Raw genomic sequence first — 71,635 nt, 5'->3', positions numbered from 1 at the left:
CAAGTGCCAACAGAAGCTCTCAGGACTCCCAGGCTGCCCCACCCTGTAGGCTAACATCCTTCCAGGATGTTCTCCTTGGATCTCCCCTCCTCATTCCCATCCCAGCTTCTGCCTCACCCTGCAGCCCAGGTCCAGTCTACTGGGCCTGGCTCCAGGTGATAAAGTTCTGGGCCTCCACAGGCCTGCACAGTGTCAGCGTCTTCCCAGCCAGGCTGGGATGTTCCTGCCCTGCACAGCCAGCCTGACTCCTGGCCAGGATCCACTCTGCAGAGAGGGTGCTAGCCCTCTGCTGCCAGGGCTCCACCCCCACTAGCCTAGGGGGTGGGGCAGCCTGGGAGACCTAAGAGCTTCTATTGGCACCTGGGGTCTACAGAGGGAGGCCAGCCTAGTCTAGGTGGTGAAGGAATCAGGAGACAATGAGGTGTGAAATCTCCTTGCCTCACTGAGTGCTACCCACACACCCAGGCACTCCATGTTGCTGGGCCCTGGCAGGCCTGGCCTGATTCTCCTGTATACACAGGGAAAACTCAGGGCTTCCCCACTCCATTATCTTCTTAAAGTAGCCTCACTGGCCTGCTCTGAGACCAAGTACATATTTATTTCTTCAGTTGATTCTGCTAATGCCCAAAAGGTCCAGATTATTGACAAAGAGGAACCTGGGGCTCAGAAAGGTGAAGTGACTCATGCAAGGTCACACAGCAAGGATATAGCAGGGCCAGGATTCAAACCCAGTTTTGCTGCATGCAAAGCCTACAGGACACTGATGTCTTCCTCCCTCCCTCTTGGCTCTCTATAGTTTCTAGTTCCCCTTCTTCCCAGACCTTCCACCTCCTTCTGCATTCCCCCTCCCCCATTCCTAGTCAGAGTTAATAATTCCCACCTCACAACTGCTGTAACACCTTATTTACATGCATCTGACAGTAGCAAGTACCACAGACTGCAGGGTACAGAAGTTATTTCTGAGGTGTCTGTCTCTGACTCTCAGGAGGTCTTTGATGGCAGGAAGTGACCTCCCTCCCAACCTGTTCCTTAGACCTGATGGTCTATCACTTCTATCTCCAACTCCCTCACCCCACCCCCACCCCCATGCAAAAGTCTCTTTGGCCTCCTCCCATCAGTCCCCTCCCCACCCCAGGCTCCTGCCAGCACTGCCCTCCAGGTCTGTAACTGGGGTGGAGGTGGGAGCTCACTGAAGGCAGGGGGCGGGGGCTCTGTGCCAGCGCTCTGTGGCCTTTCCCTGGTCTTTCCTTCTCACCTTCAGTAGCTGAAGGGACTCCCAAATGCCCTAAATCCCAGCCAGACTCTCTCCAAGCCTCCTCCAGAAGAAAAGGACCCCAGAGACTGCCTTCCGCCCTAGTGCAGCCACTCCCTCCCAGGGAAAGATATGGGCCCTGGAATAATCTTACCCAACCCAACGCGACAGTCCCCCTCCCGCTTGCGGACAAGTTCGGCGTGGGGTCTGTCTGGACAAGTCCCCACCTCCAACTTGCTGGACTGAAGGGGTCCCTTCCTACACCAAGAGGGTGGGGCCTTCGGGAAAGTGGAGGTGAGGGCGAGACAGCTCTTGGGGAAAGACCGAGGGCCGAGGGAGAGCCTGGGCCAGAGAGATGAGCGATGAGACGGGGAACCGCGGGAGGAGAGGAGCAGGAACCAGGGCTGACCCAGAGCCCGGGAGACAGAGGCAGAGGGAAGTGCTCTAGACCTAGCCTGGCAGGGAGTGCGTGGGGCGAGGCGACGACCGCAGGGCCAGCCTGGCGGCAGAGCCGGCGCCCAGCTCGCGAGTCCCCGGGTCCGGAAACTCAGTCAGTTACGTAAGGGCCGGCGGGGCGCGGGGCTCCCGGCCGGGCGCCCCCTCCCGCTGCGGCGGCCCGGCAGGAGCATGCGGGGCGGGCGGGGCGGCCATGGGCTGCGCGGCTCCGCAGGGACCCGCCTGCGGAGACCGAACCTGGGACCCGGACCGCCGGCAGCATGAGTGTAGTTCCGGACCCGGGCTCCTGGACCCCTTCTTCGGACGCCCGAGCCCCTTGTGCACCCTGGACTCCCCTTGTGCGCCCCTTGGACCCCGAGTTCGGACCCTGGAACTCCGGACCTCTAGCCCCTCCCCGGACCCTGGGATCCTGGTCTGGCCCCTCCCGGGAGAGCTCCGGCCCTTGGGGGTGGGTTCGTCTGTCCCTCTCCCTGTCCCTCCCAGAGTCCCGGGGTTGCCCCCCCCCAGGTGGTCCACGCTCACCTGGGCTGGACCGGGCGGGGACCTGGCCGGGCCGGGCCGGGCCGCGTTCTCACTCTCCGCTGCCCTCGCCCTTTAAGAGGTTTCTGCCACTTTGCCCCGCCGCGGGCCTCCACCTGCACTGACAGGGCAACTCTGACGTGAGGCCCCGCCCCTGCCCCGGGAGGTCCTCTAATTGGTGCAGGCAACTGCCAATCTGTGGGGCGGCGGGTAGGACCGGGCCGAGGAGGGCGAGCGTCGCCACCGGGAAGGGGCGGGGGCTGCAGGTGCGGGTAGGCCAGAGTGCCTAACCCCGCCCCTTCGAGGGCAGCTTCTGAGAAACCTAGGGTCAGGGGTGGGGAGGATAAGGAGTTCCTGGATTGGCTGGTGTGGTCTCTGACGTCATGCGGCAAAAGTATGAGGCTATTTGCCACGTGGTGCTGTCCCTAAGGGTACTAGGTTGGAACCGGGGGTTGGTCATAGAAGATCTAGGGAAGTGACCTTGACGAGGCTCACCTGGACCACCTATCCCACTTTGTCCTATTCGACCTTGAGCAAGTTACTTCTTTGAATCTGAGTTTCCTCAGCCATAACTCTTAAAGTGTTTTCCTGAGAATTAGTGATACATGCCAAGCACAGATTTGGCACACAGGGAGTTGTTCAATAAATGAGAGTTCTGGTTTCCCTTGTGCCCATTTTACCCAATATCCTTGGTGACTTTCACCCTCCTGATGGTCCATCCCATCCGTGCTATAATGGGCTTATATGGTTGCTGGTCCAGATCCCTGTCCTCCACCTCATTTCAGATCTATGTTTGCTCCCATAACGCAGGAAGCTCACCACCACAGGGTGGACTTTCATTTTAAAACCATTCTGAGACTTCAAAAGCTCTTCATCAGATTAAGGCCAAATCTGCCCTTCAGGATTTGGGCCCACAAAGAACAAACATAATCCCTGTTCCTTGTGGAAGAATCACAGAATCACAAAATCGTAGGCTACTCCATACTGGAGAGCCATGGAGAGTTAATCCCTTCTTGGGTAAATGGGGGGAAACTGAGCCCTCTGAGGACAAGTGGTTTCTTGCCTCCCAATCCCGACACTGACACTTAACTAGCTGCATTACTTTGGACAAGCTACTAACTCTTCAAACTCAGTTGCTCCTCTGTAAAATTGTGTTAATAAAAGCATTTTCCTCAAGGTCTTTTGCCAGAATTAAATGAAAGAATCCGTGTAAAGTGCTGAGAACAGTGCTAGGGTAAGTCTCCAGTAAAGTGTTAGCATTGATTGATGGTGTTATTGTTATATCACTACTAAAAGGAATTTAAAATCATAAATTCATTTATTCTCCCCTTTGCTGAGTCCTTCTCTGAGTCAGGTCCTGTTTTAGATTTCAGGGCCCTGGTCCCTGCTTTTCCAGGAGCCCATAGACTAGCAGAGAAAGGCAGGATTGAGTCCCTAGATCTGGGGCATTCTGGAAGAGGAGGGCCACTCTAATGTATCAGTGAAACTTTGTATCCTTTGACCAGAAATTGAGCTACTTGAAATCCTTTCAGTCCCTGGTCACAAAAACCCTAGTGCATACTCATCAGGGTTCCAAATCACACTGACACACCTTTCACATGCCTTTGTACACAGCTGCTCAGTAGGACAGCACTGCCCTGAGCTTAAGAGCTAGGGATTTGGAGGCAGTGGAGCTCCGGCTCTGCACCAGCTTTGTGCATCTGGGAAAGCCATTTCCCTTTCAGCGTAAAATGGGATTAATAATGGTACCAACTTTCTATAAAACTGTTGTAATGATTAAATAAGTATGTAAAAACATATATGCAAATATTCAATAATGGATCCAGTGTTATTTTTTAATTGTTCCCACATGTATTCATGCACCCAGGAGAGAGCAGGCTGGGAACTCTTTGGCTTGGCCTCTGCAAACAGGGACTCCCCTTCAACCACCATCCCTGACTCGATCAAAGGGCCCAGGAGCAGGGAAAACCGAGCAATAGTATAGACAGGGTTATTCTAAATCGAGGCTGCAGGCCCCACCCCTTGCCTGTTGGGAGCAGGCAAATGGCTCCAGCTCCGTTGGGCTGAGCTGCCTGCCGGGTGACTCAGCAGCGCCAGTGCCTGCCCTAGCCTGATAAGTGTGTGTGCTTCTGTGTGTGTGTGTGTGTGTGTGTGTGTGTGTGTGTGTGTGTGTGTTTGGGATGTTTCTGAGTTTGTGTATCCTAAGGACATCAAGGAATATGTGATCGTGTGTCTCCCGTCTCTGTGTATTTGTGTGTGTAAGGGTAAGCCCATGTTTGTGAGTCTGTGTGAACAGGTTACCTGCCTCTGCCCAGCCCCTGGGGCCTCTCTGTCCAGGCACCTGTATTTCCTGTCGAGGTGACTTGTGCAGTCCTGTGGACCAATAGAGACTTGCCAGTCACTTTGTGAAGGGAGGGAAGCCTGAACTTGAGGCCCCTGCACCCCTTGCCCCTGCCAGGGAACTCTTAGCCTCCACCTCCCTGCCAGACCCGGGAGAGCAATTTGGTCCCCAAATGCTCCCTGCAAGAGGTGACCTCCTGAACAGGCAGCTCACATTGAGTCATTGCTATTATTTTAAGTGCATCTTCTCATTTTATCTCATTGAATTCTTCCAGCCAAAAAAATCTTCTGAATAAGGTCTGAGGCTCAGAGAGCTGAAGTGAGAGCACAAAGTCACACAGTTCTAAGTAATAGAGAGTGTGAAGGTGACAGGCAGGGGCAGCTTGCCTTCAGAGGCTGAGCACCCCATTTGATGGGGCCTGCAGGAGACTGATAAGCTTGGGGGTGGGGGAAGGAAGCTGTTTGTTTCTCCCACTCCTGAGAGAATCTGGGCCTCCAGCTGAGTCTTATCCTGCCAGAGCCTAGGCACTGCCATCACAGTCAAGTAGGCTTGAGTTGGGTGATAAGGAGGCCAAGTGACAGACAGCATGGGCAGGGAGTGTAGTATGTGTGCATATGGGAGCATCTATTTCTTCAATAGAACGTTATTGAACACATTATTAAACTTTGATAAAACAAATACCTGTTGTCCCAGGCTGAGGCAGGAGGATAGATCCTGCCTCAAAAAATTCATAAGCATGAAGATTGACCAATACTCTACTTAGTCCAAGGTGGGAAGAGGGTATCAACCAGGCCACAAAGCATGATGGAGAGGCAGGGAAAACTCAGGCAGGGGATGTGGCTAGAAACAGCTGCAGGTTTGAATCTTGCCTCTACCATTTTCAGGGTGTATGACGTCCTCCTAGCCTGTCACCTCATCAGCCAAATGAGGTAATGGCTGTAGTCCTGCCTGCCTTTCCCAACCCCAGGTTACTAGAAGGTGAAGCCATTTGTAAACTGAGTTGCTCTCCATAGATAATGGACATTCCTTCTGTGACACATGGTGGGCACCCAAAGCCCAGAAAGAGCAATGTGATGCCTTGACAAGAGGAGGTGATCTTCCAGCCAGATTTTGAAGGATGAATTTACTACATGGAAATGGGAGGGGCATTCCAGGAAGAACAGCTCTCACAAGGCTTGGAGGTAGGATAGTGAAGATGTGCCCTGGGAACAGAAAATGGCCTGGTATATTTGAAGCACAGAGTAAATCAGGAGATCAAATTTTAGAAGGCCTCGAATGCCAATTTAAGACACAGAGGGATAGATTTGGGGATGATCAGGAAATCCTTAAGGTGGCGCCAGACATACTCTGGCTGGGGTATGTCAGTCATGGCTAAGGTCAAGGGGAGAGGAAGAATTGGTGGCAGGCAATGGATCAGGGTCTAGGACTCCTTCCCAGGAGGGTCCATTTGAAGCCTGATCCCCAAGATGGCATTAATATGGGCAGGAAGCTGCAGAGTCCCTCCAAGGGAGAGGTGGGAATTGCCAAAGAGGGAGAAAAAGATGAGTCCAAGATCCCAGTCCATGGGGGTCCCATGTATAGACACAGAGGGTACCCACCATGGGATATGTAAGGGCTCTGCTCAGTGTAGGGCTGAGGCCAATCCTGCCAGGAAAACCTCTTCCCAGGGGAGGTGCCATCTCCAGATACCCCTGTTGAAACAGCAATGGTTTCGAGTGCTCATGAGTTTATATAGGTGCCTCACTCTTCTCTTCCCATGAGATATATGTATTTTATGGATGAGTACAATGAGACTGAAGAAATTTAAATATGTATGGCAAAGTGACCTGCTCACTGTAACAGCCTATAAACAGCAAAGCTAGGACTTGAAGGAGGAGCTACTCAATTGCTAGGAGGGCAGGAGGGAATGGATGTGAGTACTTGGGACCAATTCAAGGGAAAGAGAAAAATGGTGTCTGCTGCCACCTTGTGGTTATAGAGCAGCTGAAGGGTGCAAGCAAGCTCTCAGCCCAGGAAAAGGGAGACTTCGGGCACACAGGTGTTGGCTTCCAGCCAGGGGCTATAGTGAAAGGTGGCTTTCAAATGTAACCATCTTAGATTGGAAACCTAGCCCTTACTACATGTTATGAGGCCCCCAGCAAGCCCGTATCATTGTGTCAGTGCCTAAAAGGTTGGTAGCTCAGTGGCAGAGTGTTTGCCTAGCACATGTGAGACCCTGGGTTTGATCTGCAGCACTGCAGGGTGGGAAACATATATAAAATATAGGAGGCTGGGGTTGTGGCTCAGCGGTGGAATGCTTGCCTACCACATGGGTTCAAACCTCAGCACTACATAAAAGTAAATAAATAAAATAAAGGTATTATGTGCAACTACAACTATATATATATATATATATATGATTAGATACATATAAATATTTATATACAAATAAAAGATTATATATCTATAGATAGATATGATAATTGATATATAACTATATTTCAATCTATAGATAGATATAATGTTGAACCTGGGGTGCTTAACCACTGAGCCATATCCCCAGCTCTTTTTGTATTTTATTTAGAAATAGGGTCTCATTAAGTTGCTTAGGGCCTCACCAAGTCAGGTTTTAAAACCAAGATCCTCCTGCCTCTGCCTCCTGAGCTGCTGGGATTACACTGAGCCACTGCACCTGCCTTGGATATAATCTTTTATATAGATAGATAGATCATCCTTTTGCTATGAAAACCTGCACAGCTGGGAAAACTCAGGACCTAATGGGCAGACCCAAGACTGTGAGGTGAGCAGCTTACTTTCTTTAAGAAAAGGAATTTAGGAGCTGAGGTTGTGGCTCAGCAGTAGAGCACTCCCCTAGCACGAACAAAACCCTGGATTCGATCCTCAGCACCATATAAAAATAAATAAATAATTAAAGATAGTGTGTTCAACTGTAACTAAAAAATACATGTAAAAAATAAAAGAAAGATGGCTGGGGATGTGGCTCAAGCGGTAGTGCGCTCGCCTGGCATGCGTGCGGCCCGGGTTCGATCCTCAGCACCACATACCAACAAAGATGTTGTGTCCGCCGAGAACTAAAAAATAAATGTTTAAAAAAAAAATTCTCTCTCTCTCTCTCTCACTCTCTCTTTAAAAGAAAGGAAGGAAGGAAGGAAGGAAGGAAGGAAGGAAGGAAGGAAGGAAGGAAGAAAGAAAGAAAGAAAGAAAGAAAGAAAGAAAGAAAGAAAGAAAGAAAGAAAGGTAATCTGGGCTGGGGATATAGCTCATTTGGTAGAGCGCTTCCCTTGAATGCATAGGCCCTGGGTTTAATCTCCACAAAAAGGAAAAAAAAAAAAAAAGGAATTCAAAGTTAAGAATATAAAATGCCTGTGGCTACTCAAAGCTGGAAAACACAAAGTAGGAGAGAAGGAGGGAACACCAGAGTGGGAAAGAAATTGGATACCAACATATTTCACTTTTCCAAACTGTGCAGAAACACATAACCTTGTAAACACAAGGCCAGGAACCTTCCCAGGGTGTGTGCTATGTGAGGCCCCTGCTGGGCACGTTGGAGCCAAATGTGAGACCTCCACAGGAGATGTGGGGGCTCTGAACCAAGAGCAGGTTCAGGGGTCATGTGTCCAAACACCTGCCAAGGAAGGCCTTTCTCCCAGTTTCCAAGCTGAAACTGAATCCAGACTCCTTGTTCTTCCCTGTGCCACATCCTAAGAGCCAGGTCGCTCCACTAGGCTGCTCAGGGATCCTCACTTCCAACTCGTGAAAGCCTCCTTTGCTTTCCAGGTTTGAAGAGCCAACTTCTTAAGCCCCCTAAAGACATCGCTGCCTGCCCTTGTCTCCCTAGGCAATGCCGGGGTGTGCATGTCACCCTTCGGTCAGTGTAGAGTTGTTGCTGAGCCCTCAGTGCAGTGGGGGCAGATGGACACATCCTCAGCCCTCCCTTGGCAGCCAGGCCTGTGCTAGACCTAGCCCCAGGCCCAGCCATTTGCTAACTCACAATATGGTGGTCAGCTAAGACATGAACTGGGACTTAACAGTTTTAGGGCTAAAAAGAACTTAGATTTCATCTAGTCCAAGTGGCCATCAAACTCAACCACAGAAGCCCCATGTGGGAAACAGGAAAGCAGCGCTGCTCTGAGAGAGGCAGCAGGCAGGGGGGTGGAGGGAGCAGGTCTGTGCTTGGCCTCCCCACTTCCTGCTCCCTGCTTGGTTTCTCCCAAGGCTTCTAAAGAACTATAAGTTGGAACCACTGCTCTATCTCCAGCTCATTGCTTCAATAGCTGAGAAAACTCAGGTCCGGCAAGGATAAAAGACTTAGCCAAGGTCACAGAACTAAGGCTGGATTCAGATGCAGGTCTGTTTAACTCCAGGTCAAGCTCACCTTCCCTGCTTGCAGAGCTGAGTGGTGAAGAGAAGCTCAAAGGGGTCCCCAAAGCCTTTGGGAGTGGGACAAAAACGAAGGGACTTGTCTGGAGCCCCCTCACTGAAATGAGGACAGGAATTGGACTTTAATCTTTCTTTGTACACTGTTTATCTTCAGTCTGAGCACACACCTTGGCATGCTGTAACAATAAGTGTAGTCAAATTAATGAAGGGGAGGCAGCAACTCAGGGTAGGGGGACCTTGTCAGGAGGTCATCCCTCCAGGCAGACCTCACCTACCTCTGGGTGTGCCTCCAGATTCCCTGGAGTGGAAATCAGGCTGGCCTTCCTTCTGGTCTCTGTAATAATTCTTAGTTTGAAGCCGAATATCAGATACCAGCCTGTAATCCCAACAACTCAGGAGGCTAAGGCAGAAAGATGGCCAAGTTCGAGGCCAGCCCCAGCAACTTAGTGAGGTTCCAAGCAACTTAGTTAGACCCTGTCTCAAAATTTAAAAATACAAAGGACTGGGGATGTAGCTCAGTGGTAAAGCGCACCTAGGTTCAATACCCTGTACTGGAAAATAAATAAATAAATAGATAGATAGATAGATAGATAGATAAATCTTAGCTTGGCTGCTTCTTCTTCCATCTCTGTTCAGAGCATAGTCCTATCGGAAGAAGCTGTTGTGTAACATTGGACATCACATCCCATCTCTGAGGCTCCATTTCCTTATTTGTTAAAAAATACGTACTATAAGCTGGCATAGTGTGAACATCTGAAATTTGAACAACTCTGGAAGCTGAGGCAGGAGAATCACAAGTTCAAGGCCAGCCTAGGCAACTTGGTGAGAACCTGTCTCAATTTTTTTTTTTTTTTTTGATGCTGGGAATTGAACCTAGGGGGCACTCAGCCACTGAGCTACATCCCCAGCTCTTTTTATATTTTATTTAGAGACAGGGTCTCATTGAGTTGCTTAGGGCCTCACTAAATTGCTGAGGCTGGCCTTGAACTCACAATCTTGCCTCAGCCTCTGAGCCACTGGGATTAGAAGCATGGGCCACCGTGCCTAGCAGTGTCTCAAATTTTTTAAAAAGGCAGAGGATGTACCTCTGAGGCAAAATGGGTTCAATCATTAACACAGCAAATAGTCAAAAAGATCTCAATTTGGATACCAGGTAAACTGGTAGTCCCAGCTACTCCAGAGGCTGATGCAGGAGGATCTCTTGAGCCTAGGAATTCTGGGCCAGCCTGAGCAACATAGTGAGACCCAGCCTCTTAAGTACAAAAGACTCACTTTGAAGTGTTTTTAATTCATTCAGTTAGAATGTTTACTAGAACTTTTGACAGATAATGGGTGGTTATCAGTGAGAGTCCTCCTTGACACCTTGCCTCCCTCATTTATGTCCCTGGTTCAGGAGCCAGTTCCAGAGCTCTGCTTCAGTGAGGAGGGAGTATGATAGTGTGATAGGCAGAAGAACTATAAAGGATGGACAGGACTAGGGATGGAATAAGGACGCTAGTGCAAAATGTGGCCAATAGGTGGCAGCAGCGTCTGAGAAATTAGCTGTCCTCTGTAAGCCTATCCTAAATTTCTTTAGACCAAACCCTTTGACCATGTTCACCTGTACCAACAACAGGAGTATAACTGAACGTGTGCACTGTGGGAGTAGAGTGTATAAAGAGCACGCGTGTGCCAGTAGTATTAACACACATGTGTACGTGTATATGAGATATGCATTTAGGGGTCAACAGCCAGTCTATGCACAAGAGCAGAATATACCCAAGGTGTGGAGAGTGTAGGAATGTTTGTGCATACAGTCAATACAGTCAGGTGTGTGGGTATATGGCCTGCAGGTAGGTGTGGGTCTGTTTACATGTGACTACATGGTGCACGTGGAACCCTCTAGTGCAGAGTCGCTTGAATTTGGGGGTCCTGGATCTCTGGAGCATCAAATGAAGTTTCATGATCCTGCAGTAAGATGCACAGTTCATGCCCTATTGCAGAGGGCTCTAGAATCATCTATGGGACTCTGGGGCAAAGAAATTCCCCAAATGTTAATAGAATAGGAAATGTGCATGAATTTTTTTTCTTTTATCCATATTTACCAGAATTCTAAGTTTCTATAATAGTACATATTAATTTAATATGAGACCAAGAAACCCCAAAAAATGTTATTGAAGAAAAAAACCCAATGTTCCTTTCCACTGATCTTTTCCTTCCCCCTCGGCAGCAGCAGGGTTCCACATGCCTGGTGATGGTGATGCTCTCAGCAGCCTACTGAGAAAGAGCAGGTCTTGGTCAGGGGGTGAGGATGAGATTCCTGATAGCAACTGTAGAAGATCCAAGTAGATATCCAATGGTGCGGCTGGAGCAATCAGAGAAGTCTTCCTGGAGGCAGCTGACCTCAAAGGGTAATCATGTTGGCACAGGACAGGAATCTACCCTTCCCACTCCACTTTTCTGAGAAGTGCCCTCTTGAGCTGGGCTTTGACAGTGCTCTTCCTATAGTGGGTCCCCTCATCCCTTCAGGGAGATTGAGGTTTCAAGCAGGCAAGTCCGAAATTAGATTCCTAGAATCTCCCAGTGGAAAGGGGCCTGAGAGGCCATCTGGATTTTCCAGGCAAGTGGGAGCTATTGAAGATTAAAGGCAGAATGTGTTTTCCCTATTAATAATACTGCACCCTAGTTATCATGCGCAGCAGTTGTCTCAGAAGAGTCCTAGTTATAATAATTATTTATCCCATTTTACAGAAGGGCACAGTGAGGCCCAGAGTGTGTTTTCCTCAGGAAACACACAAAGGTGAATAAATTTTAAAAAAGCATTCTACACGCCGCACACTTGCAGGAACAGTGGATATTCTCACATATGCTGTACACACACACACACACACACACACACACATACACACTCTCACACTCTCACACTCATCTTCAGGACCATCCTTCCCAGCCTTAGTGGGAGCGGCTCTGGGAAGGGCTGCCAGGCCTCCAAGACATCCTCTTGATCTACGCTCCTTTCTAATTGGGGTGAGACCAAACAGTCAGCACCCAGCCCAACCTGGGCAGCCTGGTGGCCCTGCAGTGCCGCTGCCACAGTCTGCACTGAAGTGTGGTGCCCATCACCTTGAGGCAGGCAGCCCTGGGTGGGCAGCCCTGGCAGGCCTTCCCTACGGCTGGGTCTCTGAGGGGAAGCTTCTCCAGATGGCAGGGGGGCCAGGCCCTGGGGGGCTGCTAGGGAGGCATACCCGGGTCAGGCAGTGTTACCTCCTAACCATCATCAGCAGCAAGTATTCAAGAACACCAAGGGAGTGGAGAAGATCTCTAATTCCCTCAGTGCACGGGGGACTCTATGGCCAAAGGCAGGGTCACTGAGGAGCAGGGGGAGAGAAGGGAGGTGGAGGCTGGAGAGGGAAGAGGAAGTTAGAGGGAGCCTCAGAGACATGTCAGCTGGGAGTGGAGGGAAAGGGACTAGATGGGGGAGCAGGGAAGAGGAGGAGGCATGTGGAAGGTAGGGGTGGGCTGGGGAGTAGCAAGGCCTGGGTGGCCTGACACAGGCTCTCGGGCATCATGGCAGCTGTCTGACCCTTTAGACCAGGTCTTTTTTTTTTTTTGTACTGGAGATTGAACTCAGGGGCACTTGGCCACAGAGCCACACCCCCAGCCCTGTTTTGTATTTTATTTAGAGACAGGGTCTCACTGAGTTGCTTAGTGCCTCACCATTGCTGAGGCTGGCTTTGAACCTGTGATCCTCCTGCCTCAGCCTCCCAAGCCACTGGGATTACAGGTGTGCACCACCACGCCGCTAGAGCAGGTCTTCAGAACCAGGCTGCATCTTCCTGGGGCAGGTCCTGAGCTCGGGCTTCCTCCACTGTGAGAAGGCAGGTCTGTCACCTCGCCAGCCTGGGGCCCCCTCCTGATGGGGCCACAGAAGGCAAACGAAAGAAGCACGCAGGGGTGTAGACACTGAGAACAGCGCTTGCTTTATTTGGGAAATCAAAAGTTTGGTCCCGATACCAAGATGGGACGTGGAGTGGGCCAAAGGTCAGGTGGGAAGCAAGCTTCATTGACAACATGCCTGCCTCCTTCAGCCCCCAAGAGACAATCACAAACATCAGCCTGCCGGGGCGTGGTTCTCTCTGTCTCTGGACAAATGTCCAGTGGATTTACCAAGAGATGTCTTTCTGAGATCAAGGAACATGAGGGAGAGACCTCAGTTCTCTTTCAGACTAGCAGAGTCCTCAGAATCTATCCACTCCCACCTCTGCCTCTCAAGTGTGCAGAGGCCCAGAGAAGACAGAAGCCCACCCAACATCACAGATCAAAGAATGGAGGACAAAGAGTCAAAACCCCTTGTCCTCTTATCTTATGATTCATTCCAAGAGGAGATTCTAGAAGATGACTCCCAGGGTCATTTTCACTGATACCCACCAAGGGACTCCATCTCCATGATTCAAATATTCAGGCCCAAAATCCCAGGCCAGGGCCACCAGAAACTCCCCTTCCCTTCCAGGATTTCTCTCATTGTTGGGTCCCTGGGAGGGACTAAATAGGACCGTCACATACAAGGAACTGGTAAGAAAACACACTCTTGAAAATTGCTTCTTGCGTGTAGGCTGTCCCTCCTTCTGAAACTCAAGGAGATGGTTACAAGAGGTCTTTTGCTCCAACCTATGGCATTAAGAAATACGGATTGGAGCAGGTAAAACTTGAAACACTAGACTTTTTTTTAAAAAAGTTCCATCCGTTGAGCCTTCTCCACGCACCAGGCTCACCATTCATCCACTCGGTAGAGTCACTTACGATGGACCTGTTTGCACTTGCTGGAAACTTTTATGACCAAAGCAGACAGGCCCTTCACTTTCAGCCTCTATCTAAATCTTGCCAACTTCTTGCCAGGTACGTGTTAGCTTCCATGATGGAGGAAATGGGCTCAGAGTGAAATGCTTGCTCAAGACATCTCACAGCAAAGACATGGCAGGCAGTTGAAAAATATATATATATATAATGACAGAACTCATCGGGCTTCCAAGACAGGGAGGGATAGATGGGGCTGTTCTGGGGGCAGCTGGCATGGGCAGAGGAGGTGATGGGGCAGTATGTGCTGCCAAGGTACTGAGCCATAGAACCTGGCACGGGGAATGCTCTGTCCATGACCGGAAGTGAGATTTGCAGGGAGCTTCTGTGTCATCACTGAGTGATTCCTCTTGGGAGGCTGAAGGAGGAGAGCAGGGGAATCACTGACAAGCCATGTGGCTTTGGCAAGCCATCCCCTCCCCTGAGCTTCAGTTTCCTCATCTGTGAAGTGGAGGTAATAACAATAATAACGTCTACCTCGAATCAGGCTGGGATCATTAATGAGTTGCTCTATGTAGCTGAGCACAGTTAAGTGTGTCTGTCATCTACTGTAGCATCCCAACAGCCTTTCACTGAGGTGGCGTGTGTAAAGGTGATTTGCACTCTGTAAAAGACTATGCATCAGGTGGGGCTCAACCCCGGCGATGGTACTGGAGCTAGACCCTGGGCCACCTCCCAGCTCTGCACTCTACAGCATCCGTATGTGCATTTTGAAGGGTTTTACCAGCCCCTCAGTAAACTCTGGTTTTGAGTCCCCAAGCTGCCTGCAGCCAGAGCCCCACCCAGCTGTCCTGGTCTCCTGACCCCCATCTGCAAGTTCAGAGTAGGGAACTAGGTCCTCACTCTCTTCTATCACCCCTTCCAGCTCCTAGCACTACTGCTTGATGCCTGGAAGTGAATAACAAATAAATAAACAATGAAAGAAAGCTGTGTGTATATGTCTTATATTTGAGCAGGTATATGGAGCCAGGAATAGGGTGGTATCACTTCCTAGGGGCTTTGGAGGCTCTGAGGCTGGTTCCTAGTCCAAATCTGCAGCAGTTGGTAGGCTCTGGGCTTGAGACCTGACACTGATACAGAGAACGAGGGCTGGTCTTTGGACTGAGACCGAGTAGATACCCAGCAGGTGCCTAGCCTGGACTCTTGCTGCTTCAAGAACTCTCCAGAGGCTAATGAGCCCCCTCTGCCTTCAGGCATTTCAAATTCCAAACCAAATAAACCTTGTAACAATTGCCTCTGGCACCCACATAATTATTAGAGAACCTCCCTGCATTGGGGACCTATCATGTGCCAGGCACTTTGGTACATACTTGGCTTGCAATATCTCAGCTTTCAGAGGGGACTTGGAGAGGTGTAGTGACTTGTGTAAGATCGCACTGCCAGTGAGTGGCCAATCATTCAGCAAAACCTGGAATCTTATTAGAGATGGACCACCTATTACACACTGACCCATCCCTTGTCTTAGATCCAGGAGGAAACAGAAGCACAGAGAGGGCAAATCCTCTGCCTAGCTCACACAGACATTTAGCTTCAGGGCTGAGACTTGAAGCCAGGTTCTGAGGCTTCCTGGCCATGTAGGAGAGTGAACTCGAGGGCTCTGGTTTACTCCTATTATCCTCTGCCCTCCCCACCCCCAGCCTCTCGAATGACACTTGACATTATCCATCACTCCCTCCCCCTGGGAACGCCTTCCTCCTCCAGTTTCCATGGCAGCGTATTTCCCCATCCTCCTCCTGCTTCTCCAGCAGCTTTTCACTCTCCATGGTGGCTCCTGAGCCTAGGAAGAGTGGGGATCCCCATGCCAGGACACCAGACTCCTCTCTTTTCATTGCTACCCCTGAAAGCCCATCCACTTTCCCTGGGGAGTCTTTAGCTCTGACCTTGCAGTTCAGCTCCAGTTACTTATTGTGCTAAGAACATCCTTATGTGATGGACCCTATGGTTACACCTGTACATGCATTATCTCATTAAATCCTCACAACCACCACTGGAAGGAAGCCCACTCTACAGATGAGGAAACTAAGGCTCATAAAGGGAAAGCCAAGACCTGATTCCAGCCTTAACCACTACTTTTATTACAACAAGAAGAGACATGAAACTGTAGGACATTTTTATTTATTGGTACTGGGGGTTGAACGCAGGTGTGCTTTAACACTAATCTATACCCCCCCAGGTCCCCCTTTTTTATTTTAATTTTGAGACAGGGTCCTGCTAAGTTGCAGAGGCTGGTATCAAAATTGCAAATCCACCTCCCTCAGCCTCCCAAGTCACTGGGATTACAGGCATGTGCCTCCATGTCCAGCCAACTATAGGACATTTTTAAACCAGGAGCAAAAGCTTCCCTTCCATCTCCTAGAGAATGAGCAATGGAAGATTAGGGGGGTAGAGACCTACTCTGCGGTTTTCAGAACCCTGTGATGATCTAGAATTACACTGTCAATTTGGAGCTTTAGAATGTATCACACGGTACATTTTGAAATGTGAAGATTTAGAGAGCTTCAGGAGGAACAAAAGTTCATGAAAATTTGCCCTTTTCCTTCAGGTTTTCCCATTTTGTTTCAAGTCTTCAAAAACCCCATCCCAGGGTTCCAGCTCCCAATGTCTTTCTACTTTAATGATGCCTGGAATTAACTGCAAACTTGGACCCTGGAACTTTTCTTGGAATTCCACTGACCTGAGTTCTGCAGCTGTTAACAGGCTCCGTGACTCAGGAGCAAGTGGCTTGATCTCTTTGAGCCTTGGCTTTCTTATCTAAAAGAGGAATAATACTACTTCCCCGAATGGACAGTCACAAGGACCAGCTGGGATAAAGTGCATAAAGCATTTGGCAGTGAGCCTGGCACTCGGACGTGCTCAGTCAAGTCCTGTGCTCCTGCTGCACCGAACTTCTTGGGTTTGCCAAGCACTTGAACATCCCTGTGCTTCCCCCGCCCCCTTTGGTACCAGGGATTGAACTCAGGGGCCCTCAACCACTGAGCCACATCCCAGCCCTATTTTGTATTTTATTTAGAGACAGGGTCTCACTGAGTTGCTTAGTGCCTCACTTTTGCTGAGGCTGCCTTGGAACTCGTGATCCTCCTGCCTCAGCCCCCTGAGCTGCTGGGATTACAGATGTGTGCCACCATGCCTGGCCCCATGCTTTTGCACTCACTGTTCCCTCTTCTTGGTGACCAGCTCCTACTCATCCTTTAGGGTCCCTTGACACCTTCTAAGCTCTTATAGAATTGTTTCAAACAAGTGTTTTTAGTAGAAAGCTAAAAAAGACACTTCCTGCGATGTCATCCCTGGGGATCCCTGCCGCTGCACTTATCACTGACATGCAACTACCTGTTTATGCTTTGTCTCCCCCAGCATTGGCTCTGAGATTTCTGAGGGCAGGGTCAAGCCCGACATTTCCCTGTCCCAGTGCCCAGGGCGCACAGCCTAGCAGGAAGTAGATTTCAACACAAGTATACATTTCCTTAAATGCACACAGTCTGGGTCAGCCCCTGCTGACCTAGAACAATTTTATATCAAAGAGATAAAAAGCAACCAGATCTGTTATACCCACAGGGGGTGGCAGTGAGTGGGCTTGAAGCAGCTTTGAGACAGGCCTCTTCTGAGTGGGGGCAGAGAAGACACAGTCCTTGCAAGATGAATAAACAGCCCTGACTTCTCTGTCATCTATTTCAGGAGTCTTCCCTAATTCCTGAATTGTCCCCTTTCTCTGCCATCTCCCCAAAGTAGGAGATTCCCAAATGATTAGGAGTATCCAGGTGCCCCTGCCTTGCTGATCACCCCCATTCACACATCCCCTACACATTCAAATGGAAGTCTCTATGGTCATAGGGTCCATTCAGTTGGTGAGGTGAGCTAGGAGGCTTGAGACCCCAGGTCATGGTGGCTTAGCAGGCTGATCTGAGTGGTGACCACTGCCTTGCATCCTAGGTCCCAGGGGATCTGTTTCCTAGAGAAAGAATACCCCCAGGTCCAAGGCTTCTTCACCCTAAGAAGGGCTGCACTTTGACCACAGAAGGGACTCTTACCCCTGTGCACAAAGTGCACGAAGCCCTTCTTGGTGCCCAACCCTCTCCCCAGAATGCTACTTCAGTGCCTGTTGGAGTGACAGCCTCCAGCCTTTGTTCCAAAGAAATGGCTGTCAAAGGGGAAAGAGGTATATTGTTTCTTTCTCTTTTCTTTTTTTGTTTGAGACAAAGACGTCAATTTCTTTCCATCTGTCCCAAAAAAGGAAGAAAATTAAATTTGTTTTTACAAGGATGTCACCAGGCTGCTTCAATAGGGAGTCAGGGGTGCGTTGCTGAGGCAGTCAGACAGTGTCTGGGGGGGCGGGGGAAGAGGAGGCCCGGAGGATGGGTAGCAAAGACAGACCCTGCCTGGGGAGAAGGGAAGCAAAGATCTGGGATATCTGAACAGATTCCTATGACCATCTTTAGGTGAACCCTACCCTCAGTAGCTTGAAGGGGGAGTTGGGTGAATTGAATTAGGTCAGGGACCTTGGATCCTTGGGGCAAAAGGAGAGAGGATCATGGCCAACACTAGCATTGCAGTAACGAAAGGCACTTTCCCCCAGTTCCTTCCAAGTCAGGCCCCATGTGGGCAGTTCCAGTTCACTAGTCACTGGCACCAGATACCTGGGTCACAGCCAGATGCTGGGAGAAGGGGCAAGAATATTGGGGTGCTTATCAGAATTCCAAACATCTGTACTTGTTCTTCTGGCAACCCCCAGCCCAGTTCCAGTGGCACTCACCATGCATGGAGCTATCATTAGATGGCCCTCTGTGTTCTAGTACTGGGCCACAAATGCCAGGACCCTGGGGTCTCTGTAAAACATCCACCTTCAACCTTGAGGGACTAATTTCACAGCAGAAGCCTTACCTCTCTGTCTCAGCCCACCCACGGCTGCCCCTTGGCACAGAGGTCCACTGAAGCTGGGTGCAGCCCTCAGCCCTTCTTGCTTTTTCCTGAGCTTTAGGGTCCTGGGGACCCTGTCCCAACCAAGGCCCCGTTTCAGTCGTCTTTGATGGAACAGCTAGCCCGGCTCCACCATCCTGTCCCAAAACCCCACTGGAAGTTGGTGTTGTGGCCACTACATCAATTGTGGAGCTGGATCTCTGAACCACTCCGTGGAAATGAATGTCCAACAGAGAAAGTACATTATTTCTCTCTTTCCTTCTGTTTGTCTTGTATTTTCTTTATCTATAAAGAAATAAAGTTGAACGAAGACCTCAAGGAGTCCTGTCCCTTGCTAGAACAGGGGTGGGACTCCACCCAAAATTTGAGGTTCCAGATAGTGCATACAGGCCCTCCTATCTCGTGACCGATTCTCCAGCAGCATCCCGCCTCACTCTGTGGTACCCCCATTTCCTCCTGGGAGAGGATCCTCTACACGATGCACATGCCCAATCTTACAACTCAAGCCACTGTCCCCACCACTGGATCCTGGGCCCAGAATCCTCAGGTCTCAGGGCAGAACCCAATAGAAGTCCCACTCGGGGTGAGATAGAATTCGAGGTTGTCCCCAACTCCGGGTCATTTCGGAGGAGCGCGCGGGGGCCAGCCAGGACTGGTCAGGCGGCAGCGCCACCACCCGGGCCGACCGATTGGGTGCAAGCGGTGACACGCTCGCGGGCGGTGGCTTCCCGGGTGCGGCTGAAGCTGGCTGGCTCCCGGCGGCCGCAGGGCGTGCGGCAGAGTTGGCGGAAGCAGCGCTTGAAGTTCTCGTCGAGGAAGGCGTAGAGCACGGGGTTGAGGCTGCTGTTGGCGTAGCCCAGCGCGATGCACAGGTGCAGAGCGGCCACCACTAGTGGGTCGCGCCGGTCGATGTCCACCAGCGTCCAGACGATGACGAAGATGTGGATGGGCGCCCAGCAAACCACGAAGGCGCCCACCACCACCAGCACCATACGCGTGATGCGCCGCAGGCTGCGGTCCTTCTCCTTGGAGCCTGACAGAAGGCGCACGCTGCGCAAGCGCAGCAGCATGAGGCCGTAGCACACTGTGATGATGAGGATGGGCACCACGAAGGCGAAGAGGAACACGCAGATCTTGGTCACTGTGTCCCAGTACCAGCTGGGGCTGGGAAACTGGAGCATGCATACCACCGCCCCATCTGCGTTGGGAAAACAAGGGGAGACAAAGAGGCGGTGAGGGGTCTGTGCACCTCAGGGGCTCTGCCTGCTGGTCGCACCTTCTGGGCTTGGTCAAGCGCCACCACCTCCTCCTGGTTGCTCAAGGTGATTCTTCTGCCAGTCACTGTGACAAAGCCCACACATTCCCAAACTTGCTCCAGTGGTTCTGTAATGCTAAGATTGACTAATGAAGCATGAGTTAGGAGCAGGACTCAAGCCCGGCACCTGTAAAATGCGCCTGTAATCCCAGTAACGTGGGAGGCTGAGACAGGAGGATCCGTGAGTTCAAACCCAGCCTCAGCAATTTAGCAAGGCCCAAAGCAACTCAGTGAGACCCTGTGTCTAAGCAAAATACAAAATAGGGCTGGGGATGTGGCTCAGTGGTCTAGTGCCCCTGAGTTCAATCCCTGGTACCTCCCCCTAAAAAAAAAAAAAAAAAAGCGTTGGAATCAGGCCCTGACTGTGTACACTGTGACCCTGGACAAATTACTTACCCTCTTCAAGCTTCTGCAGAGTGTAACTTGCAGGATTATCATGAGGATTAAATAGGCTAAGGGATTTAAGACATTTAGCACAGTGAAGTTCAAGTGCTTAAACAGAGCACAGAGACCAGGGGTAAATACATACAGGAGCCCACAGACTAAGGCTAGAACCAGCTTCCCTGGAGGGAGATAGATCCCAGCTAATGTCAAGAAGAACTTCCTAAGCTGGGGATGTAGCTCAGTGGTAGAGTGCTCGCCTACCATGTGGAACCCTGGGTTCCGTCCCCAGTACTACAAAAAGAGAAAAACAACAATTTTCTGACAGCCATACCTGCCCAAAGATAGGAAAGGGACCAAGGAGGGAAGGAGCTCCCTGTTCCTGGAGTGTGGGCCAGGGCTTCATTAGCATTTTGGATTCTGATGCAGGCTTGAGGCTGGTCCAGGAGACTCCCAAGAACTCTTGGAGCCACACAATAGACTTGAAGATTAGGAGTTATAAGAAAGGGACTGGGGACCCACAAAGTGGTTTGCAGGACATCAGGCTGCCTGGACTCCCAGATGACTGAGTCCAACCTTCATTGTTCAGATAGCAGAACCAAACTCAGAAGGGAACAGCACTTGTTTAAAACCAAACAGGAAGTGGCACCTAGAACCCACAAGTGCCAATGGCACACACAGTGTGTGTGTGTGTGTGTGTGTGTGTGTGTGTGCAGTGAGCCCCCAGCAGGGCAGTAGTTAATGGCTTATGAACTAAAGGCTAACAATGAGGAATGGGGCCCTGTGGATAAAACCAATCACTCAGAGGCTGTATGTGCACCAGAGTGTCTGTCTTATGACTGTCAAGACTCCCATCAAGCCTGCTCCCCTTTCACACACAGCACCAAGCCTCTGTAAACCTCTACCCAAAGTGCCAAGAGGAGCAACTAATCTGAGAGCAGGAAATTTGGGTTGTGGCCCAAGTTCCACCCAACGAGCCCTAAGTAAACCATCTGACCTCTCCAAGTTGTCTTCCGGTTGAATGGAGGTAGGAGTCCCTGCCTTGTCTAAAGGCTTCATTCATCATTTAACACCTGCTATTTACTGGGCCTTGGCAATAAGCCAGGCCTTCGCTTAAGTTTTTTTTGGTTGTTGTTTTTTTTTTTCATATTACCTCACTTAACCTTTCCACACTCCATGATAAACGTGGCTCAGAGAGGTTAATTAGTTACTAATGTCTTTGGCACCCTTCAATACTACATTTCCCACTTCCTTATTTCAAGGTAAGGTCATGTGACCATCTAGCTATCACCAGGAAGACATGGGCCATAGCACTGAAAAGTGGTTGTGCTTTCTCCCTGCTCCTTCTCCATGTTCATCTGCCAGCCTGAGGCCAGCAGAGGAAGATTCAGGAACCATCGGTGGGAGACTGGATCTCTGAGTAACTGTGCTCCTCTTACTCATGGTATATTGTGATGTGAATGAGAAATAAATTTCTGAAGTGTTAAGCCCCCGAACTTTGCAGACTGTTACAGTAGCTAGAGTAACTAGTACTGACAGTCAGTAACTAAAGTGATTCCCATTTTATTCTAAGGAAAAGCATCTATCATTCTCTTAGGGCCATTTTCTAGGCCTAACTTTGGTCATCTGGCCAATAGTTTTCAAAGTGGGATAGAAGAGAGTTTGGGATGGGACTGCAAATCTTGTAGCCTCCACTGCTCATTGGTCAATGACACCTCACCCCACTGGCCATCATCCATTTCCATAGAGGTCAATCATCCACACAGTCCTGGCCAGCCACCTACATGAACGTAGACCAGCCATCCACAATCCCAAATTCCATTTGGCACTGGGCATGGTGGCATGCCTGTAATCCCAGCAGTTTGGGAGGCTGAGGGAAGAGGATTGCAAGTTGGAAGCCAGCCTCAGCAAATTAACAAGGCCCTAGCAACTCAGGGAGTCCCTGTCTCAAAATAAAATATTTTTTTTTTAAAAAAAGGGCTGGGGATGTGGCTCAGTGGTTAAGCACCCTTGGGTTCAATGCCCAGTATCCCTGTCCCCCGCAAAAATCCAATTTGGCCAGCAATCTATTTGAGCCCTGAGCAGTCATTCATCTTCATAATATTCAACACCCACATTGCTCCTTGGTCAACAATTTCACTCCCACTGGTGGACCTTCTGTCCTCCTACTGGCCAGTCATCACACCTCCTTTGCTCCACCAACCACTCCTCCACTGGTGAGCCACCTCCACTCTTCCTGGTAGCTGCCCTGGAGACCTACGGGGGCCCACATGCTGCCTCCTACAGTCAGAGGCCTGTGCCACAGCTCCCTCCCTCACTCACCCCGGGGTCGGGTCACAGCCATGACCATGATGGGGACACCAACACCTGAGGCCAGGACCCAGATGCAGATGTTGATCAGCTTGGCCTTGGCAGGTGTGCGGAAGTCCAGGGCCTTGACCGGGTGGCAGACGGCGATGTAGCGGTCGACGCTCATCATGGTGAGAGTGAAGATGCTGGTGAACATGTTGTAGTAGTCGATAGAGAGCACAGCCTTGCAGAGCAGCTCCCCGAAGGGCCACGTCTCCATCAGGTACTTGGCACTCTGGAAGGGCAGCGTGCTGGTGGCCAGCGCATCTGCCAAGGCCAGGTTGAAGATGTAGATGTTGGTGGCCGTCTTCAACTTAGTGTACCTTAGGAGGAAGCGCATGGTTAATCATCCCATGTCACAGATTTCAGTTTTTATTAAACTCAGGGAGGTGAAGTGACTTGCTCAAGGTCACATAAAAGGTCAGGGCAGGGGTGGGACTGGAACCCTGAATCATCTGGTTTGGTATCACTCCTTCACACTACGACAGATGCAAAAAAGGACTTCTCTGCTGTGGGTGACTTTGACAGAAGGTATTTTAGGAAAATTCTTATCTTCTGTGAGGTACTAAGCAATATGGTTACAGGAAACACTGGCTCCAGAGGAAAACATATCGGGGTTCTAATCCTGCCTCCACTGAGTAACTCTGGGCCAGAAGCTTGAACAGTCTGAGCCTCAGTGTCCTTAATTTAAAAAGAGGGTAATACTTATACCAGCCTCTTGGGATGGTTATATTTTTTTGTTTGTTTTATTTGTTGGGCAGTATTAGGGTTGTTGTAAAAATTTAATGGGATAATATAGAACTTAGCCCTGAATCCTATGATTGCTAAACATGTAGGACAAGGCTGGGGGTGTACAAGGCACTGGGGTTCAAGCCCCAGCATCACAAAAAAGGAAAAAAAAGAAGAAAAATAAGAAATCACTCTCCCCCAGCACGGTGGTGCACGCCTGTAATTCCAGTGGCTCCGGAAGCTGAGGCAGGAAGACTGTGAGTTCAAAGCCATCCTCAGCAAAAGCAAGGTGCTAAGCAACTCAGTGAGACCCTGACTCTAAATAAAATACAAAATAGGGGTGGGGATGTGGCTCAGTGGTCGAATGTCCCTGAGTTCAATCCCCAGTACTCCCCCTGACCAAAAAATGAAAGAAATCACTCAAGAGAGGATAATTGTTATTACTCTTTGTCTATGCAGAATGAAGCTGGGCACTTGACCAGAATGATCTGACTCTCTAGCTCCCACCGCTGGCCTATTTTGGGGAGTATGATTGACCAACTCTGAGGAAGGGACTCTGCCTAGCAGACGGTCTGGGGCCCTAGACCTCTGGGCTGTCCTTCATGGTAGACCAAGGCTCCTGGCCCTGCCTTGGCCATGCATCTGGTCTCATCCCTGTATAGAAACCTCAGTGCCCCTCCTTACTTCCCCAGGGGTGTGGGGAAGGTGAGTTGCTGACAGTGTCACACACCCTGCCCAGGACACAAACCCAGGTATCAAGCCAGAGGTGTGCAACCGAACTCTGCACCCAGCACTCCCAGCATCCTCCGTGCTCTGTGTCTGCACTGCAGCTGGTCCCTTGTTTGGCCAACATTTACAGCCATGGTCCCTTCTGCACCAGGGCCTCGGCTGGACACTGGGTAGCCTGAAGGAGACTATCCCAATGCAGCACTCATCACAGGAACACAGAGGCACTGAGGCAGGGGGAAGGACTCCTTTCATGACCCTGGAATTCAGAGGAACCCAAAGAAGGTTTGCACTGTGAGAGCAACACTCATGAGCATGGCTCATATACCACAGCCTGAGAGATTGAGGGAAGCAATTTTATTAAGGTGGGGTCCAAGGGCTCCCTTCACAATTACCAGAAAAGCCTATGAGAAATGCAGATTTCTCAAACCCACCTCAGATCTGCTGGGTCTTAATACGTTGCCCAGGCCAGCCTCAAACTTACTATCCTCCTGCCTCAGCCTCTTGAGTTGCTAAGATTACAGGCGAATGCCACCATGCCTGGCTGCTACATCCTAATCTATGGAACTGTGGCCTGAGATTCTCCATCTTTAACAAGCACACCCCAACCCCAAGGGATTCTTAAGAACTCTAACATTTGAGAATTATTGTGCATCCATAAGCCCATACTAGTGACAGGGAAACTGAAGGCCAGACTCAACTCACCTAAGGTCACACAGCAGCAGAGCCAACCTGAAAATTTGGCTGACCTCCCATGCTCTTTCCCCACTCTACTGCAAGGGTGGTGCCACAGTGTGTGTCTCTGTGCCCCTCTCTCTCCTTGAGCGTCCCTCATACCGCCCAGGATGAGGACACTCACTGCCGCACAAACTCCCATCTTCCAAAGCCGTTCCTTCAAGTGATGGTTGGGTTTTTTTAATTTATTTTTTGAGTTTAAAAAAGAAAAATGGACGTGCTCCTTGTCCTCCAGGGCCAGCATCTGTCCCATTCCCTCTCAAAATAGCTGCTATTTGCTCAGGGCTGGGGAAGTAAAAAGTTTTGCTGGGAGACAGCAGAATCGCAGCGCCGGGAAGTGGGTCTCCAGCAGGGTGCGGGTGGCGGTGCGGGTGGCAGCTGCGTGGGCGGCGGCGGGCCCACAGCTGACTCTTCTAATTTCTCGCTTTTACGCAGAACAATTCGAGGCTGTTCTTTGCCTGCTATTTTGATGTGAAGGATCCTTCCCTTCCCTGAGGGGGCTGGGATGCTGGGAAGCAGGAGCTGGAGTTGCTCTAACTGGTCCAGGGGGGCTGAGTGGCCCAGCGCGGCCTGCCAGGGGGACCCCAGACCCCTCTTTCCCTGCTTCCCTCTCTGACCCCCATGGCCCAGCCCTGCTCTGATGGCCTCTTTAGCCGATTTTCTCTCCAGCCCCAAGACAAATCACTCCATGCCCTTGCTCTTAACCTCTAACCCCCCTGATCCCCCGAATTTCCCTCTGTGTTCCACAACCTCTGGGACCCTGGCTCCGAGCACCTGTCCCCCTCCTGGGGTCCTCTGCCACACCTGGCCTCTTTGCTGTTCCTCAGACCCGCCAAGCCCGGCTCCCATCCCAGAACCTCTGGACTTTCTTTTTCCCGAATTTTGATTGACTTACTCTTTCACATAACTGAGGACCCTTCAAATGTCACCTCCTTGGAGACGCCCTTCCTGATCACCCTATCTTAAGTATCCCCTTAAGTACTGCCTCCCAGCTCCTCTGCTTTTCTCTAGACCATGAACCACTGCTTCACATTATCACTGACATACGTATCTTCTCTTCTGTCCCTGGGGATCTCTTGCCCATGTGAGCTCCCTGAAGGAAGGGGACTTGGTCCATTTTGTTTCTTGCTATCAACAGTGCAAACAGCAGGCTCCATTTGTGACAAGGATGTCTTTTCTTTTTTCTTTTTTTTTTTAGTACTGGGGGTTGAATCCAGGAGTGCTTCACCATTGAGTTACATCCCCAGCCCTTTTTATTTTGAGACAGTGTCTCAAAGCTGCCAAATTTGGCTTCAAATTTCAATCCTCCTGCCTCAGCCTCCCCAGTGGCTGGGATTACTGTGCCTGGCTCACAGGAGATGGCTTCCTCCGTGGTTCATCAGCTCTCACCAAGACCAGCGCAGCAGCCTCCCAGCTGCTCACCATCAGCAGTCTCTCTCCCCCAAGTTCATCACCCACACAGGGAAGGGTGCTCACTCTGAAAAGCAGATCTGCTCAGGACACGGTTCCATACCTCCCCATTTCCATCTCAGACTGGCACAGCCTCCTCACCCACGATGCCTGCCTGTGTCCAGCCACATCTGTAGCTTTTCAAACATCCTGTTTAGCAGGCTTTCCCTCCTAAGAGACAGTCACTGAAATGTTTTGGTGGAGATTTTCCAAACTATGTATATAAAAGTAGTTTTTTGTTAAAATTCTATTTCTGCCTCTGTAATACAACTAGAGACTGCAAAAAGGCACAGAGTACTGTAATGAAAACGGTTGCCCCTCTCTGTTCACCCCTCCTCTCTCCTCTGTCCTACTCCCCAGAGGTAACCACTATTAATGTTTTTAACTATTTATTTTGGTGATTATTTCTATAATTCTAAAGTATAAGCTATTTCTTGATGTATGAATTTTAGAGAGTAATTAGAGTATTTACTGAAGTTTGTATTTGGTTAAGTAAGGCTATGCAGCAGTAACAAGCAGTCCCCGAATCTCAGTGGCTTAACAGATTGAAGGTTTATTTCCTACATTGCAGAATCCACTCAACGTTGTCAGGACCTCATATTCCAAGAGGCAATTCCAGGTTGCTTCATTTTTGTGGCTCTGCCATCTTGACCCACGGTCTCCTTGATCATCCCAGAGGGAGCAGAGAGGCATCTAAGTATTCCTCTAACAGCAGCAAGGTACTTCCACCTCGGGCCCACCAGCCAGAAGTAGTCCTATAGTGGCGCCCACCTACAAGAGGTGGAGACATACAGTTTTCTACATGCAAGGAGAACTAAGTATCTGTGAACACAGGAATGTCCAGCAGAGTTCCATATTGTGGTAGACCCAACTCTTCCTCTTTCCATTCTCCAATATAGTTTTGTCACAATTTTTAGCTAAATCAATATTTGGGATTAGTTAGCCTGGTAAGGTGGCACATATTTATAATCTCAGCTACTTGGGAGACTGAGACAGGAGGTCCAGGAGTTGAGGCCAGCCTAGGCAACAAAGTGAGACTCTATCTCAAAATAATAATAATAATAATAATTATTATTATTATTATTATCATTATTATTCAGGGTTTACATTCTTTTCCTCTTCTTTCTTTCTTTTTTTTTTTTTGGTTGTTGATGGATCTTTATTTATTTATTTTTATGTAGTGCTGAGAATTGAAGCTAATGCCTCACACATGCTGGATAAGCACTCTACCACAGAGCTACAATCTCAGCCCTCCTCTTTTTTCTTTATTATTTCTTTTTTGCTTTTATTTATTTATTTATTTATTTATTTATTTATTTACTGAGACAGAGTTTCACTATAATGCCCAGGATGGTCTTGAACTCATGCACTCTAACAATATTCTAACAATACTCCCGCCTCAGCCTCCTGAGTGTCTGGAAGCATGCACCATCATGTCGACTTTTTTCTCCATACTTTTAGGTTTTACATTCTTAAGATTCCATAGATATTATCCTTCCTTTTCTGAGCCAAAGAGTATACTATAATTACATTTGTTTTATAGTGTAGACTTTTATTTTCCTGGAGTTAATAATTATCTCATTTTTCATTTGCTTAGTTCTGGGCACATATTTCCAAATCTCTTCCAGCATACCAACAGATCCATAAAATGCCTTCTCTGTGCAGGGACACGATCCATCCTTTTGTTTTCCTACTGATCTGTCTGCTGGGCCTTTCTTTATTCCTCCCCTTTCCTCCCGAGTCTGGCTGCTATCTACACAGCTGTACCCCTCTTTCCCTCTGTTCGAGCACCTGTTTTCTGGCTTGAAAGTGTCCGTCTCTCTTGGTTTATACCCTCATTTTGGTGGAGAACATTGTCCAGTCATTTCCTAAGAAAGGGCATATGGGGCAGTTTTTTTTATCCCCTTGCTTGTCTGAAAATGTCTTTTTTCTATCCTCATTTGTGTTTTTATTTTTTTTAACTGTATCTGGAATAGTAGTTGAAAATAATTTTCCATCAGGATGTTTTTGGGATACTAGGGAATTGAACCCAGGAGTGCTTTCCCACTGAGCTACATCTCCACCTCTTTTTTATTCTTTATTTTGATACAGGATCTCACTAGATTGTGAGATGGATCCCAGGGCCTCACACATGCTAGGCAGGTGCTCTACCACTATCCTCAGCCTTCTTTTTAATTTTTTTTTAAGGTATAGATGGACACAACACGATGCCTTTATTTTTATGTGGCGCTGAGGATCGAACCCGGGTCCCGCCTGTGCTAGGTGAGCACTCTACCGCTGAGCCACAATCCCCAGCTCTTTAATTTTTTTTTTTTTTTTTTATCTTGAGACAAGGTCTCACCAAGTTGCAGAGGCTGGACTTGAACTCTCCATCCTCCTTCCCCAGGCTCCAGGGTAGCTAGGATTACAGGTACGCACCACCATGCCTGGACTCCCATCAGAACTTGGAAGGCATGACTTCCTCATCTTCTAGCTCCCAGTGTGGCCACTGAAGCATCTGAAACCATTGTGGTTCCTGATAATTTGTATGTAATCTATCCTGCCAAACCTTTAGGGATCTTCTCTTTATCCTTGGTAGTCTGACATTTGGTGACGATGTGCTGCTTTAGGGTGACTCTTTTTTTATTTGTATTGAACCCTGTCAGCCTGAAGACTCACGCTCTTGAAGATGAAATGTTCTTATATCATTTCTTTTCTTTTGAGGCACTGGGGATTGAACCCAGGGCCTTATGCATGCTAGACAAGCACTCTACCAACTGAGCTATACTTCCAGTCCTTATATCATTTCTTTGATAGTTTCCTCTTCGCTGCTTTTCCTGGAATCCATGGAAAATCCATCAGTCAGACGGGAGCCTTCCTGGACTAATCCTCTCGTTTCCTCACATTGTCTTTGGTTTCAGCCTTTGGGAGATTTCCTGTTCATTATCTCTCAACCCTTCTATTGACTTTCTAAAAATTATTTCATTCTTGGGCTGGGGATGTGGCTCAAGCGGTAGCGCGCTCGCCTGGCATGCGTGCGACCCGGGTTCGATCCTCAGCACCACATACCAACAAAGATGTTGTGTCCGCCGAGAACTAAAAAATAAATATTAAAAATTCTCTCTCTCTCCTCTCTCACTCTCTCTTTAAAAAAAAATTATTTCATTCTCCCTGTGCCCTTTCTTCTTCTCTTGTTATTCTCTTTTTATATAGCATGTACAGCATCTTATTTCATGGACACAATCTCTGAACTCACTGAGGACACTAATAACTTTTGTACTGTCTTCTGCTCTCTGCATTAACGACTTACTTCCAATATCTTGGCTTTTTTGTCTGCTTTGCCCTCCCTCTTTGATTCTGGAGACTCCCTTGAAATATCTGGTGAGACGTGACTGCAGGTTAAGCTTTGAGTGATGCATTGAATAACTGATTGGCAGCTGTGGGGTGGGGGGACTGGTGGGCTTTGCTGTGAGGTGACTGACAATCTGGCTTCACACCAAGGACCTGTGCACATCAGTCACTGGCAGGCCTCTCCCCTCCTTTCTACGCTGCCAACTTCTGGCGGTCAGGATTCAGGCTGCAGAACTAAGGAAGGGGCTTGGGGTCTCCCCACCCCCACTTTCTATTTGGCATTTCACTCTGACTCTCTGTGTATGCCGGCCCCAAGTCCAGAGTTCCTCCCAGTAAACTTCTCTGGGGACAGAATTTTGCTGTCTTGCCTAGTGGAGGGGTGGTCACGTGGCTGTGCAAGGTTCAGGGGTGGTAAAGGGGGCCTAAAGGTCCCATTGTCCCCTCTGTTGGTATCAATCTCTTGCCTGTTTAAAATCCCTTGCTTCACCCCGCTCAGCTTGTTACCTTCTTCCAATCACTTATCTTCCAAGTGTTGACATCTCTTGGGGAAGGTAGACTGAGGCAGGAGAGGTGAAGTGACCGTCCCAAGATCATTTGACTAGTAAGACACAGAGCTGGTATCTAATCCAAGCAGTCTAGGGCCAGAACCTAGTAACCACTTTGCTCTACTGTTCCTCAGGACTAGGGTATCGTTCCTTCTTCACCCGCCTCTCAACATGAAAAGTCAAGGAATGTGGATTTATGATAAGCTGAGGTCTGTCTACTTATCTGATCACCTGATCGGTACCAGGCACTGTCAGTCCTGTTTGGATTAGGGATGCTTAACCTACACATAACGATGACTGTCTGGCCTCTTGGAATGTATGGCCTGGGAGAGGGGCAGATATTGAATAAACTGCGGCACCAACTAGTATATAGCTGCCTGCTATTGCCGCTCTGCCACGATGCATAAGAACTCCTACAACTCAACAGTAAAAACACAACTTGATTAAAAAATCCGCAAAAGACGAACAGACATTTTTCTAAAGAAGATGTAGAAGTGGCCATCAAGCACATGAAAAGATGCTCAATACCACGAACCATTAGGGAAATACAAATCAAAAGCACAATGAGATGGATGCCACTTCACACCTACTAGAATGACTATTAGATATAAAAAATAACAATAGAAAACAAGTATTGGCAAAGGTGTGGAACCCTTGAGTACTGTGGTGGGAATGGAAAATGGTGCAGTTGCTATGAAAAACAGCCTAGCAATTCCTCAAAAAATTGAAAATAGAAATATCATATGATTTAGTAGTTAATCTTCTGGGGAGACACACAAAATAATGGAAAGCAGACTCTGATGGGAGAGATGAAGTGCCAGGGATTGAACCCAAGGGCACTTAACCACTGAGTCACATCCCCAGTCCTTTTTATTATTATTATTATTATTTTTTAATTTGAGACAGGGTCTCACTAAGTTACTCAGCATCTTGCTAAATTGCTAAGGCTGACCTTGAACTTGCAATCCTCCTGCCTCAGCCTCCCGAGTTTCTGGGATTACAGGCATGAGCCACCATGCCTGTCAAAAACAGTCTTGAAGAGATATCAGTACACGCATGTTCATGGCAGCATTGTTCAGAGGGGCAAAAAGGGAAGCAACCCAAGTGTCCCTTTGAGAGATGACTGGACAAATAAAACGTGGTATAGGTTGAATAACCCTTATTGAAAATGCTCGGGACCAGAAGTGTTTCAGATTTCAGATTTGAAACTGGGCGCAGTGGTGCATTCCTGTAATCCCAGCAGCTTGGGAGGCTAAGGCAGAGGATAGTGAGTTCAAAGCCAGGCTGAGAAACGTAGCAAGGCTCTAAGCAATTGTGTGAGACTCTGCCTCTAAGTAAAATAGTCAAGCCGTGGTACCAAAAACAAAAAGATTTCAGATTTTGGAATATTTGCCTATTTATAAGGAGATGCCTTGGGGATAGGATCTAAGTCTAAACACAAAATTAATTTATGTTTCATATACACATAGCCTGAAGATGATTTTATTTATTTATTTAATTAATATTTGTTAGTTGTAGTTGGACACAACACCTTTATTTCACTTATTTATTTTTTTGTGGTGCTGAGGATCGAACCCAGGGTCTTGCACGTGTGAGGCGAGCACTCTACCACTGAGCCAGAACCCCAGCCCCCTGAAGATGATTTTAAACTGTATTTTTAGTGCATCTGCTTCTTGACTGTGACCCATCACAGATCAAGTGTGGAATCTTCCATTTGTGGTATCATGATACTCAAAAAGTTTAGGATCTTGGAGCATATCAGATTTCAAGGTTTTAGATTAGGGATGCTCAACCTACATATAATGGGACATTATTAAGTCTTAGAGAGGAAAGAGGCTATTTTCCTGGGGATTCTGGGGATTGAATCCAGGACCTCATACATGCTTTGTAAGTGCTGTATCCACTGCTACACCCAAGACCCCAGAAGGAAATTCTGACACAAGCCTCATGGATGAACCTTGAGGCCATAAGCCAGTCAAAAACAGTGAATAAACTGGGCGTGATGGCGCACACCTATAATCCCAGCAGCTCAGGAGGCTGAGGCAGGAAGATCTAGAGTTCAAAGCCAACCTCAACAACTTAAGGAGACACTAAGCAACTCAGTGAGACCCTGTCTCTAAGCAAAATACAAAATAGGGCTGTGGATGTGGCTCAGTGGTTGAATGTCCCTGAGTTCAATTTCCGGTACCAGTGAATAGGGTATGATTTGATTTACATGAGGTACTTAAAGGATTCAGATTCATTAGAGTCAGAAAGAATGGCAGTTTCTGGGGGCTGGGGAAGAAGAGTTTAGGGATTCATTGTCTAATGAGTATGGAGTTTCAGTTTGAGAAGATAAACAAGTTCTGGAGGTGGATGGTGGTAAGAGTTGCACAACATAACATAATATACCACACATTTAAAAATACTTAACATGGTTTTGGTTTTAGATAGGGTCTTGCTATGTTGCCCTGAGTGGCCTTGAACTCCTAGGCTCCAGTAATCCCCAGCCTCTTCCTCCCAAGTAGCTGGGACTACATGCATGCACTACCATGTCTGGTGGTTGTTGTTTACATTGTGTATATTTGCTTAGGTGTACTGGACGAAAGTCAAACTACATATTTTATTGGGAGAACAAATCTCTCTTGACATAAATACTGAAGGAATAACAAAGTCAGAAGAGAAAAACCAAATGTTTGGGTCTGGGACTATCATATATAAATTACAGAATAAAGCAAGAAATAGTTATGGGGTGGCGGCGGGGGGGAGGGGGGCTGGCACCAGGCATAGTGGTGCATGGCTGTAATCCAGCAATTCTGGAGGCTGAGGCAGGGAGGATTGTGAGTTTGAGGCTAGCTTTGGCAATTTAGTGAGGCCCTGGGCAGCTTAGCAAGACCCTGTCTTCAAATTATAAAACAAAAAGGCTGGAAATGTTGCTCGCTGGTAAAGGATCCCTGGGTTCAATCCCCAGTACAAAAAAGCAACCAGAGGAGTCCCAATGTCATCATAATGGAAGTGAGTTAGGGCTTCAACATACAAATTTGAGGTGGAGGAACACAAAAGATAATCAAGAGCTCTCACAGTATTTCTTTCATAAGCTTGAAAATGGAGTAAGGAAGTCCTTAGAGCCATTCCGATCTTGGCCCCTGAGCCAGGCATGGTGGCATGTGCCTGTAGTCCCATCTACTTGGGAGGCCAAAGCAGGTGGATCACTTGAGTCCAGAAGTGTAAGACCAGCCTGAGCAACGTAGCAAAACCCCCTTCTCAAAACAAACAGAACCAAACAGGTATTGGTTCCTTAATATACAAAGCTGAGTGATCTTGAACTTCACTTCACCTTTCTGAGCATTTCTTCATTGGAAATTTTGGTGTCAGATGCTGTTTAGAGGCCAATACATGGGAAAATGTCGCACTTACGGGCCATCCTGAAGATGGAAATCGGCAGCCCTTTGGTTTCTCCCTTTGATATTTGTTCTGCTTTTTTCTCTTAGGGTTCCATCACTTTCCTCTGGGGGCTGGGAGTATGGCTCGGGGGCAGAGCACTTGCCCAGCATGCGCAAGGTCTTGGGTTTGATCCCTGACACTGCAGGAAAAAATTTAAAACTTACCCATTGGACCTGACCCAGGGGGTGAGGATGGGAAAGCTGTGGCTGAACTTCTCTTGACTCTGAGATGCTTTTAGAAACCCTTTTCGAAATCCAAATCCCCATTAGCTCCTGTTGGATTATGCAGCTGCTGGGGCATTTGCTCCCAACCATCTCTCTCAGCGCTCTTCCTTCACTTAAAACACCAAGTGGTGGAACACTGTTCGTTCATTTCCAAGCCCTAAATCCACTCCACGTTCCATCAAACCAGCCCCATGGCAGAAGATCATCACCATTTCTATTAATTTTATTTCAACTTGACAGAGCTCGGGTGTGCTGGGTGAGTGAGTCCCTCTGCCCACAGGCCTGCACCGTCACATTCAATCTACACTCGTCCCCAGGCCTCTGGCCTCTGGAGAGCCAGCTGAACAGCCTCATGCAGAATGACAAATAAGGTCCTTGTAAGAACTTTCTCCCCAGGGAACCCAGAGCTGTTGGTCAGAGAGGCTGACATCTTAATGCACAGATGCGCTGGTCTCACAGCTTCTTGAACAATATTCTCAGAGTGTCGTTTCCTTCAGGTGCCAGGTGTGCAATGCCAAGCACAGCAAGTGCCCGATCTCATTCATCCTATTAACCCTTGAGGGTTAATGCAAACACCTTCCACAGGTGAGCTGAAGAGATGGCTTGCTGAAAGGGACGCAGGTAGGAAGGGACAGCAACAAGATCCCAACTCAGATCTTTCCGGCTTCCAGAGCACAGGTTCTTAGAAGTTCACGTTCCCCGGCTTCCTTGCCACCTGTCTCAGCTTTTTAAACAGTGGCCCCTGCAAGGGGCTCAGTCCAGAGGCCAGGACTGAGTAAAGCGAGCTGGTCCAGGGTGGGTTTGCTCCACAAAGTCCAGCTGTTCTTCACACATTCCCTGATGCTCCTGTGGCCTCAGGGTTTGAAAGAAACCTCAGAACAATGTCACAGGTACAATGATGGGGTGGGTTGCCTGGGGCCAGGAGAAATCAGCTCAGAACCAAATGTACACCTCTGTCCAGTATTTATGGACAATAACTCTGTGCCAGGGCTTTCTCTGGCAAGATTTATGTCCACCTGTGCTTTATTTTGCTTCTTAATAGATAATAAACATTTGCCGGGTACTTACTGTGCGCCTGGCACTGGGAAGGGCGTTTTATAGCTCTTAATCCACAAGGCACCCCACGAGGTAGGCAGTATTTATTATCCCCAGTTTACAGACAGCAGATTGCCATTGTGCCAGGCTGCAGTCAGAAAGCGGGGGGAGGGGAGACTCAGACCAGTGTTCGTCCCCGAAATTCTGGGGCTTCTGTTTCAGCTTCTCTCTTGGGGGCTCGGGGACTGTGGTCTCCTTGGTACTCGTCTTACTCACGCCTGAGTCTAGACGCTACAGCAGTGCCTGGCCCAGAGCAGGAGCTCCCATCACACCTGTGGGATGAACACACTCTACCCCCGCCCCCACTGGACAAGACAGCCTCCAGGCAAGAGCTATGTCCCCCTCACACTGTGTCCCAGCAGTCAGCTCAGGCGTGGTACACACAGCGTTCACTGGAGGAGCCCTGGGTGCCCGTGTCAAGGTGCCCTGATCCTTGGAAGAGTCACAGGCCAAAGACATCAATCAGGACATTGCTTCTCCCCCACCCCCTCTCTCTGTCCTTCCTCCCTCCTCCACCTCAACCCGGACCAACCCCGCTGCCCTGCAGGACGCCTGGGCCTGACCCTGTTTGCCCTGAGTCTGAAGTGACTCAGCGCTGTAGAAGCATTCACTCAGATCATTTATCCAAGCAAGCTAATATGTTTCTAACAAAACCGAGGGTTTCTTTCCCCCCACTTATGCACAACATCCCATGGGGTCAAAGTCGGGGCAAGAGACCTAAACCAAAACAAACAACAACAACAAAAAAAACACAATAGTATCAACACTTAGTCAAATCCAACTTGTGGCCCCTCAGGATCCAAACATAAAACAGCTTCAGCCCAGATTGAAACCCAGAGGGTCCCTGACCAAATCCAGGGCAGGTCGCTGGAGTATTCAGAATTAATTTTATCCCTAAATGCTTCTTCAGCTCTCAAAAATAGCAGCTGCTCAATATAAAATGTTCAAACAAGAACAACAACAATAAAAAAAATTCATAAAGAAAGCTTTAAAACCACTATTAACATTATAAGCCATCATTACAGATACCATGAAGAGCATTTTATAGAAAGAAGAGCTTGCTGTAACTCTGTTAGACAGGTGTTCCTCTCAAAAATACACTGTGACCTTGGGCTGGGGTTGTGGCTCAGCGGTAGAGCACTTGCTTAGCACATGTGAGATACTGGATTCGATCCTCAGCATCCCATAAAAATAAATAAATAAAATACAGGCATGTGTCCATCTATAACTAAAATTTTTTCAATATTTCTGTTAGTTGTTGATGAACTTTTTTTTTTATTTTATACATTTGTATGTGATACTGAGACTTGAACCCGGTGCCTCACACATGCGAGGCAAGCACTGTACCACTGAGCCACAATCCCAGCCCTAAAAAAAAATATTTTAAGAAATATACTGAGGGGGCTGGGGATGTGGCTCAAGCGGTAGCGCGCTCGCCTGGCATGCGTGCGGCCCGGGTTCGATCCTCAGCACCACATACCAACAAAGATGTTGTGTCCGCCAAAAACTAAAAAATAAATATTAAAATTTTCTCTCTCTTTTAAAAAATAAATATACTGAGACATAAATAAATATTTAAATATATATGTATGTATACATATATACACACACACACATACATACATATATACTGTGACCAGGCTGGGGCTGTAGCTCAGTGGTTGAGTGCCTGCCTCACACATATGAGGCACTGGGTTCAATCCTCAGCCCACATAAAATTAAATAAATATATTGTGTCCATCTACAATGAAAAATTTTTTTTTAAAAAAGAAAGAAATATACTATGACTATCTTTCCATATCTATAGATATAAATTAGTTTTGATTACTGGTTGTTATTCTGGCCCAGGGGTCAACAAACTTATTCTGCAAAGAGCCAAGAAACAATTAGAATTTGTAGACCACATAAGGTCTCTGTTACATATTCTTCTCCTTTAAAAAAAAAAAAGCCTGCAAAAGTGTAAAAAAATATATATATTAACTCAAGGACCGTTAAAAAAAAAAAAAAAAAACTATGGTCTAGGTCTAGTCTCCTTTATGGCTCCTGAGTAAAGTTCCCTCATAAATCCCCTTTTGGGACTTGAGCTGTAGGTCAGTGGTAGAGCATTTGCGTAGCATGTAGGAGGCCTTGGGTTCCATCCTCGAAAGAAAGAAAGAAAGAAAAAGAAAGAAAGAAAGAAAGAAAGAAAGAAAGAAAGAAAGAAAGAAAGAAAGAAAGAAAGAAAGAAAGGAGAGAGAGGAAGGAAGGAAGGAAGGAAGAAAGAAAGAAAGAAAGGAGAGAGAGGAAGGAAGGAAGGAAGGAAGGAAGGAAGGAAGGAAGGAAGGAAGGAAGGAAGGAAGGAAGGAAGGAAGGAAGGAAGGAAAGGAAATCCCCTACTGAAGGATATGCAGGCTGTTTCCACTTTTTTGTTGCTATTATCAATAATGCTATGATAAACTTCCCTGGGTACATAGATGGTCTCCTTGGGAAAAAATTCCCAGAATCTCAGAACTGGAAGGAAGCTTCATGGTAAGGGCAGAAAAAGAAAATTGTAACTAACTGCAGATCAATTAGTTACAATGAAGTCATACTAGATCAGGGTGGGACAATAGGACCAGTATCCTTATAAGAAGAGGAGAGAGCTGGGGCAGTGGTGCACATCTGTAACCTGCAATCCCAGTGACTCAGAAGGCCCAGGCAGAAGGATTGCAAGTTCAAAGTCAGCCTTAGCAATTTAGTGAGAACTCTCTCAAAACACAAAATTTAAAAAAAAAAAAAAGGCTGGGGACGTGGCTCAGTGGAAAAGTACACTGGGTTCAATCTCCAGGAACCCCCCCCCCAAAAAAAAAAAGAAGAAGAAGAAAAGGAGAGGACAGCTGGACATGGCACACCTATAATCCCAGCAGTTCAGGAGGCTGAGGCAGGAGGATCATAAGTTCAAAGTCAGCCTCAGCAAAGGTGAGGCGCTAAGCAACTCAGTGAGACCCTGTCTCTAAGCAAAACATAAAATAGGGCTGGGGATGTGGCTCAGTGGTCGAGTGCCCCTGAGTTCAATCCCCAGTACAGAAAAAAAAAAAATTAGTAGCAGCTACACACAATGGACACTGAGGATCACCAGCAACCAGAAACCAGGCAAGGAAGTCCTTCTCTGGGGAATGTGGCCCTGCTAACCCCTTGATTTCGGACTTCTAGCCTTCTAACAATTTCTGTTGTTTCAGGTCACCAAGTTTACAGCAATTTGTTGCAGCAGCCCTAGGAGACTATTAGAGAGGGGTTGTCCATTTTACCGCTATGGCCTAAAATACAGAAGCAATGACTATTAAAATGGCTCACCAGGCTGGGGATGTAGCTCAGTAGAAGAGCCTTGCCTAGCATATGTGAGGCCCTGCACTCAATCCTCAGTGCAAAAAAAAAGTTGTTCCCCTTCCTATCTTCCCAAAAAAAGGTCTCTCCTCATCAAAAATACAGCAAGTTGCCTTGGTATTTATCCTAAAGAATTAAAGTCAGCATACTATAGCAATACTCGGCTCGCATGCCCATGTTTAGTCACAAGAGCTGAAGTATGAACTAGCCTCGGTATCTGTCAATAGATGAATGGAAACAGAAAATGCAATATATATACACAACTTTATCCAGCCATAATGAAGAATGAGCCAGGTGCAGTGGCACACGCCTATAATCCCAGAGTCTCGAGAGGATTGCAAGTTCAAAGCCAGCCTCAGCAAAAGGGAGGCTCTAAGCAACTCACTGAGACCCTGTCTCTAAATAAAATACAAAAAATAGGGCTGGGGATGTGGCTCAGTGGTTGAATGCCCCTGAGTTCAATCCCTGCTACCAAAAAAAAAAAAAAAAAAAAAAAAAACAGAATGAAATTATGTCATTTTCGGGAAAACAGATGGAACTTGAGAGCATTATGTTAAGTAAAATAAGCCAAACTCAAAAAATCCAGGGTCACATGTTTTTTTATCATATTTGGAAGCTAAAAGAAAAGAATAGTCGTGGGGAGGCGGGGCAGGGGTCGCATGAAAATCAAATCAAAGGGAGATCAGCAGAGTAGAGGAAAGGGAGTAGGGGGGGAGGAGGGAAGAAAAAAGGGAAAAACTGGGGAATTATATCAGTTAAATTACATTGTTACACTGTGTGCATGTATAACCATATAGCAACAAATCTCACCATTACCCACAATTATAATATGGAAAAAAGAATATGGTATATTAGCACTAAAAGTAAAAGTGGTGGATAAAAATATTTCAAGTGTGTACTGTGTCACTTTCCCTGCTTGGTGGCATGCATGTATACACTCTTCCAATGAATCTGCACAAACACCATGGAGGTATTATCAGTCCCACCTTACAGGTGTGGAATGTTGAGGCTCTGAGAGGTGAAGTGATTTGCCAAAAGGCACACAGCTATCCCAGGCTCTCGGTTGTGCCTCAGGTCTCTCAAACTCCAGAGCCCACATGCCTGACCACTACCCTCTCTTCTTCCTATATTAAAAAAAAAAAAAAAATTCAATCCTTTTGTTTTATACAGCACACTTACAGCAGTGGTCGGTAAGTCTCTGCCACTTCAGGGAACAAATAGCTTAAACAAAGCAACTGCCAGCAGTTGGGGTCCAGCTGGGGCTCCCTGTATTTGCAGACAAAGGGTGATTGCTCTCCTGATGGGCAAAACAAGCCAGGCTGGGCAGCCAGGGCTGCAAGCTGTGTCCCTGCCCACCATTTAACAGGGGTGGCAAGAGGCCAGAAATTAATTAGCTGTCTCAGTTTTGGCAAAGCCTCAGGAAGGAAAGTGGTTAATTATAACAAAGCTCAGTGAGCATGTCATAGTGGAAGATAAAGGGCTGGGACCTGGAGATAAAGAGTCCCTGAGTTGAGCATGAGTGGGGAGGCCAGGCGGGTCCCACTCAGCAATAAACAGCACAGATGTCTCTCTTCGTTCAGTTCAAGAACCACAGCAGGCTCAAGCAGGTCTCCACCGCCCTGGCCCTGCTCTGGTTTATGGATGGCTGGACCACAAAGTGGGCAGCCAGACACACGGAGGCCCCCAGGGAGCAGGATCCACAAGTGTGACATATCACTGCCTTCGATTCTGGCAACAGGATGTGACCTTCCTATAAACACCTACTGGCATGCCACCTGAGTGTCACAGCCTCCGCTGGGGCTCCAACTCTAAATAAAAGATAGTTTCCTGACTCCACACCCACTCATGGGGGCAGAGAGAGAGAGAGAGAGACAGATGAATAATCAAGTGTTTGAAATAGTGCCTGGTCCCTGCTCGTTGGGGACACACAGGACACCATGGAAACCCAGAGGAGGGTTGTGTTGGCTACAGCCATCAGTGGCTTCCTGGAGGAAAGAATTACTAAGCTGAAAAACCAGGGGCACCTCTGAGATTCATACACATATTTCCCTCTCGTCTCTAACTGGGAGATTTTTATTACATACCCCAGCAACTGCACAGAGGGGATCTCAATAACAAAGTGCCAATTTGATATTTAAGAAATACTGAGACTCTGCCAGTGGCCCAGGAGGCTGAAGCAGGAGGATCGCAAGTTCATAGTCAGCCTCAGCAACTTAGTAAGCCCCTATTGACTTAGCAAAAGCCTGCCTCTAAATAAAAATTTAAAGGGTGGTGGGGGACTGGGGATGTAGCTCTGTGGTTAAGTACCCCAGGTTTAATCCCTGGGGAAGGAAGGAAGGGAGGGAGAGAGGGAGGAAGGAAAGAAAAAAATATTTGCAATTCGGGAGGCTGAGGCAGGAAGATTGCAAGTTTGGGACCAACCTCAGCAACCTAGTGAGACCCTAAGGACTTAGCCAGACCTGTCTCAAAATAAAATTTACATTTTTTCCCATATATTTGTTGATTAATTCTATATCCTCTTCTGAGAAGTTTCTGTTCAGTTCCTTGACCCATTTATTGATTGGGTTTTTTGGTTTTTTGGTGTAAAGGTTTTTGAGTGCTTTATATATCCTAGAGATTAGTGTTCTATCTGATGTGTTTGTGGTAAAGATTTGCTCCCATTCTGTAAGCTCTCTATTCACCTCACTGTTTCTTTTGCTGAGAAGCTTTTCAGTTTGAATCCATCCCATTTATTGATTCTTGGTTTTAATTCTTGCACTATAGGAGTCTTATTAAGGAAGTTGGGGCCTAATCCAATATGATGAGCCTACTTTTTCTTCCATTAGGTGCAAGGTCTCTGGTTTAATTCCTAGGTCCTTGATCCACTTTGAGTTGAGTTTTGTGCATGGTGAGAAAATGTTCAACATCTCTAGCAATTAGAGAAATGCAAATCAAAACTGCTCTAAGATTTCATCTCACTACAGTCAGAATGGCAGCCATCAAGAATACAAACAACAGGGGCTGGGGTTGTGGCTCAATGGTAGAGCACTCACCTAGCACAGGCAGGACCAGGGTTCAATCCTCAGCACCATATAAAAATAAAGGCATTGTGGGTTTTTTTTTGTTGTTGTTGTTGTTGTTGTTATTTTTTAAAGAATACAAACAACAATAAGTGTTGGTGAGAACGTAGGGGAAAAGGCACATTCATACATTGCTGGTGGGACTGAAAATTGGTGCAGCCAATCTGGAAAGCAGTATGGAGATTCCTTGGAAAACTTGGAATGGAACCACCATTTGACCCAGCTATCCTACTCCTTGGTTTATACCCAAAGGACTTAAAAACATCATACTACAGGGACACAGCTATATCAATGTTTATAGCAGCGCAATTCACAATAGCTAAATTGTGGAACCAACCCAGATGCCCTTCAGTAGATGAATGATAGGAAACATTGGTATATATACACTATGGGATATTACTCAGCATTAAGAGAATAAAATCATGGCATTTGTAGGTAAGTGGATGGAGTTGGAGAATATAATGCTAAGTGAGGTAAACCAATCCCCAAAATCCAAAGGCCAAAGTTTCCTTTGATATGAGGATGCTGACTTATAATGGCAATTCTGGGGGGGCGGTGTGGAGCACCGGAGGAATGGAGGAACTTTAGATAGGACAAAGGGGATAGAAGGGAAGGGAGGAGGCCACTGGGTAGAAATGACAGTGGAATGAGTTAGACATCATTACCCTAAGCACATGTATAAAGACACGAATGGTGTGAAACTACCATGTGTACAACCAGTGACTTGAATAATTGTGCTCTGTATGTATAATATGAAATGAATTGCATTCTGCCATCATGTAAGAAATTAGAATAAATAAATAATCTAATAAAGAAAAATAAGGACTGGAATTGTGGCTCAGTGGTAGAGCGCTCGCCTAGCACTGGTTGCACCACATAAAAATAAAGGCCTCGTGTTGTGTCCATCTACACCTAAAAAAAAAAAAAAATTAAATAAATAAAACAAAACATATAATTAAAAAAATAAAAAGAAAATAAAATTTACAAAGGGGCTGGGGACATGGCTCAGTGGTTAGGTAACCCTGGGTTCAATCCTCATTACCAAAAAAGAAATATTTAGTAAATGCCTCCCTTAGGGTCAGGAACTGAACCAGAAAACAAGATAGATAAATGAACATAGATCCTGCCCTCAGGCAGCAACCCGTAAAGGGAAAAGCAACTCAGAAATAAGCCCCGGCACCACAATTATAGAACATTGCTTCATGACCATCTGTTTCTGTAGGTGTCTCTGTTGTGGTTTGGATATGGACTAAGTGTGTCCCCCAAGGCTTCATGGGTTGAAAATTGATGCCCATTGTGAGGCATTAGGAGGATGGTAATAGGCCAAATATGGTGTTGGGGGGGCCCTCTGGGGGCTAATTAAGATAAGGTCATCAAGGGGAGCCCCCATGATTGAATCCTGGTGGTTTTATAAGAGGGAGAAAAAGCAGGTAGCACTCGACTGGGTTTGCAGTTATTCAGGAGGCTAAGGCAAGAGGCTCAACTGGAGTCCAGAAGTTTGAGGCCAGCCTGGGCAACAAAGCAGGACTCCCTCTCCCCCCACAAAAAAAAAAAAAAAAAAAAAGTAAAAGAAAAAAAAAGAAGAGGGAGGGGTGGGGTTGTGCCTCAGCGGTAGCGTGCTCGTCTGGCACATTCTGGGCCCTGGGTTCGATCCTCAGCACCACATAAAAATAAAATAAAGGTATTGTGTCCACCTACAACTAAACAAAATATTTAAAAAAAATAGAGGAGGGAGAAAGATAAAAACAGACACAAATACACACCCATGTTCCCTTTCTCTTGCCATGTGATCTGGTGATGCCCTGCACCACTTGAAGACTCCGCCAGCAAAAAGGCCATCAACCAGATGTGGTCCCACAGTCTTGGACCATGAGCCAAAATGAACCTTTTTTTCATTATAACTTACCCAGTCTGTGGTATTGTGTTATTATTAACAGAAAATATGCTAATATAGTTCCCCCTTTTCCTAAGTGACAAGCACTGGAGAGACACTTGATTCACATCCATGAATTTAACAACTGACCACAGAGAGCACAACCATGGCATTTGTCAGAAGGCCAAGAAATGTTCCTAATGTCACACCACCCACAGGCTGTAGTACCAGGACCAAGCCCAAGTCTATCTGACTCGTGTCAGGGTGGTGAGGTTCCTGTCCCCAGCTAGTCAATCAAACACTCCCCCAGCGTGGCTGTGATAGCTCTTAGTAGATGGGGCTCACACTGCCGACCCATTGACTTTAAGTAAAGGAGATTCTCTTTAGCCATCTGGGGTGGCCTCTCCAGTCAGCTGAAGGTGTTAAGAACAACACTGAGGTCTCCCAGAGGGAGCAGACGTCCCACCCAGGGACAGGTCCACAGCACTCTCTCTGGCCTGAGGCTGTCCAGCCCCACGGCCTGCCCTACAGATACCAGCTTGCCTTTCAGACCCTACGACTGCAGAAGCCAACGCCTAGAAATATGGCCCATTTTGAGGCTGGGGTTGTGGCTCAGTAGTAGAGCACCTGCCTAGCATGTGTGAGGCCCTGGGTTCGATTCTCAGCACCAATATAAATAAAATGAAGGTCCATTTACAACTAAAATAAATATATACTTAAAAAAAAAAAAAAGAAAAAGAAATATGTCCCAGTGGTCCTTTTACTCTGATAGACTGATATAGACCCAAAGCCCTTGCTCCAGGCTAAGGCTGGTGCCAGGGAGCCACACAGTCCCCTCATCCAGTAAAAAGCAATGACACCACCACCAGGCTGGGTTGATGGAGGGGTCAATGTGATGAGAGGCAAGGTGACAGGATGACAAGAGGGCTGGCTGCAGTCAAACATCTTTCCTCTGTGAGTCTCAGTTTCTTCACCTATAAATTGGGCACACTACATTGTTAATACCTCATAGAAGTGTCCTGAAGATTTGAGATTTGCACTTAACGCTTCCTGTACAGGCAGATGCCTTTTTTCCCCTCTCTAGGACAGGGGATTGAACCCAGGGGCACTTTACCAGTGAGCTACAGCCCCAGTCCTTTTTATTATTTATTTGTTTATTTTTAAATATTTATTTTTTAGTTGTACACAATACTTTTATTATTTATTTATTTTTATGTGGTGCTGAGGATCAAACCCAGGGCCTCTCACCTGCTGGACAAGCGCTCTACCGTTGAGCCACAGACCCAACCCTTTTTTTATTTTTCATTTTGAGACAGGGTCTTGCTAAGTTGCTGAGGCTGGCCTCGAACTCAGGATCCTCCTACCTCACCCTCCTGTGTTGATGGGATTTCAGGCCAGTGCCACTGCACTTGGCTCATTTCCAAGTTTTTAAATACTTTGAGGGTTTTCTCTTTGCCAAGTTGATGATCCGATCCCACAATTCCATATAAAAAGAATGCCCACAAGTTTATTAGTCTTTGTGATCAATATGTGGATGTAACACAGTTTGCCCAACCCATCCCCCACAAGAGACTCTTTTTGAGGACAAACGGCCAGGAAAGTCCTGGGCAGAGCACTTCATACACATACTCTTGTTCAAATTGTACCCTCCCTGCCCGGGAGGTGGACCTCAGCATATTCCCGTTTTGATCACAGAAGGAAATTGTGGCCCACAGAAGTGAGGGGTTCATCCAGGTGTGCAGAGTGGACAGAATTAGATCAAAATCAGTTCCCCAAAGCTCAAGTAGACTCAGGCCTCTGGCCATGTTGGGTTGTAGTTCTTTTTTTTTTTTTTTTTTGGTACCAGGGATTGAACCCAGGGGCGTTTAACCACTGAGCCACATCCCCAGCCCTTTTTATGTTTTATTTAGAGACAGGGTCTCGCCAAGTTGCTTAGAGCCTTGCTAAGTTGCTGAGGCTGGCTTCGAACTTGCAATCCTCCTGCCTCAGCCTCCTGAGCTGCTGGGATTATAGGCGTGCACACCATGCCCGGCTGTATGGTACTTCTTATGTCCCGTCTCTCTGCCTGGCACTCAACAGTGTCATTTTTGCTTTATTCATTAACAGTTTATTATTTTAACACATAAGTCTGCTCTGCTCCATAGCCTCTCCAGATCCCTGGCTGTACAGAGGAGTTGTTTTCTTCACAGCAGGAATTGGGAGGTATGAATTCAGCCTTCTTCATGGACATTGCTTCATGGACATTTTGCGTGCCTGGGCTCTGGGAATCAAGGGGCCTCAATTCAGAGTCTGACTCCACCACTTCCCATCTGTAGCTCTGGGCAAGTGAATTATCTCTGAGCCTCAGTTTCCTCATCTGTTAAACGAAGAAAAACCTCAAAGAGCTAAGAGAATTAGATAAGATCATACATGTGAGGTGCTGCCACCTGGTCAGTGCCAGGGAAAGCGCAGCCATTCTGTTTCTGGTGGTAACCTCTGCCAAGTCGATATGCCAGTTTTGCCGGGGAGCACTCTCCTCCCTGACATGACCAGGCCTGGGCAGGGGAAGGAAGTGTCTCAGAGCTACCTGCCCTGTTTAGCAGAATGGCTCCATTGCTCCCCAAGGGAGGAATGGAAAATCACCAGATGTGGGGCACTTCCCAGGACTCTGGGCACATGAGCTTTCATAACCAAGGGAAACAGATGACTTCCATCTGTCCTGCAGGGGCATCTGGTCTGACCAGGAAAAACAGATTCTCCCTTGGCTAATCCCTGACTCTGGTCCCCAAGTGCCGGGCAACCAGCCCAAAGACATCATTAGCACCTACGGCTTCCTGCTGGGGCCAGGCCTGTGCCAACACCAGGCATCATCTCCCTTCACCTTGGGGTTTGCTGCTGCCTCTGCCTATAAACACTTCCTCTGAGCACTTTTGTCCTCCCCCCCCTCCCGTACACAACTGCACCCCCGCCACGGTCTCTCCTAGGCCCGTTTGAGTTTCCCTCACTGCTTGTGGCCCTGGCCTTATGTCTACTTGCTTATTATCTATCTTTTCCCACTAGAATGTCAGCTCCCCCAGGGCAGTGACAATCTTCATCATGGCTGCGTCCCCAGCACCTGGAACTGTCCCTGGAACTTAGGAGGAGCTGTCAGGTAGACGTTGCCACAACCTTGAGATGCAGGTTTTTTCTGTCCTCTCCATTTCACAGAGGAGAAAAGAGGCTTGCTCACTGAGCCCAAGAGATTTGGTCTTGAAGCCCAGCATGTCTGCCTCTGAGGGAGGGGGCTGTGTCTCCAGCTGCTGGCCCCACTCCAGGAAACTTGGGGCTCTGCAGGTCTGAAAGGTGTTGTCAGTGGCCCCCAGACCCAGCTGCCTCATGCAAGAACACACACTACCATGCCCGGCCACCCCGAGCTCAGATGATGCCCAGTGTGCTAAGTGATGCTAGGAGAGAGGGGGCGACATTAGAAAAAGTGAGTTCCAGTCCTCCCGTGGCCACCAACTCAAAAGACAGAACCATTCCAAGGCTTGGTTTCCTTATTTGTAAGTCAGAGGGGCTGAAATTGACCTAAAGGGTGGCAGAGGACAGGGCAACAGCTCTGGGCTCAGAACGACACTCTTCTGATTTCCATCTGACCCTGAGACTTTGGGCATGTTGCATCATTTCTCTGAGCCTCAGGTTTTCTCATCTATAAAATGGGGATGACACTCCCCTTTTATGGGTTCTGTGAGGATCAAACGGGATAAGATATAATATAGATACATCTCTAAGCAGAATGCTTGGCCCAAAATAAGTGCTCAATAAAGTGTTTTTAGGTAAATTGTCCTCCACCATTCTAGGCCTTGGTGACAAGTTTACCTATTCGGGAAAAGGAGTTCCGTGTGTGTGTGTGTGTGTGTGTGTGTGTGTGTGTTTAATAAGGCTTTTTTTTTTTTTTAATCTCATGGGACTCTGAAGTTCAAGTTCTTTCCACTTTTCAAGAAACAGTAGGAAAAGCTGTACAGGACCAGATTCTTTCCACACACATCCTTCTTGGCCAGAGACAAAGCCGCTGATTTCTGCAGCTGCACTAGAAGCTATAAATCAGTAGCACACAACCCAGAAACCCCAGCCCACCCCACACCCCTAACTGGTAACAGGACCGCTACAGACTGCCTGATGGCAAATTGCTAATTTAAGCCCAGCTTTGTGTTCTACCCTGCGATTATCCCTCTTCCTGTGTGTGCCTGTTGTGATATTCTGGGTGGCCAATTTGATTTCCAGGTCCCAGGATTCTGTGGTTAATGAAATCATTCCTTACCCTTGCCCAGCCCCCTGCCTCTCAAGTCCAGACATCTGCTGGGGGTGGGGGCATCCTGAGGTCACAGCATCTGAAAATCATTTTTCTTTGAATCTCAGCTGTAGTGAGAAGGGCCTTAGGTTACACTTGTCTTTTCTCCACTGAATCTCCAGCGCCAACTCTCCATCTCATGGTTTTTCCAACATCTGCTTGCATATCTTCAACAACGGGAAGCTCCCTACTTTCCCAGCAGCCCATACCTGGTTGGAAAGCTTTGGCTGTGGGATCATTTCTTCTGGAAATAATACAAATATGTACAAAATGTGTTCGCAAATATTCACAACAGCACCAGATTGGCATATCATTGGAAATAACACGATCCCCCTCCCTGCCATAGAGCACATTCATACAACGTAACCATCAAAAATCAAAACATCATGTTGTTATTTGTTTGTTTGTTTTTCCAGTACTAGGAATTAAACCCAGGGCACTCGACCAATGAGCTTCATGCCCAGCTCTTTTTATTTTATTTTGAGGCAGAATATTGCTACTTGGCTCAAGCTGGCCTCTAACTTGTGATCCTCCCACCCCAGCCTCCCAAGTAGCTAGAATTACAAGTGTGCACCCTGCAGAAATCACATTTTCAAAGAATGAGAACATGCTCGTGATATAAGTGAAAAGACCTATACAAAGCACATATGCTGTGATCCCAATTTCACTACGTGATTCTGACTTCATTAAAATCGGGGGGGGGGGGCCCAGAAAAAGAGAGGAAATCAAAATGACAAAGCTTTTCTCTATGGCAGGGTGATGGGTAACATTTGTCTCAACTTAGACTTCTCCATGTTGTCTGAAATAACTTCCTTTTGTTATCTTTATTCTAAAAGAAAATTTCTAATGTTGAGTTGATAAAGTTTCCCTGTAGCATCCATCCAGTAGTTCTAGTTCTCTGGGGCTTGATAAATGTCCACCAAATGAATGAGAAGCAAGCCTCACCCCTCTCCTAGACAGGCAGGATTTCAGAAAACATGGATGGAATACTAAATGCCTGGCTCTGTGCTGAAGCCCTCCACGCCCCACATACAGGCCTCAGAGGTCAGCAGACAACTCTGACCCATTCCCCACCCTCGTTTCCTGCTTCTCTGACCAGACATCCCCAGCTCCGGCTCCATTCCCCAGGGGTCTCGTGGCTGGCAGAGGCAGAGTGGATGGTGAGTGGTTTTGGAGTCAGAGCACCTGGGCTCAAGTCTTGACTCTGCCCTCCTTGCTGCGAGGGGCACTTGCTCCCTCGGATCCCCGTGTCCTCATCTGTGAACGGGAACAGAAGGTTCCCGCTGAAGGTCTGTGGTGCAGCTTGGAGAAGCCTCTTTCATGCTGCAGAGGCTCAGGAAGAGGCCACTCAGTGACTCCTCCTGGTGAGTCTATGAGTCACACACACTCCCCAGGGAATGAACCCGAGACCCAGGAAGTGGCAGGCCAAGAGATGCAGAGGGAACAGGACCAGGGCTGCTGCTTGCTCTCCCTGCTCAGCCTCACCTGAAGTCACCGGGGCCCAGCCTCCGCCTTCCTGCAAAGAAGCAGCACTGCATTCCAGAAGGAGGATGCTGAGCCAGAGTCTCCGTGACCTGTCCAAGGTTATGAGCTCTCTCCACGGCCCTGCACCAGCCTCTTTGGTTCCCCCACATGGAGCCTCTCCCCATCCAGTCCACCCCCACAGCAAATTCATCCTCTCGAACATCATTCTGCACAGATTGTTCCCAAATTCTCATCTTCTGGCCTGTGACCCAAAGTGCTCTCATTTCCCAGCATGACGGACCTTACCGTGGGACCAAAGGGCCTGCCCAGTTTCAGCACCCACATCCGGGCTGGCAGCTGGAGCCTCAGCACAGCCACACCAGGCCTGTCTCCAGTCCTTCTCTGTCCCCTACCCCCAGATGACCCCTTCCGATTACCTGGAGCTGGCTCATGAAGTTCCTCCAACATTTGTACCTCCTCAGGAATTTCAGAAGGCAGGAATTAAGGTGGCGGGCCATCACTGGCACCAGATCCCACTCAGGGCACAGCAGTGGCTTTTGACAACCACAGTGAGGAGGACATCTGCTCATGAGGCCTTTCCTCTCCATCAGCGCAGCCACCCTGTCCAGTGCTGTCCACTTGGCCACAGTGAACCTCCCTGCCCTCTCTATCGCTCATCATCCACTGGGCCTTTCATTGTCCAAGCTGTTTCTTCTTTCTAGAATGTTCAGCCTCCACCTTTCCATATAACCAACTTCAACTCCCCTTCCATGACTGGGTCCCAGGCATTGCCACCACTGTCTGGTTCAGGTGCCTGCACTGGACCCTACAGCCCTGCACCTGTCCCTGAAGCTGTACCTAACCAGGGGCTCCCAGGCAGGGCTGTGTTAGGAGCCTGCATAGGGGTCAATATCAGCAAATGTTTGTTGACTGACTAAATGTGCAGGCCATGTAAGACAAAGGACAGGGCACAAGGTAGGAAATGAAGATAATCAGACCTCAACAGCCACCCACTCTGCGCACCTGCGGCAGCTGCAGGTATACTGGTTAATTGGGACTGACACATATCGAAGTGTGGAGAGCAGAGACAGAGAACAGGAGAACAGTGGCTGAGATTGAGGGTCTCTGATGACCTCATGGCTGTGGCATGCTTAGTGCCTAGGAATGTTCTGTGCAGAGGCATTGAAGCCTAGCTCCTTTGCTAATGCTCTGCATGAGGAGGCTCTGTGCAAGACTCCTGTTAGCTTCAACCTTGAACTCAAGCGCATAGCTCCCAGGGATAGAGGAATTCTCCTGCTAGACAACCACAACGTTTCACCAGCTCTGCAGCTCCTGCACCTGCTTAACAGAAACTTTAAGCAACGGGCCTCCCTGAGAGCTACACAAATCTCCCAACAGTGCACATTGCAACTGAGGATTGCAAATGTGGAAAAGCTGCATTGGTGTTTCTAGTTCTGTAATTTTCCTGAATACAAAGAATAATGCTCGTATAGTCATCAACCTGATAATGAGACATATATAGAGAAAGATTGCTGGCATCACTGTTTGGATCTACTTCTCCATCAGCGAGCAGCCCTCCACGGACTCCAGCTTTATCTTCAAAATCATCTGTGTGTATGAGGCTTTTTCTTATCCCCCTTCTCCCCTCCCTGGAACCGCAAGTTTGGCCACACTGGATGTAGCATTAAGGGCCTACTGTGTGCCAGGTGCTAGGCTGAGGCCTTTATATGCATAACCCCACTTCATCTCCCCAATTACCAATCATGACCTCCCAATTTTTCAGATGAGCAAATGAGGCTTAGGGAAGTTAAGCTGTTTGTCCAAAGCCACATCAACAGGATGTGGGGGAGCTGGGATTGAGACCCACCCAGTACTAGCTCACCTCTGGCTGTGACCTTCAACGTGACACTGTTTTCTCACCAGAATCTCTCCTGGCCTGGAGACCCTTGGCCCCTGTTTTATTCAGCTTTTTTGCTGCTGTGACTAAAAGATCTGACCAGAACAATTATAGAGGAGGAAAGTTTATCTGCGGGCTCACAGTTTCAGAGGTCTTAGCCCACAGAAGGCTGGCTCCATTCCTCAGGGATCAAGTTGAGACTGAACATCATGGCAGGAAAGTCCCTCTGGAAGCAGCTCACACAGTGATGGGGAAGCAGAGCGAGAGTCCACTGGCCAGATACAAACATATACCCAAAGCCACACCCCAATTTCCACCTCTTCCAGACACACCCCACCGCTTCGGTTTCAGGGGAGTCATTCACTGACTGGGTTAAGACTCTTACAACCCAATCCTGTCTCCTCTGAACTTTCTTGCTCTGTCTCACATGTGAGCTTTTGGGGAATACCTCACATCCAAGCCATAACAGCCCCAACCCTAACCTGAGAAAGAGGGGAGAGAGAAACAGACAAAAAGCACAGGCTGGGCCTCCAAAATGAGACAGGGACTTAGTGTTCCCAATTCTGCAGTTAATACTTGAGAACCTTTCCCGGCAGCCCCTGACACTTCAGAAGACAGAAGGGACAACCAGAACCCCTTATTCACTGTGACCCTGCCACAGCCCCTGCCATCTGGCCAGGCCCATCCCCCCTGCTGTGTGTGGCAGTCACCTGGGATGGCAGGGAAAACGAGTTGCTTCACCACCATCACTTATCCAATCTTTAGGACCCAAGTACCTATGAGGTGGTGCATCTGACAGATGAAGACACTGAGGTTCAGGGAGTCCAGCCAGCTTGCCAAAGACCTCAACTGGCATCTGATACAAGGAGAAAAGCCAGAAGAGACCCAGCATGAGGAGAGATCAAGGGGCAGAGAAGTATACAACGTGAAACAGTCACACAGAGGAAAACTGGGGCTGGAAAGGGACAGAGGACACTGGGAGAGGGTAGAGACGGTAGGGTGCAAACCTGCCCAACCCAGGATCGGGAGAGGTAGAGGCAGGGAGGCAGGAAGCCTTTAGAACAGACCAGGTGGGAAAATACTGACTCCATTCTTCTGCCTAGAGTCCAGGATGGGCGAACCAGAAAGTTTGGGACAGGAAGTGGAGGGGACAGGGGGTCCCCTGCCAAAGATAAGGGTCTTCTGAACCCTCCAATTCCACCATATCCAAAGGACCACTGATGGAGACTCTGAGATGTCGGCACAGCTGAGGGCACTGGCTCTGCCCAGAAGGAGCGGTTGTCCAGGTCTGCCCTGAGGACCCGGGGCACCCCCAAGCTGGAGTCCCCAGGCAGGCTGGACTCACTGCAGAGCAGGTGGTGATGCTCCACTCTGGGGACCAGCTGTCCTGAGAAATCTGGCTTGCACTTCATGGAAACCTTATTCCTGGGAACCACACAGGCTGTCTGCTAAGAGGGTGATTCTCATGCACCCAGAAGGATGAGTGCGCTCCTCGGGCGGGTCGTGGAGTGAGGAGGGGGTTAGTGCAGCCCTGCAGTGGGCTCTGGCATTCTGAGATTCCTAGTTCTTTTTCTTAGGCCCTCCTCCCTGTCATTGTCCCCATTTCCACCTCTGTCTCCTCATCCTGCAGCTCTGAAGAGTGCACCTCTGATCTCCGACTCCACAAGCCCTTCGCACAGCTGCACATTTGGGTTTTTTTCCTTTTTCCTCACGGATGGATCTCAGCATCCAGCCCAGCATCCTTGGAACTTCCTTGAACGAGTTAATTCTTTTCACTCCTTCACACACTTAGTGTGAACAGCCCTCCCTGTTCTCAAAGGGCTCAGGGTCTCAAAGGCTCAGATTTCATACTTCATCTCCTTTAAGCCTCATCCCAGCCCTTGGAGGGCTTGTTGCTATTCCCACTTTCTGGGTGGGGGGTGAGCTTCATAGAGAAGTGGCTAGCCCACATACACAGCAAGCAGTCAGCCGATCTGAATTCACGTGTCTGACTCCAGCTCTGCCCACTGCACTACCCTGCTTTCCTGCCCCAGGGGTCCTCTGAATCTTCCCTTGAGATCCTTCCCTGGCCTTCAGCTGCCGAAGCTCAGGCCTGATTGGCACAATTCATTCAGTCACTTCTTTATGTAACCAATCCATGGGCTTGTTTATTGGCTGTGCCAGGCCCGACATGGGTGGCCAGGGAATCACAGGTGGCTCAGAGCTCCAGGAGTCCTTCAGGGAACCAGGGGATTTTTTTCCTCCATCCTCAGCTGCCCTCTCTCCACTGCTCTTGGGAGTTTTCTGAAGAAGCCCACCCTTAGATAACTGCCCTGTGCTGAGCCTGCCTCTCAGCCCCCATCCTCCTCCCACCCCTAAGGACAGCAGTCTGAAATGTATGGGCTCAATAACATAGAGGGTCCCGGTTCTCAGGGTCTCCAGCATGTTCTGAGGATCCATGTTCTGAGGAGGGACAGGACTCTCCCAACCTTCTTTATGCAATGCTTTGACTCTCCCCTACCCCAGGTAGTTCTGGAAAAAGTTCTGAATCTGGAGTCATAACATTAGGGCTTTAGCTCTGAGTCTGGTGCCAGATGCAGTAACAAAGAACAAGTCACCGGGCAGCTCCATGAGCAGCAGATTCCTCATCTGATCTGTAAAATGAGGACAAGGATGATGGTGATCCTAATGTCTACCGCACACGGTTATAGGTGAGTGTTAACTCATTCAGACCCAGAGACTGTTATAGACAGACAGCCAGGGAAATGTAGCAACACGGGGACCTATGGAGCCAGCTATGCCATTTGCATACATTTGACAATTGATTTCCAAAAGGCTGGTTGGAAATGCACCCAGCAGGCTGAGCCCAGAGCCTCCCCAGAGCAGTCCCTGAGAAGCAGGAAGCCCTCCCTTGCTCAATGGTCTTAGGAAAGCTGTGCTCATCAGCCCAGCAGCCAGAGGCCCTGGGGAAAAGGCTGGAGATGGGAACAAACTGACTCTCAGCTTTTCCCAGACTTGAGCTTCTGGAGCTCCCCTAGAGAGCATGTAGCTCTCCGAGTTGTATCCACTCTCAGGCCCACCTTAAGATGAGTGCCTCCCTCGTGTTCCCTTCTTGAATCAACCCTGGATCCTGTAGGATCTGGAAAATTCCTCCTCCTCATTGCACAGACAGCTTCCATTTATTGGGTCCAGGCACCAAGCCAGCTGCATTAGATACACCCCTTCACTGACACCTCACAACCACCCTGCTGAAGGAGGTTCTATTATCTCCCCATCTATGGGTGAAACAGAGGCTCAAAGAAGCTAAGAGATGTGCCCATGTCACAGAGCCAGTTTGTGGCAGAACAGGGATTAAACCCACGTCAGCCCAACTCTAAGAGTGGGGAAATTCACTGACAAAAACACAAAGCAAAGATCAGCCCTCCCTGTGCTTGGGGAAATTTTCCCACTGTAGCTGGTGATGAGTCACTAAAGGCTCAGGAAACTCTTGTACCTTCCACTCTTCCTGAGGAGCAAAGAGGTCATCAATGCCAAAGACCCCTGAGACCCACATACTCCATGAGATACTCCAACATGCTTCCCTGCAGAGCCCCCACACTCTGGAATTCATACTGTTCAACCAAGGAGATTGGGTCTCTGTTCTTCCACAGGGAAACCGAGGCAGATGGCGGCTGAGGCAGGAGCAATAAGGCATAGGTCTCAGGGCTGGGCTGGGACCATGGTTCATATCTCTAACCACTGAGCCCATGATCTGTCCTCTTCCCAACCTGGTGACACCATTGCCCAGAAAAGTTCAGGATTAGGTCCTGGATCCACCAGCATGGGAGACCCATTTCAAACAGCAGCAAATCCCAGGGCATCTTTCTTGTTTAAGGATGGGAGTCTCCTCTCAATCTTTTTTGCCCAGATCTGAGCTGGCAGGGTGACATCAGGAGGGCCACTTCTGGGAAACACTGATGATGTTTTAGACTGACAAGGTCTCAGAACATTCTGCAAATATCAAGAAGAGAACCTCACTTTGAGGAGGTCAAAGCACAAATTCCACTGCTGCCCAAACTAACCACTGCTGTCTTGGGGTGGGGGAAAAAGACTTTAAGGAAGAAAAGAGAAAATGAGAAGGACATTTATGAGGAGATCAGAGCCTTTTCTGAGTCATATCCAGAGTTCCTGACCAGATGGCCACTGGGGAAGGGAGAAGAGAGTCTATTAGACAGCCCACAGCCATTGACCATTGTATCCATGGGCTCTCCAATGGCAAGCATATGTAGCTGCACAAAGATGGGTGCCCAAAACCACTTTGGATGACCCCTCTCCTTGGGGTTTCAGAGGCTTGACAAGAAACATCACAGTCAACATCTCATTCTCAGACAGAACTACAAATTGATGGTTTGGGATAAACACACACCAACACCGGGACCCCAGCATAGTTACCAAATCTGACTTGGTAAGTGCACCCCCCAAGCATGGTGCAAATATGACACTGTCCCCACCACCTACATAGTGTCCATACTCATCAGTCTACCCCAAAGGCACCAAAGCACTGTAGAGCATCTCCACCCACCCCTGAGGTTTCAGAGGACTAAACATGTACTCTTACTTTCACAGTCACCCACTCGAAAACTGACAGACACAAACTGTTGCCAAACTGTCCCACAACCCTGGTGCAGAAGCAAGGGGATGCAAACGAATGATTAAATGTTAGGCAAGCTCAAGAAGCAAGCGCGGGCGCACGCACACGCGCGCGCACACACACACACACACACACTCACACAAGACACTCATTTCTGTGTCCACTCTCAAAAGAAGTACCCTCCCCTCTGGACCTCGTGCGAAGGTTGGAGGAGTCGAGGCCCAGGTCCCAAATCCGTGGTCACAATCCTCACTCCGGGGCCAAATCCCGCGGCGCCAGCCCGCAGTGGACTCACCGGACGATGCCAAACATGACAAGAACGTTGCCCAGCAGCCCCACTGCGCACACAGCCGAGTAGAGCGCGGTGATGGCGATAGCCAGGGCGAGGGATGAGGCGCTCCGAGCGCCCGGCTGCCCCGACGCATTGGCGCCCGCGCTGGGGAAGGCGTCCGAGGCGTTGGTGAGAATCAGGGGCTGTAGCTCGGCCTCCGCAGAGGGGACAGGCTCCATGGCGGCCCCGCGATCGACTCCGGGTCCCTCACCACCGTGCGCCCAGGGCGCAGGAACCTGGCGCTAGGGGCGCACGAAGGGCCGAAGCTGCGGCCCCGACGCCGCCTGCTGCAGCGTCCTGGCCGATCGGCTTTCTCTGCGCCTCCTCCGCCTGCCCTGCCGCCAGCACCGACCCAGCACACGGCGTCCTCCCGCTCCCCTAGCCCGGAGCGCTGTGAGCCAGGAGCTGCTACGGGCTCCTCGGACGCGCCCGCCGCGCGCACCACGTGGCCCGGAGGCGTCCGCCAGCCTGCGCCCGCAACCGGGGGCGGGCGCTGCACCACCGGCTCGGGCTCGGAGCTGGGCCGAGGAGTCTCCAGCCCCCTCTCTGGTTAGACTCTGCGGGCTCGAGTGCGCCCCCACTCCAGCCTGGACTCACCTCCCGCCCCCTTGCCACTTTGGAGTCAGAAGAACCTGGATGTGAAGCCCGCCTTCCACTTCTGCACTAACGAGCAGAGTAACCTTGAGCAAGTCACTTAACCATCTCAAGTTCATTCTTCTGTAAAATGAGGAAAACCTCCCTACCTCCCTCAGAGAGTTGTCGGGGAGATTAAGATAATGCGACCACAGAACTCAGTGGTCTCCTTTTCTCCGCTGGACTCCGTTCCTTGCCACGTCTTCTCATAAGACTTCCAGGATCAAGCGATTCCTGGACAAGAAACAAAAGCAAAATCGTCCCACTCCCCTAAGGGATTCGGATGAAAACCGGTAATAAATTCAGAGGAGACGTGGGAAAGAACCAAGTGGTCTAAGGAATTGCACGTGAGATGGCATACACATTTGCATTTTATCAAGGTCACTATCTTACCGTATCAAGCTGAAAGGTCACCACTGACTGGACAGTTGGACATGTTTCATTGAGAATCTGATTTTCTTTTTGTTTTTATGCTCTGCACTAGTAGATTGGTTCTGTAATAAACATGTGAAACTTAGAGGGGAAAAACTTAGCTCAGTGGGGCACATAGAAAGTGCTCCATAAAGAACTTTTATTAGCCATGCTTTTCTTGCACCCCATTCATTGGCTGCACGATTTTGGGTAGTGGAGATTGAGCCCAGGGGCGCCCTACCATGACCTGCATCCCCAGCACTTTTTAAATTTTGATATAGGGTCTTGCTAAGTTGCAGAGAGGTCTTTGCTAAATTGCTGAGGTTGGCCTCTAACTTGCAGATCTCCTGCCTCAGCCTTTTGAGTCGCTGAGATTAATGGCATCTGCCACATGGTCAGCTATGCACCACAAATATTTTGAGAGTATTTAATATAAAAGCCAAGTACTATTGGGATCCAGTGGGACAAACCAGGTGCAGCCCCGACTTCCCTGCACTTATAGAACAGTGAGCAAGAAAAAGACATTAATCCTAAAACCATATGATTGAAGATGATAGTTGAAATTAAGGAAAGGGGAAGGGTCTTTACAAAACCAGTGTGATGTGAAAGTTTGGGTGGGGAGTGAGGAAGCATAACTTAGGGAAGAAATGTGGGAAGACGGTTCCAAACAAAGAAAGCACATCTGCAAAGGCCCTGTGGTCAGGGGACTGAAGGAAGCCAGGGAGGATTTCCAAGGTCATTCCCCTCTCCACCGTCTCTTCTCTGTCTCCTCAGTGGCTGTCCAAGTCCCTCTACCAGCTACAGCAAACCCCTCACCCCAAGGCTTTCCCATTCAGCCATCTAAAAACTCATCAGACATGCAGTGATCATGTGCTGCCAAATTCTCTTCTTTGTTTCAAAGGGTCTGGCATACTCAGAGACTTTTCTAGCACCAGGAGAGAGAAATTGGGATAGGGAAGAGAAGGACTATTTTACTGGAGTTCTGGCCTCTTCCATCCCTTTGACAAACCATGTTTTTTCCTACCTCAGGACATTCGCACATTCTATTCCTTCCACTTGGAAGGCCAGGCCACTTCCCCAAGTTACATGCTATTAATATTCATCCTACAAGTTTCAGCTTCATTCTCAATTCCTTCATGAAACCTTCACTGACCAGATCCCAATGAGACCAGACTGCCTTGCTATCTGCTCTCACAGTACCGTGTTTGTCTTCTTTGCATAATTTCCCATGTTTCTTTGAGTCAGCTCTGTTTGTTCATTGCTCTTGTGCATTTCTGTACCTCATCATGGTATAGTCCCTGACACCCAGGTGCTCACTTGATGAGCGACTGCATAAAAAAGCTCAGTTCCAACTTGATGGGCCCTTTTTGAAGTGGGAGACAGGACAGATATAGCTTAATGCAGACCTAAGAATTCTTCTAAGCAACTAAAACCCTTTACAGAATGGGCTCTAATCACATCTTATTTGGAACTAAAATGCTAATTTCCAGTTCCACCACCTGTCACCTTGGCTTTTGCTGATCAGCAAGTGAGTCTGCCAATCTTTCTGAGCATGGCCTCAGGTCCCTCCCCTGTCTGGGAGAAGTAAACTTACAATCCAGTGTTTGTTGCTACCTTCTTATGCCTCCATCCCCTCTCTCCACCCCAAAGAAAAGAGTTTTTAAAAATTGCATTCTGGGGGCTGAGGTGGTGTCTAGGTGGTAGAACGCTTGCCTAGGATGCATGAGGCTCTGGGTTTGATCCCTAGCACCACATTAAAAAAAAAATCTAAATAAACAAAATAAAGGTGTTGTGTCCATCTACAAATATATATATTTGAAAACTTGCCTACCAAATCCCTCCTTGGTGGAAAGCTCGGTGGAAGCACAAAACTGATAAAAGTTCCCTTAACCTTTCTGGGCCTGAATTTGTTCATCTATAAGGTAGAGAGGTACAGGAAGCAGAGAGAGCTATTAAAACCATGGATGCTTTGCTGAGAAAAACCATATAGATATGAGCTGTCAAACCAGGAGTTGAGTCAAAATGTCCCTCCCTTGAGAGCTTGCAATCAAGAAACTATAAGCCAGGTGTGGTGGGACACACCTATAATGCCAGTGGCTTGGGAGCCTGAGGCAGGAGGATCTCAAGTTCAAAGTCAGCTTCAGCAATTTAATGAGGCCCAAAGAAGAAGAAGAAGAAATAATCTTTGTCATACATGTCAAGTGCATGTGAATGTCTCCTATATTGGCCACCGGAAGAGCATATGGAAACTCAAAAGGCCTCGAAAGGGGGTTCCACAATGGCCTTCCAAAGTGACAACAGTCAGGGCTGGGAGTGTAGCTCAGAGGGGGAGTGCTTGCCTAGAATGTGTAAGGCTCTGGGTTAGACGCCCAGCACAGAACAAAAACAAAAGCAAAAAAAACACACCAAAGTGAAGTCAGTTGAGTCTCCCTATCTGTGGGTTCTGAATCCTGGGATTCAACAACTGAAGATCAAAAATATTTTTAAAAAGAATACATCTGAGCCTGGCACAGTGGCACACGTCTTTAATCCCAGCAACATGGGAGGCTGAGACAGGAGGACAGCATGTTCAAAGCCAGCCTAGCAATGCAGTGAGACCCTGTCTCTAAATAAAATACAAAATAAGGCTGGGAATGTGGATCAGTGGTTAAGCGCCCTTGAGTTCAATCCCCAGTACTGTCCCCACCCCTACTCCCCCCCAAATATATATATATATACTGTTCACAATGGCACACACCTGTAATCCCAGTAATTTGGGAGGCTGAGGCAGAAGGATGGCAAGTTCCAGGCCAGCCTCAGCAACTTAGCAAGATCCTGTCTCAAAATAAAAAATTAAGAAAAAGGACTGGGGATATAGCTCACTGGTAAAGTGCCTCTGGGTGCAATCCTCAGCACAACAAGAAAGAAAGAAAGAAAGAAAGAAAGAAAGAAAGAAAGAAAGAAAGAAAGAAAGAAAGAAAGAAAGAAAGAAAGAAACAGAGAAAGACAGAGACAGAGAAATACATCTGTGCTGAATATGTACAGAATTTTGTTCATCATTAATTTCCTAAATAATACTGCATAACAACTATTTGTGTAGCAACTTACAGTGTATTAGGAATTATAAGTATTCTAGAAATAATTAAAAGTATACAGGAGATTATATGCAAATATTATACCATTATATAAGAGGGACTTGAGTATCTCTGGGTTTGGGTATCCAAGGGGATCCTGGAGCAAATCCCCCAAAGGATAACTAAAGATGACTCTACTTTGAAATAATCCAGTCTTCCATGAATATCAGCTATTTAGTCTATCCTTTTTAAAACTTCTTTTAAATATTTTTTTAGTTGTCAATGGACCTTTATTTTATTTATTTATATGCAGGGCTGAGAATTGAACCCAGTCCTCACACGTGCTAGGCTCTGCCATTGAGCTACAACCCCAGCCCCTAATCTATCTTTAAAAGGGATTTTCGAATTTGTCATCATAACCTCATATATATTCTTGTTGGCTCCCATTTATGAAGCATTTGCCCTGTGCCAAGTGTGTCGTGAATTGTCTCATTTTATCCTCAAGCAGCCCTACAGGCATGAGCTACTGTGATTATTCTTCTATTTGGCAGAGGCTGGGAGGCCTGCCGAAGCCAGAGCTGAGATGCCAGGCCAATATAATATGGAGGTTCAATGCCCAGTCTCCCAGCTGCTATACCGTGTGCTCCCGTGGTGTAGCAGTCACCAAGAGCTCCGTCTGCCTCTGTTCAGCAGCTGTCCCCCACTGGGAAGAGCTATGAGTCCTTTGGAACTCAAGAGATTCTTGAGTCTGTCCCTACTCTTGGTGAACAAAGAGTAGATCCAAATCTCCATCCCTGGTTTATCAGAGTCTGGGCTCTGCTTGATGGGATGGGTCCCATCCCTGATTTCAGGGGGGAAACCAAGCAAAAATAAGATAGAAGGAAAAAAAAAACTGGGTGGGAAATCCTGAGCCAACCCAGGGCATCAGAAGGCGTCAGCCACAGAGAAACAGAAATCACTGAAGGAGTCAGAGCAGAAAGGAACTCCCTGGGGAAGCTATTAACAATTTAGTACGTGGGAATGTGGCTCCCACCTGCCAAAGAGACAGATCTGCCTGATGGAAAATACAGAGGCTGCCTCGCCTCGCCTCGCCTCGCAGCTCCCCCTGGGCTGCCTTTCAGTCTGGCTCCATCTGCAAGTCCCAGGAGGGAGGAGGACCATAAAGATAACCATAAAATAATAACCACTTACATTTGCAAAGTACTTTTGACTTTCCAAAGCACTTCCAGATTGATGACTTCATCTTATCTTGACACCATCCGGATACATGGGGAGGTCAGGTTTCATTATCCTCATTTGATAGCTGGGAAGACAGAGAGCGCCTGGGTGAGGTCCCCACGGACACAGAAGGTGAAAGAAACAGGATGGGTACAATCCATCTGGCTGTTTGAGTTACACATCAGTTTTCACTTGGGTCTCACTCTTTTTCTCTCTCTCTCTTTCACCACCTCCAAGCAGTCACCAAGTCCTGCCCATTGTCCATTTTTCTTTTATAACCCATGAATTCTGTCATTGTTCTTTACTCTTTATTCTTTTTTTCCCCAGTACTACACATCAAACCAGGGCCTCTAGCATACTAGAAAAGTGCTCTACCACTGAAGTGCATCCCCAGGCCCATCCCTAACTCTAATGAAACCCAGGGGTATTCTGCCCTTTTTAAAGAATTAATTAACTTTTTTTTTTGTGTGTGTGTGTGCTGGGGATTGAACCCAGGGGTGCTTTACCACATCCCCAGCCCTTTTTATTTTTTTTATTTTGAGACAGGGTCTCCCTAAGATACCCAGGCTGGCCTCAAACTTCTGATCCTCCTGCCTCAGACGGCCGGGGTCTGGGATACAGGGATACTCCACCACAACTGGCTCCTTGTATTTCTAGTCTGACACATCTCCATTTCTTGCTGAAACTCCTGAAACAGTACTGACATGCTCCCCACATTCCCTTCAAGCGGTCACACGGCTGCAGGGACTCTGCACTTGAATCTCTTTCTGCCTCATATACTATCTTCTCTTTCCCACACTGTTTCAGCCAAAATAAACTCCTGATGGTTCTCCAAATAACTTCCTCTCTCCTCCAGGTTTATCCCAGTGGTTAAGGGGAGGGCTTTGGCATCAGATTGGTTGGATTTGAAATCTCAGTTCATCAGTTGCTAGCCAGGTGACCTTGAGCAAGTTACCTAATTTCTGTAAGTTTCACACACGAACTTTCATTCATAAAATTGGGAAGGACAGATGTACCTACTTTATAGTACCAGGCATATAGGCAGCTCTCAATATGCATCAGCTATCACTAGGACTATGGTTTCTCTGCATGGAACACTCTACTGCCCCTCTCTGGCCCCTTGTCACCTACCCACTCTGACACCTCCATCCTGTCTCAGCTGAGATGCCACTTCCTTCCCTGATGCCCCCAGATTAGTTTATATCATACATCATCCATTGCCTTGGGGCAAATCTCTCCCACAAGCATAGTCAGGATTGGGGTTCTGGAAGACCCTTCCATCCAGGCATTACTGGGGAGGCCTGCGTCTGTCCAGAGGAGGAGGGAATGGACCAGAAGAGGAAATGTGGTCCAAGGCAAGTCAGAAAGTTGGATCCCTGAGAAAGGGAAGACCAAGAAGGTAGGAAGTTCCTTGAAAATTTGATGGATGGTAAGACCCAGGAAAAGTTCCGTAACAAGTTCAGGGTCAACAGAGCAGAGACAGTTTCCTGCTTCTGAATGGACCCTGAGGCTTGAACAAAGGCATTTCAGAAATGACTTTGATGGATCAACTGCCAAAGGTCTTCGTCCCGGTTTACAGGATCATGTAAACCTCAAATGAGCAGAAGGACTGGACCACACCCTTCACCCTACTCCCACACGGCTGAGGCCTGAGACTGGATTTTCCCACAACTCTGATGGATGGGGCAGAGGCAGAGTTCATTTGATTTAATTTGGTTTTCGTCTGAGTGTCACGGAGTAAACACATATATACCTATTAGAGAAACTACCATGAGGTCTAGAATAGGTATCAACAAAAGACAGGTAAGACCAGCCTTCTCAGAAGCATGCTAGCTTAGAGGAATTGAAACTGCAAAATCTCCTTTTACCTCCTTGTGCCTGGGACTGTGAGCAGTCTTAGCTAACTGCTCAATAGTAGTGCCCCCCATATATCTATCCATTTTGAATTACTACAACAAAATACCCAAGGCAGGCTTACTGGCAAGAATGCATCTACTTGGAGACTGGGAGGTAGAATTCTGTGATTCAGAGCATAGACTCGTTCCAATGCTAGGTTAGCTGCATTCAAGTTATGTGACCCCGGATAAGCATCTGAACTTTTCCAAGCCTCAGTTTCCTCATCTGTTAAGAGGCAATGATGACCTCAGCACCACATAAAAATAAAGACATTGTGTTGTGTCCATCTACACCTAAAAAAAAAAAAAAATATATATATATATATATATATATATATATATATGACAAAAAAAGAGAGGCAATGATGACAATACTATTTTTTTGGAGGGGGGTACTGGAGATTAAGCCCAGAGGCGCTCTACCACTGAGCTATATCCCTAGGCCTTTTTATTTTAATTTTTATTTCATTTTTTTTTTTTTTTGGTACCAGGGATTGAACTCAGGGACGCTCAGCCACTGAGCCATGTCCCCAGCCCTATTTTGTATTTATTAGAGACAGGGTCTCACTGAGTTGCTCCGTGCCTCACTTTTGCTGAGGCTGGCTTTGAATTCATGATCCTCCTGCCTCAGTCTGTCAAGCCACTGGGATTACAGGTGTGTGCCACCACGCCCAGTTTTATTTTTTTATTTTTAAGACAGCATCTCTCTGAGTTGCCCAGGTTGGCCTTGAACTTGTGATCCTCCTGCCTCAGTCACCTGAGAAACTGTGATTACAGGAATGAGACACCATACCTGGTTACAATACTTACTTAATAGAATTATGAAGGTGATAAATGAGGCGGTGCAAATACAGAGCTTGTTCCAGAGCCTGAAACAAACATTTTGCAGCATTCTCTGTTACTACCATTATTATCAATAATCACATCTAATATTAATAATAATAATAACCAGGGCTGGGTTGGGGCTCAGTGGTAGAGCACTTGCCTAGCCCGTGTAAGGTCCTGGGTTCAAACCTAAGCACCACATAAAATAAATGAATAAAATAAAGCTATTAAAATAATAACAATAATAACCATGCTTATTATCCTTCCTTTCTTCATCTTGTGGGTCCAGGCAAACCCAGTTTTAGATCAGTCTGTCCCTGGGATTTATCCAGGGTTGGGTACAGGTTCTGCATGGTAGTCTGAGTACTGCCTGAATTAATTCTCACACATCAAATTATAGGATTTGTTTATTCCTTTGAAGTGGAGGGTGATGAGGGGGGATCAGAAGGAACTTGGAGGATGAGGGAGCAGCAGCAGGGAAGGGACAGAGACTGGGAGACCACCTCAGAGTTCCCTAGTGGAGAACCAACCGGAGCTCCATGAACCCAGGCCGAAGTATTACCAGCAGAAAGTGAGGGAACCCTGTGACATGGTCCCAGCTGCCCAGGCCATCAGGTGTGGCCCAGTAGGGAGCAGGGCCTTCTCCAGACCTCTTCTCTGGGAACAGTGCACAATGTTCCCCTGCCAGCCTCCCGGGGCAGTGATCGAACAGCCTGATGGTGGAAGTGGACATGCTTTGATAGCCTCCACCTGGCTCCACATTTCTCTTTCAAGCTTTCATTTCCTTAGGCAAAAACCGGTCCTTTTCTCTTTCTCTGCTTCTTCTACTCTGCTAATCCCTTCAGCCTCCTGCCCCACAACAAGCCCTTCTCCCAGCCCCTCCACTGGCATAATCACATCCAACATTAATACTAATAACAACCTAATAACCCACTCCCCCCATCCTCCCTCATCTTTAGCAATGACTGTCCACAGCATCAAATTTGCCCATCCCATGTACCCACACTGACGCTAAGGGCAGCAAAAATTGCTTTCAGTTGACCCTGTCTAATGGGTCCTCCCAATGACAAGTCTGAGTCTCTTCCCAAGTTGTCTTTTGTCCCCTTTCTTCTCTCTCTCTTCCCCACAGAGCATGGGCAGGGCCCTGTGCCAGAGGTAGGCTCCCAGGAGCCAGATTGGGTGCTGATACCCAGCCACAGGGGGAGTCCCTGTGTTCAGAGGCATCTCTCCCTCTCCCTGCAAAGGGGCCCTCAGCCTCAGGGTGCTGACCTCCTGGTTGGACCCCAGGGCCAGTCTGGTAGGATCAGCATCCTGTCCCAAGAAGCACAGAATTGTAGAATTGCAAAGATTGCTTCAGCAGCCTCCTTCAGTTTACTGAAAAAGATGCTGAAGTTCAGAGTGGGGAAGGGATGATTCACACAGCAAGTTAGTAGCAGAGTCAAGACCAGAACATACATTCCCTGAGTCCCATAACACTTTTGCCCACGCTGGGCAGGGTGGCCTCAGACATGGGCATCTCCTCACATGCCAGACACTTTGTGAAGTGCTGGGTGTATAGGTATTTCCTTTAATCCTTCAGAGGACTCTTTCAGGGAAGGGAGTTATGATCCTCATTTACAGTGAGGAATCCTGGGTTCAGGGCCCATCTCAAGTCACTCAATACCTGCAGGGGCTGGATTGGAACCAAGGTCTCTCTGGTTCCAGACACCCTCCTATTCAAGGTACAAAACCTCTTTGGGAAACACTAAGCATTCTGGACCTCAATTTCCTCACTTGTGAAGGGAAGGCATTGATTTCCATGGCCCTGAGACCCAACCACAAGGCAATGGAGGAAATTTCAAGGAGAGGCTGGCTGTTTGCTAGTTGCCCACATTAGTAGAAAAATTTTTCTGTTTTCCCCATTTGCTTCAAAACAGCTCGCCCCCAGGTTTACACTAGAGGAGCCCAGGAAGGTACCATGGCAACCGCAGCAGCTCCAGGGAGCCGAATTCTCCCAACTTGGCCAGACCGGCAAACCCAGTGACCAGAGAGGCCTGTCCTCGTTAAGAGGGTGAGGACAGACCCAGGGCTGGCCCAGAAGACACCAATCAGACCACAGGAGACCTGGGAGAGGGGCTGAGCAACCAAAACTCTGCCCCACAATTCTGAAGGGGCCCAGAGAACATTGGTTTGCAGCTTGAACATGAGGCTCTATGGTCGGCTCCATGACATGTAAAAATTGGGGGCAAATCACTTTCTCTGAGCCCCAGGGTTTTCTCTCCTCACCTAGCACATAAAATGGGCACCGAATAAAGAGCTGTTAGTGTGATTACTTTTTCTTTTAAAGTTGTTGATAGACCTTTATTTTATTTATTAGTTTGTGGTGTTGAGAATCGAACCCAGTGCCTCATGCATGCCAGGCAAGCGCGCTACCACTGGGCCACAACCCCAACCCCTGTTAGTGTGATTACTAATATTCAAATTCTGAAGAGTTGGAGGCCCATCTATCAGGCATTTATGTACTACAAGTACTTTTATTTATATTGATTGATTTTGCAGCACTAGGGATGGAATCCAGACACCCTCCTATCCAAGGTACAAAACCTCTTTGCCTCACACATATTAGGCAAAATCTCTATCACCAAGCCTCATCCTCAGTCCTCTTTATTTGGAGACGAAGTATTGCTAAATTGCTCAGGCTGGCCTTAAACTTGGAACCCTCCTGCCTCAGTTTCCTGAGTAGCTGAGACTATAGGCCTATACTCTGTGCCTGATTCTTTTGCATGGTTTGGGGTTTTTATTTTTATTTTTTATTTTTTGGGGGTACTGAGGCTTGAACCCGAGGCCTCTTCCATGCTAGGCAGGTACTTTACTACTGGGCTACACCCCAGCGTTGCCTGTGAAAGATTCTTTTTACTTGATAAGAATATTCACTCCGCTCAGATGTGTAGAGCTCCTTATGTACATGTAATAATTGGCCTGAGCACTTTCTATAAAAAGAATATGCTAGACACTATGAACAGTGAATCATACATGAACCTGTACAGTCTGCAAGATGTCTAAGACATAAAGGAGGCGGCGGTGTCATGAGAGACGTCATTAAAACTGTTGAGAGTTTGAGAGACAGAAACCATCAATTGAGTCAAATGGATGGGGAAGATTTTCCTGGGGAGGTAGCCAGATAGGCGGGGCCCTTCCACACTGTACCACAGCTGTACCCCAGACTGCAGACCCCTCTGGGAAGACACATACTCCCTTGGTTCCGGTGATTATCTGAGTATTATCTCTGTCAATTAGGACTCTGGTTGCAAGTAATGGAAACCCCTGCTGTAGGAAGGCTCTGGGACCAAGAATAGCATCCGGGGGCCTTGCTCTCTGCCTCTCCTCTCCCTCCATTCTGCTCTGTCGACGGAGCAGCCTTCTCTGCTGCTGCAGCCACTGTGATGGCTCTGACCCCCATGGGCCCTGCCTTCTCACATTCACACAGGAGACAGGATGACCAATAATCTTGGTTTGCCTGGGACCCTCCTGGTTTTGACATGGAAACCTCTCAGACCCTGGAAATCTGGAACTTGGCCACCCAACAGAAGGTGCTCGAGACGTGTTGATTGAATAAGTAAATACTTCAGTGCCAGCCACAAGCCAGGGTAGTGTTTGAGCCCCCACTCAGCGGCCCTGAGCTCTCATCTAAATTACATTTCGCCCCCAGCCTATATTATCTTTCTCATCAACCTGCTTGTAACCTGTCATTACTTTTTCCCAGCGCTTGTTACCACCTGAAATTATCTTGTTCAATTACTGGCTTGAGTTCTGTCTGTTTACCCAATACCAGAATGTGAGCTCCAGGGGACAGGGACCTCGTCTCTCTTGTTCATCATTGTGTCCCCAATGCAAAGAGAACACTTGCCCTCTTACAGGTACCCAAGAAATATTTGTAGGACCAGAGATGTAGCTCAGTAGTAGAGTGCTTGTCTGGGACACATGAGGCCCTGAGTTCCACTTCAAGCACTGAGGGGGGAAATCATTGAGTGAAGAATAAACAAATGAAATGTAGAAGAGGGATAGGTGCATTCCAAGAACAAGGTGAAATGCAGAGGAGGAAATTCCCTGCGGGATCTGTACTGGGAGGAAGTAGCATGGTGTGGCTGGAGGGTAGAAAGCACAAAGAAGTGGGCATTGAGCTGGGTGTGGTGGTGCACACCTGTAATCCCAGCTGTTCAGGAGGCTGAGGCAGGAAGATGGCAAGTTTGAGGCTGGTCTCAATCACTTAGTGAGGTTCTAAGCAATTTAGTGAGACCCTGTCTCAGAATAAAAAAATAAAAAGGGCTGTGGATGTGGCTCAGTGGTAGAGTGCCCCGGTACAAAGAAAAAAATAAAGTGGGTAATGATTTGAGGAGGGGCTTAGTTAGGCATCAGAGAGCCCTAGCGGAGTCCAAGCCTTGCTCTCAGCTTCTTTGAACCTACAGGAGAAGGTTTTAGATGTGGCTGTCTTTTTTTTTTTTTTTTAAGAGAGAGTGAGAGAATTTTTTAATATTTATTTTTTTAGTTTTTTTCGGAGGACACAATATCCTTGTCTGTATGTGGTGCTGAGGATTGAACCCAGGCCGCACGCATGCCAGGCGAGCGTGACACCGCTTGAGCCACATCCCCAGCCCCCATAGATGTTGCTGTCCTTAAGAGAATAAATTCTCAGTTGCTTCAGATCACACTGGTAATAAGTGTTTCTATCAAAAGAGCTGCTTTGTAACAATGCCAGACATGAGCATTTTGTAATGATGCCAGATGTGAGTGTAGGTAAAATGTAAAGTACTTGTAGGAGAATGTCTTCCCTGCTCTGCCAACAGCCCCAGGCTGGCTCTGGTCACCTCGCTGAAAAGCCTTATAGTGGCTGAAAGCCTGTTTTTTTGTGTGTGTGGTTTTTTTTTTTTTTTTTTTTTTTTTTTTTTTTTTTTTTTTTTTTTTTTTTAAGAGAGAGTGATAGAGGGAGAGAGAGAGAGAGAAATTTTTTTAATATTTATTTTTTAGTTATCGGCGGACACAACGTCGTTGTTTGTATGTGGTGCTGAGGATCGAACCCGGGTCGCACGCATGCCAGACGAGCGAGCTACCACTTGAGCCACATCCCCAGCCCTCATTTTTGTTTTTTGTGGTGCTAAAGATCGAACTCAGGGCCTCGTGCATGCTAGGCAAGTGCTCTACCACTGAGCCACATCCCAACTGGGGTTTCTTTGCCAAATGCAGGATCCAGGTGCAGGATTCCCTTTCTGAAGTCCATTCATTCATCTACTTAGCCCACAAAAATTATCATGTTGCTACATTAGCTGATTTTATATATCAACTTGCCTGGGCCACAATACCCAGATATCTGGTCAGGCTTTATTCTGGGTGTTTCTGTGAGTGTGTTTTTGAATGAGATTAGCATTGGAATCAGTGGACTGTGGATAAAGCAGATGGCCCTCAACAATGTTGGTGGACCTTGTCCAATCAATGAAGGCCTGACTAGAGCAAAAGCCTGTCTTTCCCTGAGAAGTGAATTATGTAGCCAACAGCCTTTGGACTTGAGCTGCCACATCAGCTCTTCCCAGGTCTCCAGCTCTACCCTAGAGATTTTGGACTTGCCAATCTCCATAATCACATGATCCAATTCCTTAAAATGAATGTCTCTATACAAACACACCATTGGTTTGGTTTTTCTTTCTTTCTTTCTTTCTTTCTTTCTTTCTTTCTTTCTTTCTTTCTTTCTTTCTTTTAATATTTATTTTTAGTTGGAGTTGGACACAATACCTTTATTTTATTTATTTATTTTTATGGGGTGCTGAGGATCGGACCCAGGGCCTTGAACGTTCTAGGTGAGTGCTCTACCACTGAGCCACAAGCCCAGCCCTGGTTTGATTTTTCTGCCTGGTAGAACCTACTATGCATTTAAGACTGAAGACAGAGCAATGAGCACAGCAGACACGGTCTGTGGCCTCCCTGAGTTCATGCTCTAGTCAGGGGAAGAAACAGTTAATAGAAATACCACATTAAACTCATTAGTTAGATATGTTCATGAGTATGTTAAAGGGCATTGCTCCAACTGATAGGAAGGCCTGACCGCAAATAGCTGGGCAGAGCAGCTTTTAGGCATAGGCCAAGACTTTCGTTTTAGTTTCTTCTTTCCTAAAATGGAGAAGAAAGTATCATTGTCGTTGTCATAGAGAATGTATTGACTGAGCCCATTTTTGCTTTTTTTGAAAAAATGGATGTGTCTAGCAGGAAGAAAGGACTGTAATCTTAACAGATGGCAGCAGACTCTTCAGGGAGGAACGTGTGAACCCAAGGGCATCAGCTCTCAGACAGCAAGCCAAGGAGATGGCGATGGCAATGACATGAATGTGTTGGGGGCCACCAGAAAGCAAGGAAAGGAGGAGGGCGATGGAGCACCCACCTGAACAGGGACCCAAGAACCTTCCCCCTCGGCAAGGATCAATTTCAAATCGTTAGTATTCCTGAAATATAACCTCACCCTTCAACCCTCCATGTGTGTTTATAATACACACACACTTTCTCCTGCATGTAGACTTTTCTGGAAATGTAGGAGAGTAACTAAATCCCAGGTCTCAGTTAACCCCAGGCTGTGTGGCCCAAGGGTTACACACCAGAACTATAGAATAGAGACTCTGGTAGGAGCCAGAGGCAACTGGGCCCACTTGAGCCCCCTGGAAACATATGTAAGTTCTAAAGAGGGAATTTTCACTAGGCACAGAATGAAGGATTCAAGCTCTTCTTGTCACCATCTTGAAACTCCAGCTGACTTCTGGGTGCCTGGATATGAATGCAGAAGAAACCAAGGTGTAGAAAACTTGACACCAAACTGCTAGCAGGGGCTATTTCTGGATAATGGAATTATGTGATTTTATTTCATATCTTCATACAAAAGAAACATATATATAGCTTTTTGCAAATCTCTAAATATTTTATAGTAAGCAGGAAACAAATCCAACAAAGCTATTTTCGTTTTTAAAATAGATAAACAGAGCCCGGCAAGGTGGTGCAAGCCTATAATCCCACTGACATGAGAGGCTGAGACAGGAGGATCCTAAGTTCAAGGCTAGCCTCAGCACTTAGTGAGGCCCTAAGTAACTTAGCAAGAACCTGTCTCAAAATAGAATAATAAGGGCTGGGGATGTGGCTCAAGCGGTAATGTGCTTGCCTGGCATGCTCAACACCACATAAAAATAAAGATGTTGTGTCCACCGAAAACTGAAAAATAAATATTAAAAAATTCTCTCTTCTCTCTCTCTCTCTCTCTCTCTCTCTCTCTCTCTCTCTCTCTCTCCTCTTTAAAAAAAATAAATAAAATAAAATAAAAGAAGGGATAGGGATGTGGCTCAGTAAAGTAAAATAAAAATTAATAAATAAATCTCCATCTGCCATTAATCCTACAGAAGGGGCCAGGATGGCAGGTCCCCCTCCTCATTAGGAAAGGATGGGAAAGAGGGGTTGAGGAGAGAGGCTGGGCCTCCTTCATTGCATGTGGAAATGTGATTTGTTTTGTTCTTAAAGCTTCTACCAAAATGAAAAGAAAGCTCCTGAGGAGACTCGCACATGGCCCACGTCTCCCTTCTCTTTCCACAGCAAGTGTGAGAAGCCGGAATCGCCCTGCCCTTCCCTGAGGAGAGCTTAGTCCTGGCCACTTGCCTGCCAGAGCCGGGGCTGCCTTCCCCTTACCGTCAGGGGCAGGCAAGTTAACGAGGCAGGGTCC

The 71,635-nt window shown here is 47.8% G+C and overlaps 1 protein-coding gene across 1 annotated transcript; it reads right to left on the bottom strand.

The window, feature by feature from the left end:
* Nucleotides 1–19,348: 19,348 nt before the first annotated feature.
* On the bottom strand, nucleotides 19,349–56,056 carry Oprd1 (opioid receptor delta 1). The gene is made up of 3 exons (XM_026391724.2): nucleotides 55,842–56,056; nucleotides 22,711–23,060; nucleotides 19,349–19,890 (listed from the first exon to the last, which is right to left on the bottom strand). Exons 1-3 carry the CDS (start codon nucleotides 56,054–56,056, stop codon nucleotides 19,349–19,351), a joined length of 1,107 nt encoding a protein of 368 aa, XP_026247509.2.
* Nucleotides 56,057–71,635: the final 15,579 nt, after the last annotated feature.

This window comes from Urocitellus parryii, chromosome 11 (genome assembly GCF_045843805.1).
Source record: "Urocitellus parryii isolate mUroPar1 chromosome 11, mUroPar1.hap1, whole genome shotgun sequence".
NCBI classification, from domain to species: Eukaryota; Metazoa; Chordata; class Mammalia; order Rodentia; family Sciuridae; genus Urocitellus; species Urocitellus parryii.
The sequence above is the reverse complement of the archived record's forward strand: the minus strand, read 5'-3'. Positions and strand labels throughout refer to the sequence as shown.

What these genes read in the sequence shown, in the direction of transcription:
- Oprd1 (XM_026391724.2), bottom strand. Translation starts at nt 56,056, where the DNA reads ATGGAGCCTGTCCCCTCTGCGGAGGCCGAGCTACAGCCCCTGATTCTC. An exon ending in GTCATGTTTGGCATCGTCCG is followed by an intron (nt 23,061 to 55,841) that starts GTGAGTCCACTG and finishes CTTCCTCCTAAG; the next exon opens with GTACACTAAGTTGAAGACGG. An exon ending in GGCTGTGACCCGACCCCGGG is followed by an intron (nt 19,891 to 22,710) that starts GTGAGTGAGGGA and finishes TTCCCAACGCAG; the next exon opens with ATGGGGCGGTGGTATGCATG.